This window comes from Callorhinus ursinus, unplaced genomic scaffold, assembly GCF_003265705.2.
Source record: "Callorhinus ursinus isolate GAN/ISIS: 27379988/994484 unplaced genomic scaffold, GSC_fseal_2.0 scaffold13, whole genome shotgun sequence".
Taxonomy (NCBI): Eukaryota; Metazoa; Chordata; class Mammalia; order Carnivora; family Otariidae; genus Callorhinus; species Callorhinus ursinus.
Genome location: NW_027397075.1, coordinates 49,900,913 through 49,971,513, shown reverse-complemented (window position 1 = coordinate 49,971,513; position 70,601 = coordinate 49,900,913). Strand labels below are relative to the sequence as shown.

Below are 70,601 nucleotides of genomic sequence, written 5' to 3'. Positions count from 1 at the left end.
GCAGCCTTCCAGTCTCCGTCCTGGAGGAGCCGAGAACTCGGGGCCCCACTCCTCAGTGCACCCCCAGAGAAAAGCAGTCAGTCACTTCCATGTCCCCGGTCTCCGGCTGCACTCCGTGCTCACCCGGCCTGTGACCGAGCGTTGCTATCTCTGGCACCCGACCCGGTGTGGAGTCACCAAACCCAGCAGATCCCTGCCGTGCGCTCCCGCACCGCTCCTCCCAGGGGAAGGAGGGGAGTCTCCCCGGCTCTGCCGCTTGTTGGGTCCCTGCTGCAGGAGCAGTGGCCTGACTGTGCCGCGGATCACGGTAATGGCAACCCCGAGCTCAGAGCCCACGCCTCGGCTCCATCTCTGCAGCCGGCTTCCCCGCTCCGATACCTGGGAGCTCTGCTGCACTCAGGCACCCCTGGTCTTTCTGTGACCCCGGGGGTCCTGAGACCACACTGTCCTGTGAGGGTTCCACCCCCCGCTTAGCCACTGGAGCGATGTCCCTCAGCGGAGCCGACTTCTAAAAGTTCCGATTTTGTGCTCCGCGGCTCTAGCACTTGCCAGTAGCGGCCGACGGAGGCCCCCTCCCGCCGTCTATCCTCCCGAATATTGCCTCGGATTCACTTCTCCGCACGTCCTACCTTCCAGAAAGTGGTCACTTTTCTGTTCAGAGAGTTGTTGCCATACTTTTCTTTGATCTACTGCTGAGCTCGTAGGTGTTCAGAATAGTTTGATCCCCATCCAGCTGAATTCCTGAGACCAGACGAAATCCAGGTCTCCTACTCCTCCACTATCTTGCTCCGCCTGGCACCTCTTTTCTCTCTGAGGAAGCTCAATGCTCACCTCCATGTCAGCGATAGTCACGTGTCATTTTCAGTGTGACACGCCATGTGTTTTAGGCAGCACTGGCAGTCCTCATGAGGATTATTCTCTTTGTCACTTACAACCACCTGGTGAGTGCCCCTCCCCAGGACCTCAGAAGCTCACCCTGCCAAACATCTTGAGCTGGCCAGGAAGCCTAGCTCTACAGACAGCTTGAAACTCACATTACGTAATCCTCAGAAGGCAGGACCAGAGCTCAGGAGGCATAACTAAAAAAAGAAAAGGAAGTGTTTCTCCTGAAGCAGGTTGGAGAGAAGCACATGAAGGACAAGGAGGACCTGAACTGAAAGGAAGCTGAGGGAGCCCCCACTCTGCAGAGGCCACTGCTCTGGGAGCACCACCACTGTGCATTTCACTCAGACCTCCTTTGAATGGGAACAAGGGTCCAGTTGGCCTGGTTCTTGAGGTCAGACAGTGTCCTCAGAAGTGGGCTGTTATCTGAGCCAGCCTGGGAAGAGGTTAGCAAAGTGACAGTAGCTACCATGTCCTGCTTAATAACCTGGGTATTCTCATGACAAACCTAGTCACGAAAACCCATCAAGAAAAGAGGCCATCCCTGGGTGTAGACACATATTCCTTGGCCAGGTATCCTGATGTAAAATATGTTGGAAGATAGGAGGTCTTTAGCTCCAAGAAATCAGGTCTTAGGAGGCCTACCAGTAGATTATTAATCCTCCTGGGGCCTTTCCAGGCTCTAGAGATAAGAGACTTTCAGGGTTAAAACACAGGTACCTCTTGACTGCCTAGAACCCAACATGCTTATTGTGAATAGTGCTAATCTGGGACCAGGAATGTTGGGCTAGCCCAGCCTACCTGCCCCATCCATGAGGCAAGTCTTGGTGCCCTCTAGATGAGAAGAATGGGCAACCCAACAATATTACTCATCCTTTTCCTGCCTCTTTGAAATATGCCTGGCATTGTCTTGCAGGTGGCTTGGGAATGAGTCAAATAGCTGCCAAGGGAGCCTTCATTCAACCTTAGGTATTCATCTGGGAGAACAGGAGGCAACCACCTGTATCCCTAGCCTCTGGGCACCAATTGAACTAAATACCTTGGCTCCTGCTTAAAGTAGTTAGCCAAGATAGCAGCTCAGTTTGGCCCTGGCTGTTAGTACTTGCAACATGATTTCCCAAGTAATCTTTATCCACCGGCCTCACATACTGTAACTAAAGATAAAAAAGAACTTCATATTATTGAACAGGCTTACCTCTCATATGGCCCAGCCTGACAGAGGAAGAGACATTTACTGAGCAATGACTATTCACTAGTTCTGGATTAGGAAATATGTATCAGCCAGGGTCCCTAGTTTTGGAGATCTTGCAGTTTAACTGGGAAATGAGACATGTGATGGACATAATCAAAGTTCACAATACAAGCAAGACTATTTACATGCTAAGTTGTGGGCAAAGACTGGAAGCTTTACAGATGTTGAATGAGAAAAGCCGCAAGGGCTAGAAAAGTCTAAGAAAATGTATTAGTTTGTTAGGGCTGTTCTAACAAAGTACCAGAAATTGGGTGGCTTAAACCACAGAAATGTATTGTCTTGGGGTGCCTGGGTGGCTCAGTTGGTTAAGGGTCTGCCTTCGGCTCAGGTCACGATCCCAGGGTCCTGGGATCAAGCCCCGCATCTGGCTCCCTGCTCAGCAGTGAGTCTGTTTCTTCCTCTCCCTCTGCCCCCTGCCTGGTTGTGCTCACACATGCTCTCTCTCTCTTACAAATAAATAAAATCTTAAGAAAGAAAGAAAAAGAAACGTATTATCTCACAGTTCTGGAGGCCAGAAGTCCCAGATCCAGGTATGGGCAGGGTTGGCTCCTTCTGAGGGCCAGGAAATCTGGACCATCTCCTGTAGCTTCTGGTGGTTTGCTGGAGTCTTTGACATTCCCTGGCTCCAAGAAGCATCGCCCTGATCCCTGCTTTCATGTTTACATGGCATTCTCCTTGTGTGCATGTCTGTCTCCCAATCTCCTCTTTTCATGAGAACACCAGTCTTACTGGATGAGGGTCTGCTTTAATGATCTCCTCTCGACTTGATCATCTGCAAAGATCCATTTCCAAATAAGACTACATTCACAATTATTAGGGGTTGAGACTTGAACATCTTTTGAAGGGACACAGTTCAACACATAACAAGAAGATGTACAGTGGATATGAAACTTGAGAGGGGGATAGAAATGATCTGAATGGGTGGAGATCAGGAGAAAGCCTGTTGCCCTCTAGAAAGGAAATGGCATTTTTAAAGAGGACCTAAAGGGGGTGCCTGAGTGGCTCAGTCAGTATAGTGTCTGCCTTCAGCTCAGGTCATGATCCTGGAGTCCGGGGATCGAGCCCTTCCTGCCCCCCCCCAAGTCACCAGTCTCCCTGCTCAGTGGGGAACCTGCTTCTCCCTCCCCCGCCACCCCTCCCCCTCAGCCCCTCCCCACCCCAGCTCATGCACGCTCTCTCACTCTCTCTCAAATAAATAAATAATCTTTTTAACAAAAATAAAAAGGACATGAAGTTTAAAGCAAACAAAAGCATGTATGTGAGACAACAAGGAAGCCAGCCCATTAAAAAGGACATCCTGGAAAATCAAGTTGACTAGGGAGTGTGGATCTATGATGAAGGGTCTTGACAGACAGGTAGAGGTTTTTAAGTTGATATAATATGATAAAGGGACCAAAGGACTGACATGGTGAAAGCAGTGTTCTAGGAAGATCTAGAGGTAGAAGGATGAAGTGGAGAGGAGATGGAGGAGGTGAGACCAGTTGAAGAAGCTCTTAGGATGATCAGGGTGGAAGTGATGAGGACCAGTTAGAATGGTGATGCTGGGAATGAGTAATTCTTGCTCTAAATCCCTCTCAGTGGATACTTAGACATTATCTCTGTGCTTGTGGAATTCTCTATAAAGCTCTCTGCGTGCCCCATATGGAGGTCGTGATGCATTGGTTGTCCTAGTCACGACCTCAACAGCACCATCACCATCACCATCAACGTGGTTACCATCCTCATCTGCTCATCCATCTTGACCCTGGACAGTTCACTTGTAGACTCAACCATCCTGCAGCTGGGACGTGGAATGAATCCATTTATTCACCCAGGTCCACACCTTGCCTCATTTTGTAGCCAGTGTAGCCACCAAGGGTCACGGAGCCCAACTGCTGTGGCTGCCACCACCACTGCAGCACACTCAGAAGCTCTTTATGCAGCAGCGACTGCCCGCACCTGCGACCCGCCACCAAAGCACCTTCGACCTAGACCCGCCACCAAAGCACCTGTGACCTAGACCCACCACCAAAGCACCTGCGACCTAGACCCGCCACCAAAGCACCTGCGACCTAGACCCGCCACCAAAGCACCTGCGACGTAGACCTGCCACCAAGACACCAGTGAGAAGGGCAGGGCAGTTCATGCCTTCTGGGTTGAATTCTGACCAATGGGAGGCAGACAAGTCCTCTCCTCTCCTCCCCCCAGAGACACAGTACGGAAGGCCTTTCAGAAAGCCTAGCAAAGACTATCAGCGGCACTCACTACAAAGCTGTAGCTGGTTCAGCAAGGCTTCCTGGTGCTTGCCCTTCCTCCTTTCACTGTTTCCGTTTTCTTTTATCCCAACTCTTGTTTCCACTGGAACGCACTCCCTAATAAAGAGCTATTAAGTTCCTCAGTCGTCCTTAATGTCTAGAGAACCCAAGCTAAAACAAACAATGAAAATTACATACATTGTTACTCACCAAACCATGTTCTGGTCTATTGTAGGTGCTGGAGAGGAATTGGTGTTCCGTGAAACAAATATAGTCTTCACTTCATGTTTATGGAATCTCGCCTTCTAAGAATATAATTACAAATTGAGTTAAGTGCTCTGGAGGAGGAGAACACAGCTCTCTAGATTGCATAACAAAGGAGCCTAAAGCAGACAAGGTGGGAAAGGCACACCAAGGAGGGGACAGAGGCACCAGGAGACCTGGTGAGTAGGCAGTGAGTATAGTGTCTGCCTTCGACCCAGGTCATGATCCTGGAGTCTGGGGATCGAGCTCTTCCTGCCCTCCCCCAAGTCACCAGGCTCCCTGCTCAGTGGGGAACCTGCTTCTCACTCCCCCGCTGCCCTTCCCCCTCAGCCCCTCCCCCCTGGCTCATGCACACTCTCTCTCTCTCTCTCTCTCTCTCTCTCAAATAAATAAATAATCTTTTTAACAAAAATAAAAAGGACACGAAGTTTAGAGCAAACAAAAGTTGTGCAGTTTCAGAGGGAGGAAAGGAAAACAGGGTGAGTAAGGGAAGAGCGTGCTAGCCGTACGATTGCACAGGCCCTGAGCCTGAGCATCAGTGGATATCGCCCAGAAAGATGTTTAAAAAGTATGAATGCCAGGCCCTGCCATAGTCTTACTAAATCAGAGTCTTGAGTAGTGCCTCGAAAGGTTCTTAAGTCTGCTTTTGGAAACTTGGCCAGGTTGGGAAAGCACTGAATTCGATGGGTAGGCCCTGCCCTAAATAAATGATAAAGAACGAAAAAGGAAAAGTTTGGTTCTCAGTGTTAGCTTTTCCTTTTGTCAGAGGCCACCACCTTTCTTCAGTTTACCCTCTATATTCCCTTTGTTTCCGCAAGTCATGCCCATTCTGCATACGCGATTGGACACACACACACACACACACACACACACACACACACACGCATGCGCACAAGTGCCTACTGTCCTGTCCGTTGTTTGCCCAGGGCACCCCCTGCAGGGCCTCTCCCCGGCTCACTCCCCAACCATGCCCTGAGCCGAGGGCCTTCCTTCATCTCTCTCTCCAGCCACACTGACCAGCCCACTTTGTAACCCCTCAGGACCCTGCCATCGGCCAATGAATGAAGTTTTCAGTACTAACATGCTGGTGAACACCCTTCTAGCTCATTGTAATAATAACCCCCATGTAAGGATATGGCCCTGTCTGGTACCATGGCTCAAAAAGCCATTTGCAATGTCATTTCTCATTTAGTATCTCCAGCAGAACCAAATCTTGTGTAGCATTACCCAGTCAAAAGAGATGACACATCATCACTGATGAAAGTTAGGCAACAAACTTGCCACTCTATCCCCAGGGAATACATTTCTATTTTACAAAGGGGCATCTGACCTCCTTCTTAAAGCAAGGGAGTTTTAATATTGGGTTCATCTTAAGGAAAGCCTTAATGGAATGGGGGCAGGAATATGGGGATAATACGGCAAGAGGAAACTTTTAGCACCCCATGCCTGGGAGGCACTCCACTGTAGCAGTTAAGAGCAGCGTGTCTGGGCTTTTGAGTGAAAAGGCTTGAATTCAAGGCCCAGGGCTGCAAGGTATTAACTATGTGGTCTTAGCTCCGTTTCCTGATCTCTCTATTGCAGCTGCCTTACCCAGAAGCTGAGCTCTGAGTTACACCTCAGAAGGTAGGTACAAGGCTTGAATGAGACAATACATCGAAAGCACCAAACCAAGTGCCTACCACATGGTAAGCCCACTCTTGGATTGCTGCCCTCCCTTTTGGGAGACCGGCCTTAGAGACAGAAAATGAAAGTGAGTGTGTTTGTGTTGGGGGGCGTGGTAAGGGGGGAAGAGGCGAGGGGGCAAAGCAAAGAAGGGCCCAGAGCCCTTGGCTCGCCCATGTGCGCCTCTTCTGATTCTCCCAGCCTAGCCAGGCCATTTTTCCAGCCCCGCCAGAAGGAGTGGAAATTGAACTGTGATCTGGAGAGCTATCCGTTCTGACCATTAGTCAAACACCGTGAGCCAGTTAGACCTAATTGTCTTTGAAATATCCAAAGACCAAACACTTTTTTGGAGGTCAGGCTGCACAGCTGAAAGGGAAGTAGAAATACCAGGGATGAAAATAAAGGCGTAATAGGTTCATATAGTTGGTCTGAAAATTAGCTTTAGGGGTCTCCTTATGTTGGTTTCTTAATGATGTGAAACGTAATAATGGCTTTGGCCATAATAAAGATAAATTACTTTTTTTCCCTGAAAAACAATGAAACTTTGGTAAACATCCCAGGTTTATCACTTAATTTATCCCCAGCTCATAGGGAGAGAGAGAGAGAGACCTCCCCCCAACCCAGCCCCCATTTTTAATATTCCAAGCTATTAGATTTCAATAACCCACTCTCCAGCAACGTGTGTCTCATTTCCCTGGACAGACCAAATAGGCAATAACAGCCTCTCGGTTAGAACACTAATGTTGTAATTTAGAACTTCTGTCAAGATGAAAGATCTTTGCTGGGATCCTCAGAGGGCCCATAGCAACACTTCAACCCGAGCCCGGATAATGAAGTTTTCATTATTAAATAAAGATATTTTAGGAATGTCATAAACCATAAATCCACTCTCCTCTATTGCCCTCCACCTTATTGTGTTTATTTCTAGCAAAAACCCATCCTCTTTCTACCACCCCTAATGCCTCCAAGCTGGCATTCCTTGCTTTTCAACCCCCTGATCCCAGGGTGATGCACTGAGGTTGCTATGGCGACAGGAAAACAGCTTCTCCCACTTTAGACCCTGGGGCTATGAAAGCTGAAGGTGTAAAAAAAAACAAAAACAAAAAACTGAAGGTGTGTATGGAGGAGCTGAGTCTCTGTTCTTTCCCTGTAGCGGCTCCTTCCCCTGCACCTCATCCCACCAACTGGCTGAGAGACGGAATCCAGGCAGCTTTAGCTCACCTCAAAGAAATGCTAACCTGAGCCGGCAGGTCTGGCTGTTCTTAAAAATTATAGGACAATCCATTTTTCATGTGAATTTAGTGCTGGTTGGAAGTATTTGACTTTGAGTCCCAGGGAAATGACTCCTCTGTTTGTCCATTCACCAAATGTTGGGATGCGTTTCTTCAAACCCCACCTGCCTTAAGCTGACTGATTCCAACCTCAAGAAGACAGCCTTCCCAGAAAGGCTTGTGGCAACCTCAGGAACCTGTTCCACTGCTGATCGTCTTCACAGACAGAAAGAAAGAAAGAGAATCGGGACGTCTAAAATTGGGAACTCATGTAGCCCTCCCCAGCCCGCTGTGGGACCAACCCAGCTGTCTTACAAATTTAGAGACAACTTTCTAGTTTATTGCAGTGAAGGGAAGGGACACTCATTTGCACATAACCAAACGTCTCTTTGCTGTGAGTTAGGCCCATATTCAAAGGAGATAAAGACCTATTCGTAATAATATACAACATTATGTTCTTAGAAGGGGGTATTAATACATAAGGGATTGGTTTGTGCTTGTATTTTTATGTATACCCACCATCCAAACTGAAGCAAAAAGAAATATTAGATTAATCAAAAAATTATTTGTAGATATATATGAGGACAAAGATCATGACCCTATGGCTCCCAGCCATCTCTCTACGTGTGTCTTATATCACAGTGCAATTTGAGGTTGAACAGATTTAGTTCTGAGATATATCAAAAACAAACAAGCAAAAAGAAATCACCTTTTTATCTTCATTGCTCAATGGGCTTCAGGAACAGTTGGTCTCAGCAAAAAAACACTCTTTTCTGAATACATCTGAGAACCCAAAATACAAATTTATATATATATATTAAAGTCCATCTAAAGAACACATCAGTTTAGGATATTTATTGGGGGAGAGGGCACAAGAAACCATAGAACCCTATCAGCACTTGAATTAATTGAAAGTAAATTTCCCCTCCCAGAACTAAACAAATGAGGAGCTTTTTGTATGATAACACTCACACCCTCCTGTAATAGGTTGCTAAGATTCCACTAATTAAAAAAAATCTCATTTGAAGATAGTTAATGGTTTCTGCATTTCTACAAAGCACTAGTCAGACTACATATCCCTGAACTTCAGGGTCTGTACTGATTACTACTCAATTAGTTTTGATTCAATTCACTGAAGAAAAATGTCCATTTCATTAGTGTGGAGAAATAACCATCGGACACAAAATATATTTCCTGGCATTGCCATGGCAACCGGGATGACACAGCTGAGCTCAGAATGTTAATGCTTTCCCTGGGACTGTGTTTTTAAGTCAGAGCATGGCCATTAAGCCTTGCTGGGTGGGGGCGGCTGATGCCACATCGCTGCTGGGATTGGCAGGCAGAAGAGTCCAGGAGACCCCCAAGAAGGCTCCCTTCCTGTCATTCACCTTTGCTGCCACTCCCTGGAGGGCTGGGCATATCAGCAGCCCCATCAACTGCTGCTTTGCAGGCCCCGAGAGCCCGGCTCTGTGTGACATGCAAAAGTCGAGCTGGAAAGTGGAAACTGTGATCCATCATCCAGATGTGTTTTTCTGTGTCGACTGTTTTGTAGATGCGTGTGACTGTGGGTGATAGTCTGACTTTTGAGCTCTTCATTAATACATTCCAGCCAGCCTGAGTTGGTCCACAGGGACAGAGTGAGGTGAGGAGCTGGAAAGTTCTCCCTGCAATTCAGTAAATATGGCAGTCAACTTGGAGAACTCTGCCCCCTTAAGGGTTAGTTCTTTCGCACACTCCCCAGGCCTATGTAAGCTAAGGATGAAAAAACAGATTCTAGATTACTTCATTAAAGCAAATGGATCTGCTTTTTGGGGATGGGGGCAAAAGGACCAATACCAGTCTTCACGAATGATAGATGTGGCTCTTCTTATTTAAGGGTTAATTAGGCAGATAACCAAATTAGACCACAACAAAAATTCCATTTGGGAGACTGAATTTTCCAGGTTAAATGGATAATTGCCCATGTTGTCCCTTAAGCTATGTCAGCATAATCTTAGACTATCAACTAACAATTAATTGCTGTGTACTATGTTCAGGGCTCCAAGCCTTAGGATACACCGATTAAAGATGAGAATCCATACCCTCAAAGACCAGGTTAGTACTGACTATGTGCCTGGTAGTGCACTAAGAGCTTTATAGGCATGACTTTATTTATTTATTTATTTTTAAAGATTTTATTTATTTATTTGACAGAGAGACACAGCGCAAGAGGGAACACAAGCAGGGGGAGTGGGAGAGGGGGAAGAAGGCTTCCCGCCGAGCAGGGAGCCTGATGTGGGGCTCAATCCCAGGACCCTGAGATTATGACCTGAGCCGAAGGCAGATGCTTAACCAACTGAGCCACCCAGGCACCCCTAGGCATGATTTTATTTAATCCTCATACTGGCACTATGAGGAAAACGTTAGCCCCATTTTACAGTCAAGAGCTCTAAGGTTCAAAAAGGTAACTGACTAGTCAATTACTAGTTTAATTATAGCATGCAATTAGTGGAACCGGATTCAAAAACAAGTCTGTCTGTGTTAGAACCACAACGCACACTGCCTTTCAGGTACACATGAATAGCCAAGTGGTAAATGTTTAGTGCCCAGTGAATGTTACAGCAGGAAATACCTGATTTATAAGGAAAGCAGCAAAGTCCTATTGAATTTAATTAATTTAACTTCCTTTTAAAATTTCACTTCAAAGGAATGAGCAAAACCAGAGCGTCACATCTTCTCCATTTAACCAGATGTTGTACACATCGCCCTCCCCGTCCTTTTGCAGACCGCTCGTGTGAGAGCTGCCAGAAGGCAAGGCCGAGGCGCTCATTCTCTCACAAGAGCAAGCTCACAGTCAATTATCTCATTGTCAGAGTCTCCGTGCCCCTGCCCCTCTCCACCCCCTTGGGATCCTGTGAATCTGAGCTTCTTTATTTTGAATCATCATCATGTCACCATCAAAAATATTTATTAAGCCTCTACATACATATTGTTCTGGTCATCCCATCTGTTTTTGCTCTCATGGCATATATGTAATTTCCACTCTATCTTTTTGAATTTGCTTGACGTGATTTTATGTCATCTTCATACATCATCGAGTAGAGATTCAAGACACCCAGAACTCAGAATGGGTCCGCAGCCTTCTCTTTGCTTAGCTGTAGCAATGACGCTGGGTCTTGGTGCAGGAGATCTTGGATCAGGGACCTACAGAATGGCTGCCTCTTCCAAATACAATCCAGAGCAGAATGAGTTGACATATATAGTAGCTTATAATCTAAAATCATACCACAGATAAAACAAGCAATGGGTTCACATACCACTCTACAGATTGGCTTTGTTGCTGGAGCAGCATTGGTCAAAATGCGTCCTCAGAAAACCTAGTCCCTTGGAATGTTAAAGTATATTAATAGAAAAAAAGGGGAGGCAATGTTCTGTGGTCAATTATGTTTAGGAGACACTGCGTTAAACAAAGTTAATCAGGTTTCTTCACTACAAGGGTTCTGCGCTGTTAATATGCTAATGCACTGCCTGACTCTCCAAGAGAGGAGAATGGGAGGAAGCATTACCCACAGAACCATTTTTATCCTGGAGCACTGAGGGACTAGTGTTTTGCAAGCTCTGGAAAAAACAGAGTAGGGGTCAATCTAGGAGCCTAATCTGTGTACCTACCTGAGGAAGTCCAGAAAATGGCATAGTCCAGTGGGACTTCTTACATGAAGACTCCTAAGCTTCATGGGAGAAATGTTAGGGACCCTGGGATTGATATTTGAGCCCAGGAAAAAGGAAATTAAGGATACCAAGAAAGCCATAGTGAAAAATATCTGGTCCCAAATTCCAGAAGGTATGGACCAAATGATCTATAACTGCTCAGCCTGAGAGGAGAAAGAGTTGAAGTACTCAGACTTACCTTAGGGCAATGATTTTTAATTTCTAGAGGAAGCCTCTGTATAGAATTAGATACTTTGAGATACAAATGACAGAAAATCCTACTTGAACAGTCTTAAACAATACGTACATTAACCATCTCCCCTAATAAGAAGACCTGGGCTCCAATCTTTAGATTCTCTGTGATTCTCTTAGCTCACATCACACCCACTGTTTCCTGGATTCCACATTCCCTCCTTCCTGATTTTTCTCTCAATTTGTTGGGCTAAATAACTTAGGGAGGGTTCAAAAGAGGTAGATTTTCTAAGTTCTTGAACGTCTAGATAGACCCTTGTTTTACCCTCACAAGTGATTGAGAGTTGGCTAGGTCCAGATTAAAACCTAGGTTGAAAAATGTTCTTCCTCAAAATATTGAAGTCATTGCTCTATTGCTTGTTGGCATACAATGATGCTGCTGAGAAACCTAAAGCCAGTCTAATTCTTTTCCCTTGTGTATAATCTGTTGTTTCCTGCATTGACTTTTAAGGTCTTCCTTTTAACCTTAATCTTCTGAAATTTTGCATGTATGTATCTTAAGTTTGGACTTAGCCAAACCTCATTGATCCCTTTCAGTCTGAAAATTCAGGCTTTAGCTCTGTGAACTTTTTTTCTAGTACATCTTTGATCATTCTCTCTCTACAGTTTTCTATATTATCTCTTCTTGAAACTCTTTTTAGTGCTTAGAGCTTTTGGATCAATTCCTCATGTCTCTTATACCTTCTCAAGTTTTCTTTTTCTCTCCCTAATTGTTCGAGATTATAGGAGATTTCTTCAACTATCATCCCACCCTCCTACTGATTTTTTAAAATTAAATCTTGTCAGTTGTATTAGTTGGGACATTACCTGCTGCTGTAATAAATAAACCCCCAAGTTTGAATGGCTTCCCACAATTTACTTCATGCCCATGAAACTCTTTAAACCCAGGTGTCCCTGTTCATCAGGTAGCCCCTTCCCACAGGAAGATTCAAGGATCCTGAATCCTTCCATACTGTGGTTCTTCCATCACCCAATCCCCTGATTACAGAAGAAAGAGGGAAAGGAAGTAAAGTTGATTCTCAACAGCTTTGAGACATGCAACATGCAAATGTCACACAACACTTCTGCTCACATTCCCTTAGTGAAAATGGTCATTTGGTCTCACCTAGATGCAACCTGGGGGTTAGTGGGGGTGGTACTATAAAACATAGTTCCTGGTTCAACAACTGCTTCTCTCAACAACTATATATTTTGGAAGGAGGAACACAAATTTTGTACTTAGTTGATGACCACTACCGGTCTTGGTTTTTTATTCCCATGAGATCAATCATATCCCCTAATTGCTCCTTTCACAGAGCATACTTTTCTCTTTTGTCCATGAGCAATCACTCTCTCCTTTGGGATCAGCTATTCTTTATTATCTTGGCCATTATCATTCATGCTCTTGTTTCCTTCATTTCTGGCGATCTTTGTGTATTTCTTACATCGAGAAATTGAGGGGTTGGCTGATTATTCTGAGTGGATGGAATGGATTTCATTTACTGCGAGCTTGTAGGCATGTTCTCCCAACAGGCCTCTTTCCGGAGGGGAAGGCAGATGTCTTTGTACTTGGGTGGGCTCCTTCCCCAGCAGTTTCCCTCCAGGCTATGCGGAATGAGAATGGGAAAGTCGGTAACCCATAGACCATGAGCTCTGCAGGTGCCAGTGTAAGAAAACTCTACTCTGGGCCACCACTCGCAACCAAGAAGGCTTGGTTGCCCCAGAACGTTCAGTTTTAGAGAAGGGCTTCTAGGTTATTCCCTAGAGAGTAATACCAGTATTCCTGCCATTTTGTGAACAGGAAAGGAGAGGGGAGGGTGAGTGCACCTGGCACAGCTTTCCACAGATACATCTTGGATGAATCTTCCTGTTTGCAATTACTCTGCCCCCTTCTACCCTCCTTACCTACAAAGAGCAAGCTGCGAGTGTGCCCAGGTTCTAACCGGCAAGCCAGTCTCACCTGCACTGCAGCCTCATCTAGCACATGATCAAGCTGAACAGCTTCTCCCACTGTTTCATCTGTCAACATTCGTCCATCCATCCTGTCTGATGGGCTGAAATCCCTCAGCGGGTGAACTTACCTCCCCTTACTTTTGCTATTGGGTGCTCATTGATTTGTAGACTTTCAAGCTATAATTTTGATGTGATCCTATGAGGGAAAAGGTCTCAGTTTGCTGTCTCAAGCAAGATTGGAAAAATACTCGTAAACGTCCTCTGGAGAACATGCACCAAGTTTCATGAGAAAAGAGAGCTATAAAAAAAATTGAAGCAGTGGCTGGTAGGGTTCTAAGAGAACCTTGATCAGCTGTCGGAGAAAATTACCTCTCCGTTTACATGGCCTGACTCAATGGTTTCTTTATTCATTCCTTTTTTTTTTTCAATTCACTGAGAGCTTTTTCTACACCACAGCCTGTGCCACGTAGCAGGGCAGTCCACGAACAACATGGTCTCCCAGTCCCTGTCTTCAGGGAACTTAGAATTTATGGGTGGAACTCGTTTTTGAAACTGGAAATTTGAGGTTTTTTTTACTATTACAAGAATTTCAGGACGCAATGGAAGCACATTAAAAAGACACCGAAACCAGACTTTATATGTCATGAAAGGACTACTGGATGGAGTCCCCTGAGAAATGAGATTGCAGGAGCCAAGTCAAGGGCTGGGCTGTAGAGAGACGAGTACTCCAAATACAGGAAACAGCATGTTGGAGTCTCAGCAGTGGCTCTCACTGCTTATATAAATAGCTTCATATTATGTCTACTGACTTATGCTTGCAATGTCCTTCCATCTACCCCTCCAAGTCCCCCAACAGTGGCAAAATTCTCAACTCAGACACTCATTCACTCTTTGCAGAGCTCATAGAAACTTCCCCACAGATCTAGGCATTTTCCTCCATTTGTCCTTTATAGCTTATATGTTCCATAATTATAGCGATGGGCACGTTCTATAAAATGTTTGCCTCCCTCCTTGCATCTACCACCAGTCTAAAATCCCTGAGGCCAGGGATGGGGTTTTATTTACATTTGTACTACCTGCACTGTAACTGGCAAGTGTTAGGTATACAGTTAATATATGCTGAATGTTGAATGATGAATGCATGAATGAAGTGGCAGAATTGTGACAATATATGGGTTGCCTCTGGTTGTGCCCAAGCTTGAGGTGACTTGGTAAACGAAAGTTGGAAGTTGAATGAAGAATGCACATAATCACTTTTATGGGACTTTGGTCCAGCACTTATAAAAGATAAGGGTGTAGAGAACTTCTCCTAAACTGCGGGTACCTACAATAATACAAGCATAGAAAAACTCTGAGATTATGAATTATCAGGAATCAGGCAAGTCTTTCCTGGGATAACTATCGTAGTGCCAGCTTTAAATCACCTGTTTACCTTACCCCTGCAGGTTAAGTGGACATCTGAGAAAGGATAGATTCCCACTGGATGCATATAAGTCCCATGCCAATTATGTAAATTTGCGCTAGATGGACAGGGAGGCAAGAGAATGAGAATTGGGATTGCTCCGATCAACTGAGACTAAATTATAGGTTCTTCTCACTGTATATCAGTGAGTTCATAAAAAATCATTTTGTTCATAAAGAGTGCCTTTGCTACAATGGATATGCATGATGTTAGGACAATGCATGTCAGATGGAGCCTTGGCATAAGTGCAGGAAGAGGTAAGATCACCTGCGGGAGAGCAATAGGTAAGAGCCCCTGCTCATATCACACTAGCACCAAAGGAAGACTGCATATTGACAGGGAAGTGTGAGAACATTGCCTTCTGGGTATTTAAGAAAGCACAAGCATAGCCAAAGCAATAAGCAACAGAGCTCGAAAAGTAGCACAGGGGGCACCTGGGTGGCTCAGTCGGTTAAGCACCCTACTCTTAATTTCAGCTCAGGTTATGATCTTATGTTCTGAGATCGAGCCCCACGTCTGGCTCTGCACTCAGTGCAGAGTCTGCTTGAGACTCTCTCTCTCTCTCCCTGTTCTTCTGCCCCTCCCCCTGCTCATGCTTTCTCTAAAATAAATTCTTTTTAAAAAATCTTTAAAAAGTAACACAGAGGGTGCCTGCGTGGCTCAGTCGGTTAAGCATCTGCCTTCGGCTCAGGTTTTGATCCCAGGGTTCTGGGATCGGGTCCCATGTCGGGCTTCCTGCTCAGCAGGGAGTCCGCTTCTCCCTCTACCCTTCCCTCCTGCTCCTGCTTTCTCTCTCTGTCTTGAATAAATAAATAAAATCTTTAAAAAAATAAATAAAAATAAAAAGTAACACAGAGCTGAAGGACAACCAAGTGAAGAGGGCTGGATCTGTAAACGACTTAATAGACTCCAGGCAACCCTGCCCTCCTGTCCCAATCCTTGCTTCATAATTATTGCTCACTTGTTCAGTATTCAAACCTGTATCCTGAACACACACAAAAAATCTGAGAACCACTGAATTCAACTCTAACTAGTCTAATATTTTCAGTTTTCTGTTAATTATTAATTTGGGTGGATATGATGACTCTTTAAATTTCTAACCCTTTATTTAATCTCCACCACTGCATGATTATTAAACTTCTACAGTTGAAAATACATCCTAGTGTGCTTGGAACACTCTGTTTACATCAGTTTACATCATCCCAGAGCCTGCACAGTTTAGCATATATCCTAGATTTTTCATTTTTTAACAAAGCATTAAGATAAACTCAGATGAGTTCCGTCATTTCTACTTTGTACCTCTAGCTTCTGCCAGGGTCTCTTCTAACAGTATGTAGTTAGTATGTAGCACGTAGAATTCTCAGTAACATATTGTGAAATCTGAAAGATGACCTGCTTTTCCTTTCCCTTTCCAGACATATGCTACTAACCCCTTCCGTTCGGGGACAGCATGCACTCACTGATGAAAAGAAGTGGGTTCAGGTGAGGGGTAGCTAGGGTCAGCTAAACTCCTCTGCTCCCGCCGTGATGGGCCAAGTGTTCAGCGTTGCTGCCCCTGGTGGCCACTCCGTGTAACAGCAGCCATTTGTGCTCGGGCCGATAGGATGGATGATCAACAGCACAGCCTGTGAATCGCTTGAAGCTATGTACTACCTGTCAGTGGGTCAGAAGGAATCGTCAGGAATTATAGGTTTGGAATATGTGAAATATGTGCAGGATATGTAGACTCGACAGTCCTACCATAAATCATAGAGAGGATAGTCTGAGTACTTTTATTCAGTGGTTTTTATTATTTATCATACGATATAAATCTACAATTACGTATTTATTTTAGTAAGGTTTTGTTTTATTTGGCCTTTTCAAGGCAATGACCTCAAAAAGTGTACATTTAGTGAAATATTAAATACTGAATTACAAAAATGTAATCCAACTTGGTGATGAAGATGTAAACTGCACAAAATTTGGGTTGACTTTTGCCATCTACCTGAAGACACAGATATCCTGAAGACACAGCAGCATCTACTTCAAAAAAGATGTCAGTGTAACACACATAGCTGCAGAAAGTTCATTTACAACACTGGAAAACATGACTTTTCATTTGGATCAAATGAGTATTTTTCTAAATTAATTTCACTCTTGATTCCAAGTTCTTCTTGTCAATGTGTGAAAGTGGAATGATAGCTATTAAAAGTATTGGCTCCATTAGCTAGAGAACTTCACTGAGAAATTATGTCAGTTTTACACTAGTGTCATAAGGTTCTTCAAATAGAAAGTCAGTTTATTTCAATAATGTCTTTCAAATCCAATTCATGAAATCAAAGTAAAACTTTCAGAAGTTCATTCTGTCTTGGTAAAATACTTAACAGCATTGTAAATGCTATTATAAATCTGGATAAAACGCTCAACCTTGAAGATAAAGTTACTTGCATTTACAATGACAGTATGATATAAATTTTAGTAGAGACCAATATCAATGTTAAAAAAAATTGTTCTAATTACATTGAGAAACCTGTGGAGCAGAAGTCTAGTTGGAATTGGTTGTAGTGCACATATTATTCATGAGTGTGTCCAAACAAACTTTACTATTCCTCTGTCAAAATAGAAGCTGTATTCAAAGCCAGCTAAATTATAAACTTCTGTGACAAAATTCATGCTGAATTTCTTTAAAAAATGTTTCAGTATGGCAGGGCATGCTTTTCTCTTTGCTGTCTGTCATTATCAGATTTTAGAAATGTTTTAATTTTTAAAGAACATTTTGTAGATCAATCCAAGGGTCCAACAATGGCATTGAAACTTATTGTAAAGCAGTCCTCTAAATTGAGTTGCATTTTGTTTTAAAGAAATGCAAATCTTTAATCAAAATTTTCAGCTGATGGAACACCAAACTTCAGCTTTTGAAATACATAAGAAATTCTAATAATTGAAAGAAAATCTTGAAACCAGAAAGATGATAAAATGTAATCCCATAAAAGCAAAGGAAAAAAAATAAATAAATGATAGGACATGAAAAGTATAAAGCATTTAATTTTGAAATTCTATAATTATACTTTGGAACATCTTTACCTCTGGGGAAAATCTTCTAGTTGAGATTCCTTGTGTTTTGTTTTTATTATTGTTTTTTTCTAATAACTTACATTCTGTGCTAGAATGGAACTATAGGGAGATAGCCCTCAAATGTTGTAGATCATTTATTGATAGGTTTTATAAAAATATTTTTAAGAAATGGAGGCAAAAAAACAGTACATATGAAAATATTTGACATAAAATATACATTTGCATATTAAAAATGGAATTAAGAATATCTTCCATTCTGAGGCACCTGGGTGGCTCAGTTGGTTAAGCATCTGCCTTTGGCTCCAGGGTCCTGGGATCAAGCCCCGCATCAGGTTCCCTGCTAGGAAGGGAGTCTGCTTCTCTCTCTCTCCCACTCCCACTGTATGTTCCATCTCTGTCTCGCAAATAAATAAATAAATCTTTAAAAAAAAAAGAATATCTCCCATTTTAAGAAAAAGCCTAGCAACCTGATTTTTTTTAAAAAAAAATTTTGTTTATTTGAAAGACAGAGAGATCATGAGCAGGGGGGAGGAGTAGAGGGAGAAGCAGACTCCCTGCTGAGCAGGGAGCCCGATGTAGGGCTGGATCACAAGACTCTGGGATCATGACCTGAGCCCAAACCACTGAGCCACACAGGCGCCTTCTAGCAACCTGATTTAAAAAGATGTAGAAGATATGAACAAAACGATCACAGAAATGGAGATATATGTTAATTTTAAATATATGAAATGATGCTTATGGTTATTCATAATAGAAGAAATGCAAAGTACAACTACATTAAGATAGCTTTTTTTTTAACCTAACAGATGAGCAAAGATCAAAAAGTTTACTCACATACTGTGTTGGCAATGCTCTCATGCCTTGCTGGTCAGAGTGTAACCCTATAGAACTGCTTGTAAGGGTGATTTGGCAGCATTTATCAAACTTAAACACACACACACACACACACACAAACTTCCATCTAACAGAATTTACTCAGAGCTTACCAAATACCTCAATATCTGAGGTGTTTTCTCAACTAAAAATAGTACTGTCTACAGAGAAGTCAATTGAAGCTATCAACAATTCTAAATTTATCACCATAAAATGTAGCTTTTAAGGAGACCACAATCAATCCTATGAAAAGAATTGGTTAGTAAGTCATATTTAAAATTTTATTCTTCAGAAAAATATCCATGTATTAGAGACTGACATAGCCAAAAACTAAAATATGTAAATATATACCAAGAATAACTATTTATTTATGTTATTTCTAATGATTATATAATCAATATGAAGAAATGTTATTTTACTTTAACATATGTGATGTATGTTACTCTTTTTTTAAAAAAAGTTTATTTATTCATTTGAAAGAGAGACAGAGACAGAGAGAGAACTGGCAGGGAGGGGGAGAGAGGGAGAAGCAGGTTCCCCACTGAGCAGGGAGCCCGAGGCAGGACTCGATCCCAGGACCCCAAAATCAGGACCTGAGTCGAAGGCAGAGGCTTAACCGAGCCACCCAGGTGCCCATGATATATGTTACTCTTACTTTTTAGAAATCCTTCTAGTTTTGAAGGTAATTTTTGAGTGGGGTTAATTCATATGTTTATCTGTATAATAAACACATTTACAATCTAATAAATACATATTTCCAAAAGTTATAGAATCCTAAGTGCTTTCATACTTTCACTCTTCTGATTATGCACTTACCTCAGGGACAAGTCTTGCTTTCCAGGGACTAAGTGGTAGCCGATTTCTTTCTCAATATAGCAGAGAAAGCCTTTATCCCAGGGCCCCTGCCCAGTGGTTGTATTGTTGGAAACAGTCTTGATTTAGGGACCTCCAGGAAAATAAGAGACGCTAGTTTCAGGATCGTCCTAAATTTCAGAACTTGAACGCACAAAAACATATACATTTCAAGCAGGAAATAAACTAAAAAGAAGATGCAACTCAGACCCATCCTGTCTGCCCCTCTTGTTCTTGTATCTACCTGATGCGCCAGAAGAATAATCCTCAACTCTTTTTCCAAATGAGACATCTTAGAAACTAGAGGGAGAGTACTTTCTTCATCAAGGGATTTCAGTAGCAAATGTAATTTTATGGAGAGACTCTAGATCTTCACTCTGAGAGTAAGTGCCCACTTCTTAAAATGTACATTCTGTAAGCACGCAGATTTTTGCAAAAATGAATATTTTTATGTTTATTGTTTTTGAATTTTAATTGCAGTGTAGTGAACCTACAGTGTTATATGAGTTTCAGGTGTACAATATAGCGATTCAACAGTTCCATATGCTACTCAGTGCTCATCAAGATAAGTGCACTCTTAATCCCCTTCACCTATAAATAGTCATCTGTAAACTATAGAAATGTTTCTCGGTATCTCTAAATATGGTTTTTAAATCAAATATGGTTAGAAAATTGGTATCCAACCGCATGATAAACTTTTACGAAAATCCTTCTTTTTCTGTAGATGGACAAGGAAACAGGCAAGATAGAACGTGTTGGATTGGCTCAAGTGAGGAGAGCATCTTGATTGGGACCTCTAAAATGATACCCAAAAGATAACGTTTAAAGTTTCTATTAAATTTGGAAATAATAGCTTTTTTAACATGTTTGTAAAATTTAGCAGTGCATGTAAAAATGATGGGCTTAACATTTTCAACTCTTTTTTATTTGGGATCTTTAACAGTGAGATTGCATTTTTAAACAGACTGTTTTTAGATTTTTCTCTCCATTGTGGCATATCCTGTCTGTCCATTTTTAACAGGCCTGCCCTCTCCGCAAACATGTGGGTTTCTGAATCTGGACTTGATTGCATGTTAATAAATCACCAGAAAGGACAAGCATTTTCAAGAGCTAGTAGAGGGTCTAAAAGTTGATTCTTCCACTTTCTGAATAAAGTTGAGTTCTTTGTCTTCTCTGACAAACGTGTAGACAGGGGGAGGAGCAACTGTGGATAGCAAAGCTTTAGGTCCCTGGGAAAACAATGGTCCCTCCACAGCGATCAGTGTTGTCTACAAGGCAATCTCTCAGTAAGGAGAAATTAATACGAAGAGCCAACTGCACCAAATGATTTACAGACCTAATTTTACTAATTCCTATTGAAAGTACTCATTTTAAAAATGAGAAAATTTCAGCTTAGCTAACCTAAACTCTCAAGTGGCAGAGTCAGGAGGCAAAAGCAAATGCACGTGATCCCAAGACCTCCTTATTCTGTGACACATCCATCATTCAGTTCTCAACTGGAATGATAATGGGGTGCAGTGGAAAAGGGGGAAAGAGGCTATACATTTGACAGCCTTCAGGAGATTCAGCTGCCCACCTTCACCAGCCGGTAATGTGAGCTCAGGGTGAGGCTATGTCTGGATTATTCACCACTAGATACCACACACTTCATTCTATACACGTGGCCTGTAGGGGCCAAGGATATTTACAGGGACTCAAGAATTTTGGTTAAACGTTGAATTCATGAGTAAAATTTTAGTTGGTGAGGGGAATGGAGAGAAAGATTGAACCTGGATATTTTGACCCTATTGGCTAGTAATCAAGTTAATGTTTCCAGGGTTTTCTTTTCTCTCTCTCTCTCTCTCTCTTTTTTTTTTTTTTAATCTTTCTTATCCAATTCATCCATTTATTAAATAGATATTTATTTTTTGAGCTCGAGGCGTTCAGGCTGTGTCAGGGAACATGCTCTTGTCCTCAGGAAGCTGACATTCGGGTAATCGAGGAATTTCACTCTCAAGTTTGAGTCCTCACTGCTGCCTATGAAGTGGGTGAGGTGGGTGTCACGTGTTATCTGCTAGCTCCCTAAAATATCGCAAAAATGTCTAATCTGTGCAGTTTCATCCGGCCAACTACATCAATGACAGAAATCATATACCCATCTGAACATTTATTTTTAAATTCCAGATTCCCTTCTGTTCTCGCCATAATGTGATAATTTAGTATTATTTTATCTATTTTTCTAACAGTAACACACACCCATAGAGACCCACACACCCCACCTCCCTACCCCATCTCCTCGCACACCACCACCACCACCCCTCCCCGGTAGTCTTATCACTAAGGTATGTGTTATGTGCTTATCATGTCCTGCACACCTTGGCCTCCCTTTATCTTATTTCAGATCTTGCTGTCTTCAATTTACAGATGAGAAAATCGTGATTCGAGAGATGATTTTACCCAAGATCACAGGGCTAGTTACTAGCCCCGTTCATTTGCTGGTGCAAACCTGGCTCGGTCCTGTCTTTTTTCTCTCCGTATCGTGGCTCTAGTAGAATTTCCCTGACTCCTTTCTCTTTGCTCTTAAGCCATCCTCCACAGCTCACCAAAGTCAGAGTTGCATTAACACAGGTTGGATCCTCTAGCTACTTTACAAAGTATTAATGGACTGCTTTGGCTTTTAGGATAAAATGTGCAACCCAGTGTGGAAAACAGGCTCCTTCTGGACTGTCCCCAGACTCTTTTGCCGCACTCCCCCAGACTGCATTGCCACCAAGCATTTATTCCCAGAACATAGCAGGATCTTTCATGGCTGGCGGTCCATATACTTCATCTCTGCCCTACTCTCTTTCTTTCTGTGGCAAAACCTCCGTCTTCCTTTCAGCCCCTCCCCAAAGGGTGCCTCCTTTAGGAAGCCTTCCCTGGCTTCAGAGAGACTTAGTCCCTCCTCCTGGGATCCATGACACCCTGTAGTAATCAGAGTCACTTCTCACCTGGGCTTGTTTACTTGTTATCACCTTTGTTTACTTGTCTTCTCTCCTCTTTGCCCCCCACGCCCAACTATACTATGGAGTCAGGTTCTCCATCCCCTGTCTCCCCGGAGCATTGCACTGGGCCTGTCACCTAGTGCGGTCCAAGAATTCTCAACGAACAAGAAATGACTGCCTTCTCCTTCCCGTGCCTTCCCTCACAAGCGCAAAGCCAACAAGGCAGGAAGAGAAACCGAGCTGAAGCCTGGCCACAAGGGCTCCGCGCAACTTGAAACTCCAAGGTGGCAGCCACAGCCAGCCCATTGTGATATTACCCAGTACAAATGTCATTTTTCGGATTGTCTTGTTGGGACCTGATAATGCAATAATTTGATGAACTGATTTTATAATGTAAAACAGTCTAACTATGAATAGGCCACTCTCAGAGATTAAACAAAAATGAGAGTGTGTGCATAATCAGTGTGTAAATGCAAGCAGGGTATTAAGCATTCCTTTTATTCTTAAAGAGCTGAAATGAGGAGAGCTCTCCTCCCCAAAGCAATCTGTCTCTCCCTCTCCCTCTCCCTCTCTCTCTCTTTCTTTCTCTAATAAGCTTTGAGCAATTTGGAGGAAAGGTGTGATATTGCTCTCGCAGATAAATAATAACCCAAAAAATCATAATGTTGGTGTGATTAGACCTCACTGACTAAAGGGAATTAAAGGTAGATTCTTTTTTATTAGTTTACTGATCCTGGGCACCCGACTCCTCATAACTGCTCACTATATCATGCTAGTTAATCATTCTTGTCGTTATTTTAATGTCTTATTAGAGGGCCTCATTCATCTGGTTTTTAATCTGTTTCATTGGAAGCAGTTTTAATCTCATTTCAGCAGCGCTGATAAGCCTGTTAGTTTGCACAAATTGGTTTTGGTGACAATGTGAAGATAGCAATAATGTGTGATTTCCAAATGGAAAAGAGAAATCTATACTGGCCCAAAAAGGCAGTGGGTGAGAGCAGAGGAGCTGGGGACAGGTGAAAACGGTGGTCTCAGTTTCCTAAAGGATAAATGGAGAAGATAAAAAATAGGGTGGGAGCAAGAGAGGAAATGAAACCATTAACTCAGGTGAGTTGTTGCAAGCCCCTGGCCAGCCCCACGAGGCAGGAACGCTAACGGCGATGCCCCCGTCCCACCACTAGATGGCCTAATTGAATCAACACTATCCCAAGGCAGCATGGGAAGGAGACAAGTGTGTTTAGGGGTAGAGGACTCACATCGTGTGCTCTGCTCCCGACACCGGGGTACCCGATTCTCAGAATCCACTGAGTCTGTTCCCAATACAACCAGAAATCTTCCTTCGCAGACCTTCTCGGAGTTTCCCTCCTGCTCTAGAGTACTTAATGTCAGGCTGTCTTGGTGCGATCTATCCAGCTAATGGAGCAGCATTGATCACTTCCAACGGCCTTAGATTGGCCTGACTCTGGGCTTCTTGGAATAAAGGAGACAATAAGCCCATCAGGCTCAGTGACTCAAAATTGCATTAAGTGTAGATGTTAAAGTAAATACAGTTTCCGTAGGTTCCCGGTTTTAGTCTCATGGGGGAAGGGGGAGAATCAATAACCTGCTGATCTGAGCAGCAAAGCTGGGGATGAATATACGACTTAAGAAAGCAGCCTCTTGAAATTCCTGACTCCTGCACTTCTCAGGGTCCTGGTATTAAAGCCGGGAAATGAGGCTTGTCTTTTATAGCTTCGGCCCCTTTCTTGGGAGCATTGTTCTAGGGGCGGCTGTCTGGAAATATTTAAAACTGAAATCACTCTTCTAATGGACTAAACTCCATCTGATTTATACTTCACACACAAAAATAATAGCAATAAGGAAAAGAAGCATTTCAAGAGAAATGTTGTCTCATAATAGGCTTCAAAATCATTTGTCTCAGAGGCCAACAAATACCCGCTGAATAGAGGCAGTCAATTATCTGGTGGTGTTTGGGGTGGGAGGGTGCTAATAATATTCCAAATTCCCCAACTGCCAAAACACTTTGCAGTTCCATTTTCAGCCCCTCTGCTTCTCTAGGAACATTCGTTTGGTGTTTGTCTGCTTCTTTCTCACAACTCCAAATGTTGATATAAAGTCTGCTGGTGAAATTCTGAGACTGTTTTTTTTTTTTTTAGACGCCTAAGAGGCCACACTTCCCCCAAACCTACCTGAAGTATGAACTCCCCTGTATTTTAGAATCGAAACTCTCCACCAGACAGACATTTCAGGCCATCTAAGCTAAAAAGTTCTTACAATCCTTCTTTATCCGGCATTCTGGTTTTCCTGGTTTAAAAACATATCCATCTTGTAACTACTCTGTGGAGCAGAGTTGAGGATGAAGTTTAATGCCTCACTTCTGATCTGAGCCTCCAGGGTAGAAATGGAATCCCAAGCCCACAGTACAAAGAAACCAATTTCCCGCAACTGCCTTTCGCAGGCATGGGAGAGAGCTGAGCTTCGCTCTCAAATGAAGTTGCCTGATAGCCATCATTGCCGGCAATGATGTAAAGAGCCCCCAAGACCAGCCAGCACTGGTTTACATGTCTAGTCAACCCTGAGTTGTTCTTCCATATGGAAAAGATGGCGTAGGGCAATTGGGTACTTGCCTAGGACTGTAGAAGTTTAGTCTCCATAATTACCCCATCCCAATGGGGTAATTCATTGTGCACATCCTGCCAGAGGATGGTCTTTTGAAATCAGATTTGGTGGGGACAATCCAGGACCTAATACCACCATGAGGTAACTAAAGAGAGCCGTGGAGCCTGATGTCAGGGTTAGGTGTTCGGGAAGCTCCTGTGGAGATCTAACGTATTCGTGTATGTCTTTGTCTCTCCTCTAAGCCATGCCGCTGTCTCTGGAACAAAATGCACTTCGCACCAGTGAGGTCCCCCTTATGGCCAGTATGCACCATCTGTATTTAATTTTGTTGCCTTGTGTTTTTGGAGATGAACTCAAGGCCTTTCGGTGACCATCCACTCCTCCCCGCCAACTCCCACTGTGACATCCTGCTCCTGCAGGTCAGGGTGTGGGTCTTTGATTTATGTCTGGCTTCCAAATTGCCAAGGATGCACGGCTAAGTGCTCACATAGCATTGAGAGCCTTTTGAAGATCCGTGCGCGCAGCTCTGATGCAGGGCCAAGCCTCTTTAGGTGGGCAGAAGGACACCATACCAGGTAGAGGAAGGACATCGTTCCTATACTTTTTCATGTCCTTACACCGATAACCAGAAAACGGCGTGCGTGAGGACGCATATGTGCGCAAAGTACCAGGTGCATGGGAGTCAGATCTGTTAATAGCCCGATCCAAGTTAGCAAGGGCTGTTGGGAAACAGGAGCCAGGAAAAGCAGACACGTGGCAAATGGTCCATCTGTCTCGGCCTAGAATCCAAATATTACAGACCTGATGTCAGGAACGCAGATGTAACTGCCGGCTGGGGTTCCTGCCAAACTTCTTCAAAACTTTCCCCGGTGCAGCTGACACCTATTTGAAAGTTTCTCCCTCCTTCCACCGACTGAGATAATGTCGGGTTTCTCTGGCCGGCGTGGAGAGGGAGAATAAAAATAAAAGTAAGCTGTGTTCCAAGGGCACTCACAGAAGAGTGTCTGTGTGCGCCTTTCCCCACGGAATCACAAACATCTCTCCCACTCCAGGTAGTACCTGCTGACTCTCTCAACCCTTCCAGTGATAGTTGCTGCTGAGACCACAGACACCAGAGACCAAGGTGTCTGGGAAGAGGCCTCAGACCTCCCATCACCTCTGCGGCTAAAGCTGGCTTCGTGCTCAAGAATTTCCTGGTGTCTCCTGGCGCTGGTGACATCCAGTGAAGCCAGTGTTTCTACTTTACCCCTTCTTTTATAGCAAACTTCAGTTTGGGTTTATCGTCAGGTGTGGGTCCTGAAGGATGGATGTCCAAACTTCCTCTTCCTTCCTCTTTGCTGCGTGTCTTTGGCCAAGCTCATCCCCCTCAATCTTCTCTTCCCTAGGACGTGTGCTTTCTCCGCACAGCCTAGGGATTGCAAACAAGTAGCCACCAGGGGGCAGTGACGAACGGGCTCCCCAGGTGCCCAGCTTTAGTGTAAAACAGCAGGGACTCAATTTGGGACCTCCCCCAGCCCCTGAACACATACACAGACAGACACCCACATCTCCACATCCCAGGGCTTAGGATACTTAGAGGCATTTTCTTTTTTCATTTCCATTTGATAACATCTGTGAAGTCAGATTAAATATTTGGGGAGAACTATTTAACCCAGTTACAACTGAGGCCAAGTCACAGCCCACTCTACAAAGACAGTCACATTCAAAGAAACCCAATCTCCCCAGGTTTTTAGAGAATTTTAATACTTACTAGTGTCTGTCAACAAAAATGTCAAAGGAACTCAATTCGTAGTTCCCACCAAAGACCTTCAGTTTATCTTTCCCCATTCCTCTGATTCTCAATATCCGCTCACAAACCCCGCGGACCTGCATCCTTCCCCCAAAGAGTCCCATGGCCATTCGTGAGTTTGGGCTTTCCTTCTCACCCTCCTATCCACCCATCTCTGTTCTTTCATCCTCACCATGAGTGAATCTCTGCTCATTTGGTATGCAACATGCCCATCCTTGCTTCTCTTTCCTGCCTCTCACGGCCCCTTGTTGGAATTCTGCACCACCAAGTCCAAGCACTGAATCTCAGGGAGATTCAGTAATTTGCCTCTCAAACTAGATAGAATTCTTCATAGAGACTGGGAGACAAGAGAGAAGCTGAACATGCCAGACTGTGTTCCCGAAGTGTTTGGGGCTGAAGGCAGGGGGGACTTGACTTATTAATGTGACTCTCACATTAATACTTTTTGTCTCCAGTACACAAAGATCAAGGTTGAGTTTTTTTTAAAGATGTTTTTATTTATTTATTTGAGATAGAGAGAGAGCATGAGTGGGGGGAGGGGCAGAGGGAGAGGGACAAGCAGACTCCTGGCTGAGCCAGAAGCCTGACGCTGGGCTCAAACCTGGGACTCCGATATCATGACCTGAGCCAAAGGCAGATGCTTAACCAACTGAGCCACCCAGGCGCCCCTAAAAGGACTTTTAATCACACACATCTTCCTGTGGATTCTAAACCATTTGAGAACTAGGCACTACAGGCTTAGGGAAATCCAAATACAAATTTATCTGTCGGCAAACCTGGATTGCAGGACCTCAGATATGTGGTTGTCGAGATCAGGCTTCATACTACTTTCTGTCACACTTAGCCCCCAGGGCTCAGACGAGAGATATGGGGTCTGAAGAGTGGACTTTGTTCTGTCAGCCTCCAGGAAGACCCTGGTCTGCCACACACCGTACTGAACCCAGAGGGTTTGAGCGCCCAAGGGACAGATGGACATCTAGACTTTCTCGCAGGAGATCAGGGTCAGAAGGAAAGGCAGGGAGTAGGCTTGGCAGGGGTGGAACCATGCCTGTTCTCTGCCCTTCACCTGGTCTCCCCAATCAGGTGGCATCCTATTCTCATCTGCCAAGGCAAGGAGAAGGGTGCAAAACCCCCTCCCAGTACTAAGAAGGCTCAAAAAATCCTGCTACTTGCTAAGCCAAGACATAAATACAGAAATAGGAAGAAAATAATCTGCCATAATTAATATGCCATAGTTTCTGCCCACCAAAGGCTCATTCCAGACATCCATTTTCTAAAAAGAGTTCATTGTCTCTCCTTATAAAAAAAGACTTTGTGTGTCTTTTTATACAAAGTAGTAGAAAGAAAAATAGAGTAGAAACGAGTCAGAAAACAGTGTTCTAATTTTGACTCTGCCACAGTCTTTCTGTGGCAGTGTTTCAGCTCTCATGTTGGGGTTTTTCTGCAAAATTCCGTCTCTCACATACCCAGCAGCCCACTGGCTGGGCAGCCCCTCCGTCCCTGCATCCAGCCTAACTGCCAAGAGCCCACCTGGGTTCAGCAGCCCAAGCTCTCGCTTGTAAGAAAAAGAGGACACTTCCTTTATAGCAGTTTTATATGAGGAAGAACAAGAACAAGCACAAGCACAAGGCAGCAGAAGAAGAGGAAGGGGCGGAGGAGGAGTGCTATAATCTGAGGGTTGACAGTAGTGAAGTGGCTGAACAGTATAGAGAGCAGTAAGAGAGAACCCTGACTGCCTCGTTCCCATCTTGGCCCCAACGCTCAACAGCTGAGTCCCCTGTGGCCTGCCACTTCACCTCTCAATTTCTTCATCTATAAAATAAGTGATCTTCGGTGTAAGCCCTTATAGTGTTGTTTTGGGAATTAAATGAGTTAGTGTAAAACACTTGGAACAGTATCTGGCACATCGCGAGTGACATGAAGCGTTTGCCAGTATTATTACGGTTTAGTAAATTCCAGTATAGAAACAAACAGAACATTACAACCTCATCACAATAATTTTATGAACCTTTCTAATAACACGGAAATGCTTATGCCTAATTGTTAGATTTAAGAGTTAGAACTAAAATGTTTATGTTATGTGCCATTTTGAACCATGTTTAAAGATTACAGAAAATACATAGAATGACAACAAAAATGCTAATTGGCTATCTTTGGTAGTCAGATTATGAAAGATTTTAATTTTTCCATGCATAAATTTTCTACAATAGCCTGTATTCATTTTAAAGAAAAATATTTATTTTAATTTTTTAAATAATTCTGGTGTCTCGTGTGGATGTAACCAGGCAAAGCATCTCTAACAAAATGTTGCTTTTCCAGTCTGGATACTCCACACATTATACTGACAATAAATTCTATTTTTGATGGAAGAAAAACATTCTTTTGTCAGCAATAAATTACTCTATCCTTACCCCACCCCACAAAAGTTATAAATGCTTCTCTCCTTGGTAGGTGTTTCTCCTGGGGCTGCATTCCACAACTCCATGGTAGGTATCTAGTTCTGCTATTCCTCTGAGGGTCCATCCATCCTGAAGACAGTTGTTGCTTGAAGCAAGAAGCTTTGTCAACCCCACCTGCTTCCATTGCCCAGTCCCGCGTACCATATTTACCAAAGTATTAAGTATTTGATGACAGAATGAGCTAAAGGCCAAAAAATGACAGCAAAGCCTCTCTTCTATTGCTGGTCCATTCCCCCCCTCAAGGTAGAAAACTGCTTGGAATAACAAAACCTGAACAATTCTGGCCCCATGTTTAAGCCTTGGCTTCATGATCTACAACTCTCTAGAACACTCCTGGGATGGAAGCTCCCACCTTGACTCTCATCTTTGAGGTTTATTGCCAGTTTCAAGGAGTTGGAATTTATTTCAGCATTTATGAGTTTCCATTTCTGTAAGTCAGAAGAGCTTCTCTGCTGAGTGTGTCACAGGACTCGATCTATTAACTTCTGCATCCAACCCAGGACAAATACCTGGACAAGTGTTGTCATCAGAAGTCTAGGTGATGACACCATCAGGATCTCACATACACTCAGAGCTCAGTACCACAGCTGCAGGCCACTTGCGCATGAGCTCTGCTTTGTCTTGCCTTTCTTATTCCCCCATTTCTTGTTTTTTTTTTACTCCCTCTGGACTCATCAAAGTCACAGAATATTAGAGCTGGAAAAGAGTTGAGCCCTGTTCAACATCACACAGCTGCCATAGCTGGGTAGAGATAGTAGTAGGAGTAGTAATTGTAACAGCTGTAAACACAGACAGCATGCACTATGGGCCAGGCACTGTTCTAAGGTTTTAAATATAGTAACTCAATTAATCTGCACAACAACCTTGTAAGATAAATATTATTATCATTTCTTGGCTAAGGAAACCGTAACCCAGAGAAGTTAAGTCACCGACAGGGTTCAGAACAAGTCTCCCCCAAATATGCCACTCGGCACGTTGATTATTTTGAGCTGAAGTCAATCAAGTCCCAAAAGACTCAGGAAGAGATTTTCCCTCCCGCTTAATGGTCTAAAAGATTTAGCTAGAGGACCTGCTCCCAAAAGAGAGTTATCACCAGAAGTAACCACAAAAAATATGGGCTAGGTAAGCTGGGGGACATCAAATTCCTTGGTGTGTCCCATCGTCCCTACTGGCGTGGCAAACACTTGTTTACCAAACATTTGTTCTTTCCAACCTCCTGTGAATTGTCTGCCTCTCTTTTGAAGTCTCGGACCCCTAACCCCTTCTCTATAGCTAAGAATGACATTTAAACCTCAATTGCCTGACTGCCTGTGGGCCTTATATTCTTATGGGGCCCCCATATGTACATAATTAAATTTGTTTTTCTCATATTAATTTGTCTTATGATAATTTGATTATTGGACTAGCTAAAGAACCAGGAAGAGTAAAGGAAAATTTTTCTTCTCCAACACAATGTTTCCAAGGTCACACAGAGTCAGAACTCAAGCCCACTCAGGCGAGGCCAGGACCCTTGGTCTCTTAATTCACCACTCAGTGTTCTTTCCAAAACACCAAGTTGTTGCTTGGAACTCAAAAGCTAGTATCAGCAGCCAACACCCTTGGAATCTTCCATTCGAGTCTGTTGGGCCAGACAAAAACTAAACAAATTCATCACAGAGGTACAAAAAAGAATCCATTTGACTTTATCTTAATAACATTTTCTGATCCTCTGTTCTGTGTGCTAGGTGCTGGGGGAAAGTCAGAAATGAATAAAAATAGGGGCACTGCTTTGATGCAACTTACCTTGTAATAGAGAAAGCTGGAAGAACGTAACCACAATGAAACAAAGGTTCCAGGCCCTCCCACCAAACTCTCCTTCAGCAACACCAACTCACAAGGATAGGGCCCTCAGGTGGGGCTGTAATTAGCAAACCCGAGGGGAAGCGAATTCACCTTGGTCAAAAAATCTCATCAGAGCTTACAAGAATGCCAGGAGGAAGCTAGTATTAATCCCATTTTAGAGATAAGGTCTCTGAGGCTCAGGATGATCACTGATTTGCCTCTAAGCTAGTATGTTGCAAATATAGAATTTGAAACCCTCTCTGACCCCAAAGCAGATGTACTGCCCATCATACAGCACTCCCTCCTTCCACTCCCTCCATTCCCTAGACTCATCTCCCAGCAAAGCCTTTACCGTGGGTCCCATTTGGTGAGTGATTGATGAGGATTTCTGAGCAATGTCAGCCCCTCCTCCAGGCCTGGCCTGCTGCTTCGCCCTTCCAGAACAAACACACATTTGATCTACGAGGCTACTTTCTTGCCACGAAAAGATGTGTCTCCCAAGTGACCTCTTCCTTGGTAGTTGGAGAGAAAGTGTGATAAAAAGCAAACGCCTTGTCCTTTGAAGATAATTCATACATTGGCCAAAAGATGCAATAAGGTAGCTGGAAATCCAGCAGAGGCTACAAACAACTCCACATTAAAGGCATCTATGTTTAATAAAACTAATAAATCAAATGCTGTTAGGTGGCGCCTCCTGGCTCTGTTTTAGGCCTATAATTGGTGCACATGGATAATACAAGAATAAAAGGCATTGAGTCAGCAGAGGGACTGCTAACCTCTGGTGTGCTCCTCAAGTATTTCTAGGATTATCTCCGTGATTTGTTAGGGGAGGTTTATGGAAAGTAGAGTCCCTTTCTTAGAAAGTGCCAGGCTAACAATCTATACCTCTAGGTGGGGGAGTATACCCTCTCTCCAGGGATCTCCAAGGACAATGAAAAAGCCAGAGAGGAAATTAAGGGAAAGGTAGGAAAGAGGAAACAAATAATTTAAGTATATTGATTTGTTGCGCATCTCATATGTGCACTTTCTGTGTATTTTCTGAGTTAATCTTCACAACAACCCTGTGAGCTCTGTGACATTATCCCCTTATTACAGGTGAGAAAAGATATGTCTTTTGAACAACTTGTGCAACGGCAGAACTGGTTGACTCCCAAGCCAGAGAAAGTAGACGTCCAAGAAGCTTGGCATATTCAACCTTGAGAAGATGGACCATGAAGATAGCTCTTATCAACTGTAGGTCAGTCTAAGATTATTCTTTAAAGGGTGGAAACCCATTTGCATTAGATCAGAAGAGAACAAAGGATGCAGGCTTAGGTACAGGAGGAATCGGCAGTAGTCATCCATGAGGGCTGGTGGACCTAGAAGGCAGTGGTAGAAATTTCCTTGCCTGGGGAAAACCAAAATCTGCCAGATAGCTTGACGCTGTAATGGTGTAGAAAGGACATTTGACAAGGCCCATGCCCAGGAGCTGGCACTTACCAGCAGCATGACTTTCAGCTAGTCCCAACCTCTCTGACCTTCAATTTGCTTTGTACAACAGAGACAGTAATAACTAATTTGAAGTATTTGGGAAAAGTGGTAAATGAAACGATGTATATAAAATGCTTGGTAAACACTAAAGTGCTGTCAAGCATAAGGATTGTTATGACTCCAACTTTCTGGAACTTTCCATACATAATCCAACCCTGAGACAGAGGGATGGACTAAATGACTTACTGTAGCTTCTTTTTACCATCAGAAGTAGATTATTCAAAGCTTCGGAGTGAAGTCAAGCTGCTTCCAGGGATCATTAGCTTTATAGCTTTCAGAAAACCTCAGCCTAAAATAGAGATTGCTTATTCCTCCCCCTGCCCAGTGAAAGGTTTCAATGACATATTCAGCTCCAGCTCTGTAGCAGAGTAGAGAGCTATGGAACGGGTCAAGGTCACCCTCCTTCCACAAGGAAGAGAGGCAATTTGAATGGAGAGTTGGAGGGTTGTAATGCTGGAGGGAATTCATGATTTGGGACTAGAAGATAATGGGCCTTTTGCCTCAGAAGCCATTTAATGCGAGGAGATGCTAGGCCCCCTTTCAGAGGCCAACTTAAAAAAAAAAAACAAAACTGTAAGACTGTGGCCTTAATTATTAGACCAGATTGATTAGTCAGGGACAGATGGCTTGAGGTCTATTCCCTCCTCTTCCTGAAACTTATCAGATACACACCACGTTCATCTCTTGATCAATATTGTAAATAGTCTCTCCTTTCATTAAATGAGAGTATCAGTCTTTAGCGATGAGTAATTACAATGTCAATTTCATTCCTTGTATGATGATGTCCATAGAAAGGACTATGCAAGCTGGTGGGGATGGATAAGCTGAAAAACTTTAAGAACCACACAGACGTAAAATATAAAAACAGAAATCGGGATAGATACACTTGGCATGATGAATTCTCATGACAAAGCAGTCCAAGATCTGATATGTCATTTGTTTTACCAGTGAGAAGCTGCAGACACTTCATAACTACATCCTTATTCTCTCAATACTCCCTTCAAAAAGCTTTCTGATTTTTAATAGGAGAATGGCATTTTTGGCTCTTTTGAAAGATTTTTGTTATAAATTTGATAAACTTTCCCATACGAGTCACCAAGAATCCTTTACATGACTAAATCACCAGAAGTGGATGCATTTATTAATAACTTTGTTAGCTATGTGCGAATGGACTGCACATAGAGCAGGATTATAGAGTCAATTTTCTCAGTGTGCTAAGGGATTTCCCAGCTGCCTCATGGACATCTGACCCAGGTTTTAGCAACAGGAAATTTCAATGCTTACAAAAAGCATCTTATTTGGTATAGCACTGGATTTTGAACTTGAACTTAAGTGTCTAAATATAATACTGCCATTCCTTGCATTGTGAGTTTATTCCTACTTTTGGAAACTGTGTTTCCACGGTGGGACTATTTTGTCTTCATAGGATTTCTAAGGTCAAACAGAAAGTATTAGCCTGAAGTAACTGAAGTCCAGAAAAGTTGTTCAAAACCATACAAAAGTTCTGAACAGAGGCAGGCCCAGGACCCAGGGCCTTCCAACTCCCTATCCAGCTGGGGAGACAAACGTGTCAGGTGCACAGTTATCTGGCATCAAGGCAGGCAAGAGATATCAATGGTTGTTTGCCAAGGGTCCATAGATCCTCGGAGAAAAGGGCACTATCAACATATAACATATGAAGCTAATTAGAACAGGAGCGGTTCCTTGAAGATGGCATTTCATCAGAAGGGCTCTTGAGAGGCTTCCCAAACAGTAGGTGGCTCTGTAAAGCCAGCATTTCCTGGGGTGCAGAAATCATAACCACAGTGTGGCCATGCATCTCTTTCTCAGGACGGAGAACTGAATGCAATGGGAAATTGCTTTCAGCTTACAGGGAGTTGGGCTGTGGACTGAACACTTGCCTTATACTTGCTCCATTGAAAATGAAACCAAGCTTTCACTAGAGCTAGCTATTCTGGGCAAGGAAGGTGAAGACTTCCAGGAATAGAGACAGACTTGATGCAGACTTCCAGCAGTGATGGGGACAGGAGGGAAGCCACATTTCTCAAATGTCTACAATGTGCCAGGCCACGCTGCACGTATTCTAGCCTTTACGACTCACCACACCCTACGGGGTGAGGACCATGGGACCCTCCCAACAGGTGAGAAGGACTTTCCAAGGGCAACAACAAATGTCCTCCAGGTCACATGGGTGGTAAGTGGCAGGTTCCCAACCAGCATGCAGGTGGGTCTGACCAAAAGCCCATGCTTTTGCATTCTCGGTTCTAAGTCCAGCCAGTCCCTGAAATGAGGCTGAGAAAATGGAGTTGAGCCTTCGAGAGAAATCTACCTCTGGCCTCCCTTCTCCACAGGGGAAGACTGGCTACTTAGTGTATGGGGCCCACTGCAGAGTGAAAATGCATTAGCCCTTGTTCAAAAATGATTAAGAATTTTAACACAGCAATAACAGAGGATTCACCAAAGACAGGAACCTGCTAAGCTCTGGGCCCCGTTCAGCTGAACTGCTTGGGTATCCACGAAGCTGGCCCTGCTCCACTGAGTCCAAGGCATAACAAAGGAAAGAGTCTTGGAACTGGGGGCAAAATAGACCATGTGGTCCTCAGGAGCCTTACATCCCATCATGGACCGGGTCATCTCACACACACACACACACACACACACACACACACACACACACACGGAAGCACATGCACTGCTGAGGGGGACCTCCCAGATCAAGACTGATAAAAATTACATGCAAGGCCCTGGGGGCAATTGTAATCCTTTTTCTAATCTCAGGAAGATTCAAAATAGCATCCTGGTGACACAGCAAATGAGAGCACGTCACCCCTATTGCAGCTGTCACTGGTATCTGCATCGGGTGAATTATAGAGATTAGCCACATCCAGGAATTACTGCACTTTTTGCATGGTTCTGTGCATGGCCCTTCTTAAGGTGGAATTGCTCAGGTTTGCATTCAGACTCTGGAAGGAGCTTAGGAAGTTCCCTGCTGCCACCCAGTGTTGGGAGAGCAGGCCCGGGAGAAACCACTGAAGGCCTGGCAAGCGTCCTGGCTCTCTGCGAGGGGCCAGAGCCTTCCCGAAGCTACAGAGAAGGGTGCTGCACATCTCCCCTAGGCCCCGGGCAAGCTTATTTTAGTGGTCACATTCCACATCACATCAAAGGTCTGAAAACACCCCCACATCCCACACTAAATAAATTGACATGTAACCAAGACTGGAGTTTGGTTTTGAGTTGGTTGTCATGTTATATTCTGCAGAAATTCATTTATTTTGGTTTCGCAATTTTGGTTTTGAATGATGGCTCCAACGTGGGGGCTGTAGGGGAAAGAGGAGCTCTTAAACATTATCCTAAGTCAGAAGCCTCTGAAAAGCTCTTAGGCCCCCGGGCTCAGTGCCTTCAGCACCTGCTACTGTGGGTAGGGCTGAAAACAGAGGACTAGCACAGAGGAAGAAAAAGGCCGAGGAATATGAGCTCTGATTACCTCTGCCAACCTGTGCACTACAAGTATTAGTCCTTCTGCTATTTCCATGGCAAGGAGCAGCTTCGGTCTACTGAATTTATCCAGAAAAGTCATAGGCAAACCACAGGCAGGATCTGCTACACTCTAGTGCCAAGATTTCACTGCTAAAATAACAAAAACAAAAACCCCTTGATCGGGTGTCCTGTCCAGTACAATTCCCAAATAAGGCCCCTGCCTTCCCACAGCAATGCGTGTACCTGCTAAAAGGCAAGCAGCCAACACAGAGCGTCATGCTCTTGAGTCCCCAAATCCTTCCCGAGGTGTGGCCAGTGACTTTTACTTACACGAGATAGTGAATGGTGAGCCGCTGACATGCAAGTATCAGTCCCCTGCACTTCCCACCTGGATCGTGTCTTTGGTGAATGGGGTCAGCCAACTCCTTGGTACGAGAGCACAGGAACGAGAGCAGAGGAAGCAGAAATAACCAGCTTTGTACAAATGAGGCCAAATTGGACCGGGAACAGAAGTGACAAATTCAGGCTGGAAGAGGCCATAGAGCTTATTTAATCTATTTGCCTGCTCTCTGGCAAAGCTGAAATGAAGCTATTTTGGACACCTTATGGACTGAACTTGGCGATTCTGCACATTTGTGGATTTAGGATTTCTATGGATTTAGCACACAGGGATTTTTATTCTGTGAAATAATCTTTTTTTTTTAACCCCCTTTCATTACCTGTTCTTTAAGCTCTTAAATTTTATCTTTAATCACCCTAGTCAAGATGCTATTTCCCCCATTAACTATATACGACTGCATTTTACCACAAGCCTGTATGAATGGGCCTATATGGCAGGATTACGGCATCACGTGATTCAGAGTTGGCAGAATCTTCATGAAGAGAATCTAGCTCCATTCAGAGTTTGTGTCTTCTGTAGAGAATTCCCAGGAAGTGTTTTTTCAGACTCTGTCTCAATACTTACGCACTCAGCAAGGGAGCTGTATCTTTCTAAAGCAGTCCTCTTCCTAAATGTACGGGAGAGGTACACTTGCGAAACCCTTCTTCCTTTCATTATCCTTTCAAGAGTTAAACCACGTGACTCAGTGATGCTGAGCCTGAGAGTCAGCAGTTGACATTTCTCTGCTATAGGACACTAGTGGGAGCCCTACATGGCCTCCAGGGACCCCACAGAAAATGGTGACATTCTATGGAGGTATAACACACACAACCAGCCCCACTCCTTCCCCTCCAAAGGCCTCCAAGGATCCCAGACTTTTGTGAAAGAAGTTGGTCTATTCACTCGAGGGGCAATCAAGCACAGAAGACCATACGCAAACCCCTTTCTTGTACTTTTGTCAAGGGTCAAGCCTGTTCTGAGAACCCGGAACTCTTCTTTGTAGAAGTCATCCAACAGCATTCTTTTTATTTTTTTTTTAGCTTTATTTATTTATTTATGAGAGAAAGAGAGTGAGCAGGGGGAGGAGCAGAAAGAGAGGGACAAGCAGACTCCGAGCTAAGCACTGAGCCCGATGCTGGCCTCCATCTCACAACCCTGAGATCGTGACCTGAGCCAAATCAAGAGTTGGACATTCAACTAACTGAGCCACCCAGGCGCCCCCAACAGCATTTTTAAATCCAGGATCCTACAGAGGTAGGATCCACAAGCCGGATATTGAACTACCATTCCAGTGCCACGGTTGTTAGTTATGATTCGAAATGTGGATGGGTGTTTGTTCAGATGCTGAAACCTCAGTCTGGGCTTCGGAAATCTAGAAGGAAAAACCATGCAGACCTGAAAGAAAGACCACAGTTGGCTTCAAATTGTCCACCACGTGCATAAAATAAGAGGGAAGAAAATCAGCTCTGAGGTCCTGCCTCAACCAGAAGATGTGCTTTAGAGGGTAGACAGTAGCTTTTGGAATTCCTCCATTTATTTGTCCTTCTGGGAGGTGGTGCTCGTGGCCGACGAGCCCCTGGGTCTGCGTGGTACTAATGTGAGGGAGGTGGGGATGGGCGAAGCAAGCACAGATCCCTGACTTGTCAGAGTTTAAAGGGAAGGAAAAGGGTTAAACAACTAAAAATATCCTTGAAGCCAAATTTAAGGAAGAAGGATTCTTCTTATGGAGGATAACTCAGTCTACCTGTAATTACATACTTCACTTCACTTACTAACTATGGCCCAAGCAGGATTGTCCCTAAACCAAAAGCTGTCCCACACCTCCTCCTGCTACCCCTTCCCCCAGCAGGGCTTGGTTGTAGGCAGTGCTTTTATGGATTATGTGAGTTTCTCATTGCCTCTATAACAAATTATCACAAACTTAGTGTCTCCATACAACAAAAATTTATTTTCCTACAATTCCGGAGGTCAGAAGTCCCATTGGTCTAAAGTCAAAGTACCAGCAGGACAACATCTCTTCTAGAAGCTCTAAGGGAGAATTTATTTCCTTGCTTTTTGCAGCTTCTAGAAGCCTCCTGTATTCCCTTGGCCCACGGCCTCTTCCTCCATATTCAAAATGAGCTACCTAGCATCTTCAAATCTTTATAATTCTGACCTTCCTGCCTCCCTCTCACAAGGACCATAGTAATTACATTGGGCCCACCCAGATAATCCAGAATAATCTTTCCATCTCATAATCCTTAACTCAACTGTAACTGCAGGGCCCCCTTTGCCATGTAACCTCACATATTCACAAGTTTTGGGAATCAGGACATGGACGTTCTGAGAAGGGGCTCTTTATTTTGCCTATCACATGTGTCTTGTCTGTCTTGGAGTACAAATAATCCATGTTCCTCAGAGAAAAATTAGAAAATACAGAACAGTTTAAAATTAGAAAGTACAGAATGCAACCGCTTTTAAAATATCTCCATTTTGTTCCTTAAAGAAAAACAAAACTCGACCGAGTATTCGCTAACGCACTCTCACTTCACAATATAATGTAATCGTCCTCTCACGTGGACAGATATAACTGTAGGTGTCGGCATTTTAATGACTGTACAGTGTTCTATTATGACATTGTGCTATAATTTTTGAACATGTCGCCTGTTTCCAGTTTCCTGTACATACCAGTAATGATGTCATAACATTCTTGTTCATGCATATTGGTATATTTGCCTGGTATTTTCTGAGGGCGAGTTCCCAGAAATGTAATAGCTGGGCCAATGGCTGTGGTTGCTTCTAAGGCTTGAGATACATATGGCCAAATTGCCTTCAGGAAGCTCATGCCAATTCACAGACTCCCCTGCAAAGCAGACTGTTAGTCCACATGCTCAGAACCCTGGCCAGGATCAGACTTCAAATCCCTTATCAAACTGATAGACCAGTTGAAATCCCACAATTGTTTTAATTCATATTCCTTCAATTACCAGTAAGATTAAATATTTTTCATGAATTTTCTACTTCACAGTTTTTTTGTTACTTGCCACCTTATGTCCTTTTTCTGTACTAACGTGCTTACATTTTTCTTAATATGTGTTGTTAAAGCTATACGTTAACCCTATGTCATTTTGCCACAGATAATTTTCTCAGTTTGGTGCTTTTTTTTTAAATTGAGTCTTTAATGCATAGAGCTTTTGACTTTTTTTTTGTGGTTAAATCTATCAGATTTTTTACTTATAGTGTCTGCCTTTGGTCTCACGCTTAGCACTGTGGTATTGTGTCGCGGGCCTCGCCCACCCTAATATATAAATATTCTCTAATGGCATTATTAATCTATCTTGATTGTTTGCCTAAAATATACGTTAGTGCCTTTTGCTAAAAGAATTCTGTTAAGGCAGCCACTTGAAACACAAAGATGTAGCTCCCTGCAGGTTTGACATCAGGCTTTAAATAGCGGGCATGTTCTGTGGCTGTATCCAAGGCTTGGCAGCAATATCTCTAATTGGGGTTATACTTGAGGTCCTAATTCATTGTGATTTTTAAACCAAGTGAAGAGCCTTCAGAGAGAGAGGGCCTACCTCCTCTTTTGATTCAGTTGAGAAAATATGACTCAGCTCTTGCTTTTCATGGTGGAGAAGTTTAATTTAATTTTCCTTGCTTACTTCCCCTGCTTGTTGGATCCCTGAGGTGTGGGCAGAGATTTTGCGATATGGGGTCCAAGCCCGTGGAGTTCTCAGCTCTGGTTGTCCTGCTTTAGGCTATGGCCAAGGGGAATCAGGGAGTGAAGGGCTTAAGAAGGCAGACCTTAGAGAAGTTACTGCAAAAGACCATGGACCACTGCCCACCGCTCAGGGGAAGACATTTCTTTGTTCTTACCTCACCTGGAGGGGTAGCTGTGGACTCATTCAGCAGGTGTTTCCTCCTGAGTTTGGGCCGGTGCCATATGGAAGTAGGAAACCCAAGCCGGCAGGGAGGGCACCCTACTTACCAGACAGGTTTCACCGTATTCTGCAAACTTAAAGATTTAGATGAAGGTCCTTCCATTTTCCTGAAAATTAAAATGAGTACCAGAACTTTCCACTGAACAGCTTCTCCCCTCCCTAGGTCCTCAGAAATATGTGGGAATGGAGAACTTACTGAGGACAAAGACCCATTGCTAAGGATGTCTCCTATTCAGATAGGAGAGTGGACCACACCTGCCTTCCAGTCCCTTTGCTCAACAGGCAGGTAGTGTGAGCCAACTTCCACCCCTTTGTTTATGCCGCTCCCCCTGCCTAACAGACCTTCCTCCGCACCCACCTACTGAAGTCATAATCATCAAGACTCAACTCAAAATCTGCCTCTAACTTATCTTTCCAACCCTCTATCCCTCCTGCCACTTCCTCCCCCAACCCCCACCAGCCCAACAGTATTGTGTGGTGGCTTTGGAACCAAATGAGCGTGGGTTTGCAATGATTCTCCCACCTAATCACATCGGGCATTTGGAACCTTTGGAATATTGACTTAACAGTTCTGAGCCTTGGCTTCTTCATTGGAGGATGAAAACCACTAACTTTCTCAAAGGTGTTGTTTAAATAAGATCATACATAAGATGATAACAGCAGGTCTCTGGCCTCTAGGTGCTTATATTAACTGGTGAAAACCATAACACAAGATAATATCACTATCATAAAAGGGACACAGAGTGCTTCAGCAGTACAGAGAAAAAAAGGGGTTTTGTCATCTGGGAATGATCTGGAAAAGTAAATGGCTGAGGGGGCATTAAGCCTCTTGAAGAAGGAGTAAAAGTCTACCGGGTAAAGCTGGGAGCCAAGGATAAAGGAGGGAAGTCAGGCTGTGTCCAGAGAAGAGAAAATAGCAGGCTCCAGCAGAGCTGTTTTTTTTTTTTTTAAATCGGTTTATTAACAATACCGGAGTTAAAATAAAACAAAATAGGGGCACCTGGGTGGCTCGGTCAGTTAAGCGTCTGGCTCTTGATCTCGGCTCAGGTCTTGATCTCAGGGTCTTGGGTTCGGACTCTGTGTTGGGTTCTACACTGGGTGTGGAGTCGATACATACATACATACATACATACATACATAAAATAGTTTGTTGTTATTTTAGTTTTAAACGTCAAAAATCAAGGTTTTCTGAGCACGGATTGATAGCATTAGAATTATCTCTAGAAAGGTCAACTTGGTGATTGTGTACACTACAGTTTAGAAGAAATTCATTGGCCGGTTAAGAAGACAATGCGATCACCCCTACTGAAAAGAGCAGCCTTAACTCTGGAACCAATAAAGTTGACCTAACCTGTGACCTGATTGGATGGGAGACAGGGAATAGACATGACAAAGAAGACTTATTCTTGGTGAGTTGGAGTATGGTGGGGCCGTTAAAGAAAAGAGAGACGCTGAGAGGACCACTTCTGGCAGGCTCAGACGGCGCTACCAGGGAGAAGGACATTCCCGTGGGAATGAGAAGCAAGAGAAGGGACGTTAAGAAAAAAACTGGTACCCAAGATAAAGCTTAAGGGTCCATCCATATAAATGAGATAATGAAAATTGTGTGAATGGATGAGATTCCCAAAGACAGAGTGTAGGAAGAAAAGAAGACCAAGGACAGAAGCTTAAGTGATGTGGACACGTAGGGAGTAGAAATGTGAACCAAGATCAGGATAAAACAATCTCATATCTAAATGTGATATTTCCTCTTTATCTGCAGTATTCTCGAAGGTTCCCTTCATTTAAATGACCATCATTTTTCAAGCTTTAGCCAAATTCTTATGCAAAACAATTATTAATTATTCATGGCTTGAATTTACCGAGCACGTGCTGGATGCCAATCACTGTACTAAAAACTTTGTATGTATTATCTCTTTCACATAACCATATGATGCAGGTACATCAATGATACCCATTTCACAGATGAGGAATTAGGATTCAGTAAGGCTTAATGACTTGCCAAGGCTTGACAGGTAATAAACGAACCTGGGTTGTCTGGCTCCAAAAAATCAAACTTTAACTCCTTTGCTGTACTGTCATTAACTCGTCTCCAGTATATTTGGAATGAAAGCCAAGGATCTTAATTTTTGAAGCTCCCAGGAGCACCCCATTTGAGAACCCTGCTGTATACTGAAATGATTAATAGCAAATCTGGCCTCCATGTTGACAGCATGTAGACTAATGGCTTTATCTCAGGTCTTTGTTACCTCTTCTTCAGAATGGAGATAACATTTCCCTAGCAGCATCAGTATAAAGATTATATACGTGAAGCATGGGTAACATGTCTACGTGCTATTACTATTACAGTTATTATTGCCATTGGGGGTGGTACGCACTCCCCTTGAGCTCTAGCCTCTCCCTGAACCTATTCCAAATTCCCTCTTTAAGTCCAAGTTCACTGGCATCACTCATCCGGGGTGTTCTTGACTTGAGGTAGCGCCCATCCAAGAAGGCAGCACTTCACAGGGGACTTAATGGTGTTGGAATATTCCAGGGGGTTGAAACTTGGGGAGACAACCCGAGGAGATGAGCCATACAGCTGATCCACAAGATGGGTCTGAGCCCCTATTCCTTTCCTCATAACAATGCCAGTGCCTGATTTCTGTTGGGGGGAGGGGAGCTGGGTGATGGGCAGCATGCTTACAATTCAGCTTCAAGAGACTGCTTGAAATGTCTGCTTACATTCAAGAAATGTAAGCAGACATTTCCCCCACACCAGCCAGCTCCCCGCCTTCCCCATCTAGAGCTGGTGCATCGGCTTTGGTCATATTTGGGGCCTATTCTCAAGCAAGAGGCTAAATTCCCTGAATCACTCCTCTACCAAGACCTTCCCTTGGATGTTACAATCACCTGCTCCTGCCAAACCTCACTACTGTGCTGCACTTCCAGGAGGGGAAAGCATATGGACCGCTATTTGTTGCCAAAACTGATCAAAGAACAAAACTCAGTTCTCACAAAAATTGCACAGTACCTGCTTCCCTCTCCATTTCAATAAAAATGAAGCTCAAGCTCAGGAAACTACCTTTCTCGAAGGAAATATTTTTCATTCAGATCCAACTCCTAACTCGGTCATTTCTCACCTGCTCAAACACCCTGATCACCGGGCGGGAAAAGGACTATAAATAACTGAAATGATAATTTTCTTGAGCATTGTGTTTTAGACACAATAATATCCAGATCTTTCCATTGGAATCCATTGATAATTTTAGAACTTTCCTTGCCGAGGTAGAAAAGAATCCACAGTATTTTTAAAATTTTAATTACTCACTGAATGAAATCTAAAAGTATTTAATTATTAGATTTATGCCTCAAGGTAAGTTCAATGGTAATTACAGGATGTCTTTTTTTAAATTCTAATTCCAAATAATTAAATCCCAAACACATTGAATCATTATGATTATAATGAGAATAAAGGTGTCTTATATTTGAAACCAAAGTTTGGCTTTTTGTTTAACCTTTTTGCACCTCATCAAAGGGGGATGCTTTGGAAAGAAATCTGTCTCCATCTCTCTAATGCTGCTTTAAAACAAAATAAAAAAACCTAATTGTCTGCAGGAATGCTTTTCCATTACAATACCGGCAGAGAGAAAGCAAGCCCCAAGCTCTCCGCTTGCTGGAGGTTCCAAGGCACGCTGAATTCTCTTTTCCTATTTGTCATCCTTGGACACAGGAAGCACCCAGAAACCAGGCAAAAAGATGAAGTAGATACAGTGAGATCATCAGGGCAATGGAGGAAAAGGATCTGGGAAGTACTCCCTCTCCCCGACCTCCAATATGTCCATCAGTCTTGGGGGCATTTTTTGAGCTCACCTTCAGTTAAAAGTGAATGAATGGAGCAGTGTGGGGTTGGGTAGACACCTCACAGGGAGGTGCCCACAGACTAGAGAATATAAAGCAAGATCCACAGAATAAGATCTAAGGAAGGCTCGGACGGTATTGGGGACCAGGCAACAGTAATTGAGAACAAAGGCGCCTCTCCTTTCCCTGTGTTGATGAGGCTGCTGAGGAGCCCTTCCGAGGGCAGCTCAAACAGCATATGAATTGAGCTTAGTTAGTGTCCTGCACACATCTCCGCGTCGTGCTCTGGAATTTGGGAAGTGGGAAGGTGGTGGTTTGTGGTTTCGAGGAGGAGTTGCCGGGTGGGGGTTCAGGAAGGAGAGGAGACGCACGTTTTTAAAAAGTAAATAAACCAAGCCCGGATGTCCTCCCCTGGCTGCTAAGGCAGAGAGGAGAGCACTTGCTCGTTGGAAAGCTTTTGGAGGCCAGGGGTAAGAGCCTGCGAGGAGGGAAGCAAAAAGCTATAAAGAGCAGGCCAGAGAGCAATCATAATACTTAGAAAAATGTCACATTAAAACCTCCAGCTGCTGGCGGCTGGAGGGAAAAAGAGTTCCAGACAATAGCTGAGGGAACAAGTTGGATCTTGTGTTCATTCCTGTGGTTAAAACAAGTCTGTGCGACCACGAGGAAAATTCCATTCTCCTCCGACCTTAACTCCCTGCTTACCCGAACAAGCTGCTTTGAAAAAGGCCCCTTGTTGAAAAAGGCCCCTTGAAGAGAGAACCCGCAATGCACGTCTCTCCTACCGGAAATTTCTCTCTTCTTGCACCCTCACATCTTGCAGTTTACCTCCTCTCCTCGGAGGGGCCTGGTTAGCACTTTGATGAGAGCATAAGGAATGAGGCAGTGTTCAGGAAAATGATGCATTCTCTTGCCACCCTCCCTGCCCCCAACCACAGCGGCATTCACTTTAAAGCTTGAGAACCATAGCTGTCCCGTGAACTTATTCACTAACTGAATAAATGTTTGTTGAATGCCTGCTAGGTTACAGGCTCCAGACTAGGCATTCAGGGAGGACAACCAAGGTCAAGCTATTGCTAAGAACTTCCAAGTCGGGAGGCACAGGAAATATGAGGGTCTGTGTGCTGCTAACCATTTGACCAACTCAGTGAACTTTGTACATTGCAAAAGTGGAACATCACCTTTACCTTTCCTTCTTTTGGGGTTTTCATTGGTCCAGCTGACAAGTGACCTGCCTGCTGGAGTCAGTCCAGCCAAGTATCCCTCTTCCTCACCAGTAATTCCAACATCTGGTCCTTTTCATCCCTCCCAGACAAGCCTAGGTCACCTTGCTCTGGGAACTCTCCCACTGGAAAAAGGAGATTATCAATAATTGTCCTGGGTCCAGGACAGATAGAAAACGATTTCGAATTCAGGAAGGTTTGTTTAGCATCCTCCCTGTTTGTTTAGCATCTCCCTCTCCCAGGAGAGGGAGAATCCGCTCAGAGGGGCATAGGAGGTGGAATCAAACATGTCTCCCCAGTGAGAAAATATAACAAGTAATCTAATACTCCAGGAAAAAGGCAAGGTTGGTAGACTGGGGTACTTAACAGAGATTCTAACTTATTTATAGTCAAACTGGGAAAGATCTTTGGCTTGACATATCTTCTGTTGCTCATCTTTACAAAGCCTTCCAAAAACTCCGATATGTGTTTAGTAATATAGAGAGAGCCATAGGTGCTACCCAGTGCCCTGAAGGAGCTTACGATAGTGGTATGCTTACAATTTTAATAACAATTTCTCCAAAGGAAAAAAAAAAGCCCTGTTTTCTAGCTTTTGCCAATTTCCATGGTGTAAATACTCCCACAGTGGTTGATTTTAAGGTACCAACATGAGGAGTTGGGAGGAAATGAACACAAGCAGCTCTTGCTGGTTGATATCAATTAACTCCAGACCACTAAAGCCTTATAATACACTGATACCGATAAACACGGGACATATTGGCAGAACCTCCTGATCAACTGACAGATTAGCATCAGATGGAAAATCTTTAACTGAGCCCCAGAGGGGAGTATAATTTAGGGATGGCAGGAAAAATTACCCCACAGCTACATGGAGACTGAGAACAGTACCTGTATTTCCCCTCCTGATCCCTTGGAAGCATAGAAAACCAGGGGATGTTAGACCCCACAAAGATGGTGCCAATAAGCAAGACCACTCCCCTCATCCAGGCCCTTCCAGAAGGGGAACTGGATCAAGCATGCCTGCTTCAGATACACTTCCGTTGATGGGTTAGTTGTCCCTGCCATTGCACTGGGGTATTGAACAGGAACCTAATAAACTAGATTATTAAAGATGAAAAACAATTAGAGTTCTCTGGGGCCCTCCGAGCACCCATAGAGGCCACGTGACTGCATCTACAGCTGATGGAAAGTGGATGAAGGTGCCACCAGCATGAAACCACAGACTCTGACCGAATTTGTTATTCAGGGACTTGCCCTGGATACAAGCTTTCTCGAAGCCCCACATGTGTGCCAGGCTCTGGTTGCCTTAGCTTTTGAATCACTAGTGAGGAATAAGCTCTGTCTAGGACGGCAAAAAAAAAAAAAAATACATTCCCATGTGAAGGACCCCAGCAAAAATTTTCTGGGTTGCATCTCTTGGGCAAATGTAATGGGATGGCAAAGTCTTTGGTGCTGAGGGAGCTCCAACTCCTTTCTGCCTGTAATTCATGATCCCTGAGACAATTATGAGCAATGAAAAGGCGTAAGTTAAAGGAACATCAAGTAAAGCTAGATTTAGGAAAATAACACATTACATTTAAATATCCATATATATTTAATCTGTGTTTAATAATGCAAAGAATACATTAGTCAAGGCTTAGGCAGATTCCACGTTGACGTGAGCTGCAGAACAGCCTGGCCCTCTGAAGTTTCCCAGCCTTGGTGCTGGGAATGAAATTCATTCCCAGGAATTAAAACTTCTGGAGGAATGGAGCATGTCATTGCAAACCTGGGGCACTGTAGAAATGCTAATGGAGGGATTGCAGAGGTCACCACAAAGTCGGGCTTGCTGCAAAGAAGAGAACTTAGGGGGAGCTGAAGAAATCCAAAGCTCCAGTCTCTAGACTGACTGACTTCATTTGCCACCCTCTGCAAGGCAGGGCAGGGAGCAGAAGGTAACATCGTGGGGGGCAGGGGGGAGGCACAGAGGGACCAGGATTGCTACTCCCATTGTTATTTTAGCTCAGCTCTCCTCTCCTGTCCTTGGGCTTTAATTCTAGACTACCAGATGGGGAATGACTGTCTGGACCCCAGCGGGAAGGCAGAACATGTCCCAGGGGGCAATGCCCTGGGCTCCAAGACTCTTGCTGCCATGTGGATGGGTGAACCAGGTGAGTGTACTCAAGGATGAAGGAGGAATCACAAGCATGCCTAGCCTAGGCTTTAGTGTAATCATGCTTCTCCAAAACCTAGAAAGGGAACCAGCGGGGACAGAGGGCAGTATATGCCAAGTAATATCTAGAACCTGGAGAGAAGAGGCCGGACTGCCAAGAAGTAGAAGAAATCCTCCTGCTTTGACTGACCATCACACATATAACAATCATCAAGCCCCAAGTACTTTGAGCTTATTCCACTTTAGGCAACTCATTCCCTAGACTCTAGAGTCTCACTCGAGGCTCACAATTCACTGACAGCCTCAATGAAGACAGTCTCAAGAACAAAGTTACAGCAAGAAAGTATCTCAAAGACTATCTAAGCCAATCTTCTAATCTTACAGATAAGAAGACTGAAGCCCAGAGAAGTGATACAGATCATCCAAGGTTGCCCAGTCAGTAACAATGATGTATCCACGTACAACACTGCCCCTCCTCTTAAGCACTGTTTTCAGTTCTGATGGTCTGTACTAAGGGAAGGCAAACATGCATTAAATGCCAGGCATTGTGCTAAGAGCTTGCATATGTATTATCTCCAAAACAGTAAACACCAGCCTACCTCAATAAAAGTTTACAGTCAGAACACTTGGCTGTAATTCTGGCTCTGCCATTTTTCAACTATATGATGTTGGATTGGTCATGGCACTTCTCTAGGTATCATTCTGCCTCTGGCACCTCATGTGACCATCCCCCTAGCTTGTAGAACCTCCATATGCCATCTACTGAATCACAGAATGAGTGCTAGTCTAGTCCAAAGCACAAAGGAAGAGATGAGGAATAAGAAACCAAGCCTGGGAAGCGAATGAGTGTGCCTTTCACAAATGCCCAAGGGAAGAAGAATTGTGATCAGGTTCAGATGTGACCCAACCTATATTCTTGAGTAAGCCCTGAAACACCCCAATTCCCCCCCGCCCCGCCCTTGTACTCGGGAGCTACTCGTCCTGACTCCATTCCCTGTGACAGTCATTCCACGAGTAGAAACACTCCAAGCTTTTTCTCAGCAAAGGACTGTGGAGGGACGCAAGGACCACCTCCCTAGGTTTTGTTTCAACCTTCCTTCCAAGAACTGAGCCCCTTGAGATTCCAATTATCTGAAATTTCCTCATCTCACACAGGACTCCTCCCCTGAAGGGAAAGCCAAATTACCTCTTAGTGTCTTTTCAGGTGAAGCACCACGCTGAGGAGCGTGCTCATTCTAGCAGTGGGCGCTTGGAAAAAACATGAGCTGTGACTCACCAGTCATTTTGAGCCAAGTATTTTGAATTTGCTCAGGGCAGGAAAATGGCCAATGGGCTGGGCTGGGGAGGAGAGGGGAGGACCCACGTAGATGATGGCTAACAACTATCCAACCCTGTTCCAAAAAGGCGAGTACAAGGGAGACTCTCAGAATATACGCTGCTATTCTTGTTGTCTCACTGCCAAGAGTCTCCTAAATCATCATGAAATGGCTGCTTTCTGCCTGCCTCGATCATGTATTATGGGATATTAATAAATAATGGGAGGTTGTAGGACCAAAAGGAGGGAAAACCCAAAGGGAAGGTGATGGAGAGGCATAATTTAACAAGTAAATGAAAGAAGCTATTAAACCATAGTTAAATTCTGCTGGCACTGGCCAAAAAAGGGTGGGGGAGGATTTCTTGCTGCAAAATGCTTTCAATAAAATATTGAAACTTCTCTCCTGGCTGACAGGGGCATCTCCCGATCATAAAGATAGAAGTCTGTGGCCTGTGGCTCCCATCAGAGACTGAGCTCCAGCACAGGCCCCGAGGAGGGAGAGTTTCTAGGTGTTTCTCAGTACATACTTTTCCTCGGATGGGTAAACAGGCACCATTTGACACCCCATCTATGATCCGTCTCTTGCTGGTGGCCTCAGTAGCCAGTTCACTAACTTTATGCCTATTTCTCCATTGACTCCTTTTGGCATACTTTGGAGTTCCCACCTTAGAGGAGGGGAAATACCAAAGTTGTGACTTAAAAATAACTCTTGTTATGTGCAGCTTTATACTTTCTCAGGTACCACCAAATCCATTAGCACTTTGACGTTTACTGTAATACTGTCAGGTAGGAGGTCAACTCTGTGAGTGGAGAAGCCAAATTTGTTCCCATTTGTGTGGCCAGAACACAGAAAAGTGCGCACTTCATAAATACCGAATGGGATGGATGCACGCGTGCAGGTGAGAGGTGAGTGAACGGATGAAATCCCATCTTGTAGCTGAGAGGCTCAGAGAGGTTAAGTGACATGCCCAAGACTGAACTATAGAGTGTGGTAGTTAGAACTAGCAGCAAGTCTTTCAGAGTCTCAACCTGTGCTCTTTCAACACATCATGTTGTCTCTCTTCAAGGTCACACAGTAAACTAGATCAAAGCCAGTGTACGGGACCCCTGTAAATTCACACAAGCAAAAAGCAGACACATTTTTCTCTATTGGGATTGTGTTTTTAACTGGGGCATAGACTGTTGTGGAGCATCTGAAGGACTTTGAGGGTCTCTGTATCTAAAGGAAGTTTCTGGAATCCTCTGGCAGAAGATCCACGCAGAAGCCAGAACACTACACAGTAAGTCTGTCCCTTTCCTTGTTTTCTGGGATGTGTGTGCTATGGTCTTGGCAGGAAAATTTGCTGCCATTCAATTTCTCCAACATGCTTGGGCCCCGAGCCCCAGTAGGAGAAGCATGTGTATCAACATGCCAGGGGAATAAAGTCACAGCAGAGTAGATTTGTTTGGACAGGCAGGCTTAGTGGTCTGACAGGGTATGCAAGAGATCCACGCTACCCTGCATTTTAAGAAGGAGCTCCTGGCAAACATATCTGAAAGCTAGGGGATAAATCTATCTAGGGTCCCTGAATGGTCAGGAGTACAGAGGTTTGTTCAAACATCTTTCAAAACAGTTAAGGGACCTCTGAACCTCTTTACAGACAGTAGCAGCTCAGCCAAACTATGAATGCTTAGAAGAATCGTCAGACCAGGAGGGAAAATCAGAAGCTCACTTTAGCAGTCTGCACTCACTAGCAGGAAGAGCCTGCGGGTGGCTTTGGAATCAGGGAGAACCAGCCTCCACCACTTACAACCTGCTACCTCTGCAATTTTAAGCAAGTTATCTAAACTCTTTGAGCCTCAATTTCTTCCTCTTCTAAATGGGAATATTTGAACCTGCTGTATCAATTATATTGGACTCTACAAGCTTTGCAAGCTACAAGTGACAGACAGTCTAACACCCCAGGTGACTTAAACAAGATGCGAAAGAGAAAAAAAATAATTTGGTTGCAAGCAGCTTGACTAGTATGGTGGTTCCACAAATCATCAGGAATCCAGGCTCCTTCCATCAGGTTTCTCTACCTTTCTGTAACAGGTACTTAGGCCACACGGTTCAGGATGGCTTTGCAAGCTCCTGGGACTTTGTGCAAAGTCCAGCCACCAGGCAGAAGGGGAATGCACTATCCTTCTTTTAAGGATATTTCTTAGGAGTTCTATGTAACCCTCCCTCTCATAGTCCCTTGGCCAGAACTGAGTCAGCCGGCCACATCTGTGTGCAAAGGGGGGCTGGGAAATTTTGTTTTTATTTTTAGTGTCCATGTGCTCAGATGAAACTCAGAGGTTCCATTTCTTACTAAAAGGAAGGGGATGAGTACTGGGGGACAATCAATATAGTCTCTCATATCTAATGTCCAAGATAAAATGAGATGAAGGTGTAAATCATCTACTTCAGGGCCTTGCATATAAGTAGTGTTTGGGAAATGCTAATGACTGCTATGGTTAGGGTTGATGTACCTCTCTATCCAGGAACAGATTTCTGTGGGAAATCTCAGCAATGCCTGACACTTGACTACATCCCAGAAACCTCATGAAATCCCATCAGATTTCTCACAGAGATCAAAGTGAAGTTCCCAATAAAGTCGAATAGTGAATTTGGAGAGGACTCGGGGGGAGAAATGAAGATGGGCAAAGCACAGTTACCTGGGCCCCATGAGGGCGAGAGTATGGAAACGGTGCAGATTTTGACGAGAAGGCAGGTGACTTCCAAGTCGCCCTACTTTCTCCATCATGGCAGCCAAACCGCTTTCCTCCACTGACTACAAGAGCAAAGAAAGAGATAGAGAACAAAGTGAAAGTGGGGTGATACCTGGGGTTTTCATGTCTGCAGGTTTTCGTGCAGGAGAATGAGATGGAGGAGGTGGAGAGGGTATTGTCAATTTAAAGAAGATCAGTTTTATTGGCACTTTGTGGATAACCTTTAAGTATTGCTTAAATAGAAGAAGTGGTAATCTTGCTGGAGGAATATGGATATGAAGACTACATCAGTCAGAGTAGTTGATATTGTAGTTTGAGTCCAAAGGCAGTCTGCCACTGCCTGGAGAATTCTCTCTTCCTCAAGAGAGGCCAGTCTTTTTCTTAAGGCATTCAACTAATGAGAGGAGGCCCACCCGCATTATGGAGTATGATCTGCTTTACTCAAAGTCTACTGACTTAAATGTCAATCTCATCTAGAACACACCTTCACAGCAACACCCGGATGCATTTAAGCAAATATCTGGGCCCCTTGATTTAGCCAAATTGACAAAGAAAATTGATCATCACAAAAACCTTCAGAGTCTTGTCCAAGAATAGAATCAAATTCGTGTGGGGACCTCTTCCTGCCATTAGGTTTTCTTTGCTTAAAAAGTCTCTAGTCAACAAAACAAACAGATTATTCAAACAAATACTTGGAAATATTGTGAACACTAAAAGAAGTACATCAGTGAAGGACTTAGGCTCAAAGAACAGGTAACGAATTTTCATTTCAGAGTCAAAAAAATTGTGTTAAAAGCAAAAAGAGGCAGAGTTAAGTCTTTATAGGGGATAGCATGGGACATCCTAGGAAAATGATTCAAACCCCAGGAGGTGGCTGATGGAGAACGCTGACAGACACAGTCTGTTATGTGACTAATGCAGTAGATGGATATTTCACAGAAATTAATTGAGTTTTTGTCCTCATTGCTCTCAATGGAACCAAGATAGTAGGGGAAAAAGGTATAGTGACTGAATGAGTATGTTGAGTATGTGTGTATGTGTTTATATTTGAGACATAGATAGAATGGAGAGAAATAGGGAGGAGAAGGGCAAGAATATACATATTTAAGAAAACTTTACTTCCTTGAAGTGAAGAATAACCTATGGAACTGAGGAAATTTCAATGTCCACCCTGATTTTCCATTATAAGCAAAAGAGAGGAGAAACTATGGGTGATTTCAGGGGTGCTGTGAAGACGCCTCTCATCCCCCTTCTCTTCTGGTCATAGTTCTGGGAAGACCCACTGGTGTCGCTCCTTTTGGACTGTGGCACTAGATGGGCTGGCACATGCAGCAGAGATCAGCCCTTGATATTTAGGAGCTCCAAGCTATTAGGGTCATGAAGGACTCCTTCAGCACACATCCAAGTCCTGAGCAGAGTCCAGGATGACTCCTTTAAAACCTGGGCGTGATCCTGCCTTGCTCAGCTCAGAAGACTCCAGAGGCTTCATGGCCAGATGATTTCAGTGCTGGCATCTTTGACCCTCACATCATGGCCCTAACTTTCCTTTCTGGCCTTATGTACCACCATGCCCCTGCCCATGTCCAGCACTCCAGCCAAACCTCCTCCCAGCCTGGCTCCCTGAATCTTTTCGATGCTTGCCTGTCTCTGTGTTTTCCTTTGTGATGTGTCCTCAGCCTGGAATTCTTCATCCCACCCCTCAGTCCACCCACAGAGCTTTCCCAACTCAGTCCCAGGCTGCCTTAACCAAGAAGTCCTTTCTTTTTTTCATTCTAATTGCAAGAAGAAGGAATTTTTTTATAAAAATATTTATTCATGCCAGGAAAGTATAAAGTAAAAGATTTCTCCATGCCATACCGCCCACCACCATAACCAAGAACAACAACCTGACACCTCCTCCATGCCAGGCATAAGGGTTGTGATTAGTTTGGTGAACATCTCAAGCTCTCTCACACCCCCCATTTAGATCAGTGGAGAAGATCTCTCCAACCTCTAAAGTGCCCTGGCATTTGCTAGCCCTCTTATGATACTTCATCTTGTTCTGCTTTGTGTTATATGTAAACTTATCTTACTTTATCTCCATATTTATCTTTCTTCACTGAAATGTAACTTATTTGAGGGTCATCTACAGATATGTTAATCTATATTTCCCCATCACAGAGATTAAGATAATTACCTCCATATTTGGTTTAGTTCACCAAATATGTCCTGGGCCTTATTCAGCTAGGGACCAAGGAGGAAACAAGCAAACAAACAAACAAAGCCAACACAACCCAGGCTTTAAGGAACTGCAGTTTAAGTGACCCTTCTCTCCCATCAAAAAACAAAAAATGTTTGCAGAATTGTTACTGTCGACACAGATACTAACTACACAGAAGCAATAGATCCCGGCTCTGTGGAGGTGACATTCATTTGAGCTAAAACTGCTTACGAAAAATATTTAAGACCACTTGAAAAGCAATCATGAAATATGAACAAATGGCAGTGAGCTCAAAATGGGGGAGGGGGGTGGCAAATGAGAAGGCATGTCGGTCAAGAGGGGGTTGACACCAAAGGCTTTTGCAAAGCTCTCTAGAGGAGTGTGCCTGTTGGAGCATCTGGGATGTTATTTATGCTGCACTGAAGGCTGTCAACAGCATTCTTCTGGAGAATTCCACCTGCAAGGGGGAAGTCATTAAAAGAGGAGGCGCTACCACACCGGGATGGATAGAGCCTTCCAGCTTCTAGTTTAGTCCCTCTGACCCTGGAGACGAATTTCTTTTTCTTTTGCTCTTTCCTGGTCTGAAGTCATCGACTATTATTTATATTTTCAGCCAGTGTAGCATATATAGTGAAGAGACTCTCTTATCAGAAAGACCAGGGCTCAAATGCCAATACTGATGCATCTTCACTGGGGACCCGAGCAACTGAGAACCCACATTTCTTCATCTGCAAAATGGGAATAACAGCACCTAACACATGGGGCTTAGGCGAGGATGAAGTTTAATTGCATTTGTGAAATGCTCTAGTGCAAATGATTTGGTGCAAAGCAAGTGCTCAATGAACAGGAGCTATTTTTTTTGTTCAGCGCATGACCTCTCACTAGCGCATAATCATTTTCAAGAGAAGAAGGGCCCTTCTTCTGCTCCTCTGTGTTCCCAGAGATTAGCCAGGTACCCATACACTAAGAGCATTCATTAACTTCTGCCCAGTTTCCTACCTGAGCTTGAAGAACTCGGCTCCCAGAGGAGATGCAAATACACAAGTTCCTACACCAGCTCATGACCAATGTAGCCAGCAAGTGGGAGGTGTGGGCAAAAAGTATGCCACGCAGATCTACAAATGGTTTAAAAGGCCGGGTAGGGATGAAAATAGAGTAGCAGCATAAATAAGAGTGTGAATGACCAAAAGACTTTTCCCATTAATCTGTGCAGGAGCTCAAAATGCCTTGTTCAAAACTTAGCTTTTTTTAGTTCTTTTTTTTTTTTTTCCAAGACAGGGCTAAATATGTAAAGAGAGAGTTTATATTTTGTTCCATGGAAAGAAGGTATTTTTGTGAAATATGGCACCTTGTGCAAGAGGCAAAAGCCATAGCTCATGAGAAAACATGGCTATGAGGCAATGATCTGAAATTTTGAGAGAACAGCTCTCAAACCTTTGCACTGATCCCAAGGAAAGGAAAATGCCCACCAAAGAACAGTTGAATACAGGTGATTTGTACCACTTTCCTTGGGCTTTACAAGCGCATTTTTTTTTTTTTTTACCAAATCATACTCTATGTACTGTACACAAGATCAAACCTAGGGGAGATGAGATCAATACTGAAGCTCTGCCCGAGATTTTGTCCCTTTAATACCTTTCTCATTTCCTTTAGTGGTAGAAATAGAGCTAATCTCTGTCTTTCGAATAGTTGGTTTGTATTTTTTGATTAGGGAGAATTAAATTGAATTAAATGGGTCTGGAATGGTTTTTAGAACCATTAAGTTTGGCATAATGGACATACCTAGAGAAAACATTTACATAAGGAAATCTAAGCTGGACTCATTTTTTTATCCAGTGCTCTGACCTCTATTGGACTTCTGACAAGCAGAACTTAGTTGAATATTTCTTAAGATGGTACGTATAACAGAAAATGCATCCATTCCCCTAAGATACCTATGTAAATCAACATTTCCTTTTACTAAAAGGAAAAAAAAAATGACCAGAGAGAGAGAGAGAGATCTTTTCAAATATTTATAGGCATATTTTCCATTTGGGTCCTTATTTGAATTGTACTCTCATTTAGAATACAAATCTGACAACTCCATCATTTATGCCAGCCCTGGCAATATTCCATGAAAAAACACCAATATAACACAAAATCTAGATGCAAAGAGGATTATGATGTCATATTAAAAGAAAGGAAAGGAGCATTAAAATAAGAGACCTATCTGAAATGATTAGACATGAAATTCTCTTTGGGATAAAATGGTTTTCCAGCAATGCAGCCATTTAAAATAAGATTAAAGTGATATTTTATAAGAACGAAAACAGAATACAAACTGTCTTTCCCTGAATGAACTTAAATTTGCATACAATGAAGGATAAATGAAAAAGAGAGCATTTTTTTAGGCTATTAGACTCAAGCTTCTCCACTTTGCTCAGCAATTTCTCTGCACATGCTTCTGCGTCAATGACATCAGGGGTCCATGGTAATGATGCAAATTCTAGGGCCCCATCACATCAGAATCAGAATGTGCACTGGGGAGAGGGGGTAATCTGCATTTTAAACAAGCCCCCAGGTAATTCTAAAACCCACTGATGTTTGAGAACCTCTGGTTTGGCAGGTCTCCAGGAAGTATGGGGAGACAGGGACAGAAATCTGAGCATGCTTTATATCCCAAGAACCACCAAGGCTATTCACCAGTCCTGAGTTTAAACCCTCCCTATCTCCAACCCACAGAGTGACCTTAAACAACCCTTAATCTCCTTAAGCCTCAGTTTCCTCGTTGGTAAAATGGGATAATTTGTTTCAAAGTTGCCTTGAGCACTGGGGAGGTGAGAGTCTTCCATAAAAACACTGCATGATAAAAGTTATTCCTTGTTACCATTATTAGTACTGTGTGGCCAAGAGTCTGATAATAAAAGATCATTTTGCCTAACTAGCAATATTGCCACTGTTAAGAGAAGGAATATGAAGACCACAAATTAAGGAGGCCAGAAAATAACTAGCTGGTAAAATTCTGTGTGATTATCGAATGCTTGTCTAGAGTATGAGTCAGTTGGTTGGCACATACTGAGAAGAAAAAATATTGATGGGAATGAGAAGGGAGGATTAGGTTGGGACACAGTCACAGCGATATCCGAATGCCCAGAGTATGGGAAATATGTGGTTTTGTTTCTCAGAGGCATCTGGACAAAGAGGATTACAGAGAGGGGACTGTCTTTGTGGAAGATACGGGCACTGAAATCAGAGAGGAAAAAGGAAGTTTCCAAAGACTTGTGTCCGAGATAAAGCATGTCTGGCTGGAGGAAGGTGAGGCAGGAAGGGCATTTAGAAATCTCAGCAAAGAAATAAGGAAGAATCCTGAGATTAAAGTTGATTTCCAACTCTGCAGCAAACCATCAGAATGCCAAAATGGATGGAATTTTAAAATATTTCCCTGATTATAAATGATGCCAGTTTAGCTACTTAAAACCACAGCGCTGCCCTCTTTGTCGGTTTGCTATGCCTGTGGTTGGGGAAGGGAGGAGGGGGGAGAAGGGGGAAGGAGCGTGCTATGCTTCTGGAATGGGAACTGGAACACCAGAACCAAAAGTAGCTGCATTCCAAAGAGACAGAGCTTTGGCTTCCTTTGCATCCAGCTCTTGGAGTTGAAATTTAAACTTCTGAGGGTCCCTCCCCTTGAAGCCCAGATAAATTGATGGTCTTCCTGGAAATTCTATGCTGTGCCCAGCTTTTACTCATTCTGTTCCCTTGGCTGGGAATGCCCTTCTTTGCCCCTGTCTCTGACCTTTGAAGGCGTAATTATTCCAAGTGTGGTAAGGACTGAGTCAAGGTATCAACTCCTCCACCATCACCACTACCCCTTCATTAGACCCATCACTCTCTTCTCTCTGATCTGTGTTAGCGGTAGGTATGTGCCTAAGGGTCTATGTTGAAGAGGTTCTTAAAGGTCAAAGACTACATCTAATTCACTGTGTGTCTCTCTAAATGCCTTTTCCTATATAGTAAGGATGCTCAAAACAACTACGTGACTAATACCACTTCATCCTCCACCTTTACTGGGATTTGGGATGTTGTTCACCCTGAACTGATAGAACACTGTGCAGCAGGCGCAACGGAGGAAAAATAGCCATGGGATTCTCTGTTCATTACAGCAGGATTTAAAGAAGGTTGCTTCCAGGCCAGCAAGCCAGAGGATCACAGTAAAGGGCTGCCGTTAACCAAAGACCTGTGTTAGGAGGGATCATCTGTTATTGAAGGCTAAGGCCCTGGGACCCCTGTCTGGCCTTTCTCTGCCATTGGATCTGCCCTTTCTCATACAGCTGCATCTGGGCAGGGCGCCTCATCTCAGTGTACATTGGGAGATCTGACATCTCCATAGAACTCTCTCTATTGGTCGCCTGTTGTAGGGGCTCCCTTCTGACTAAAGCCATAGCGCAGATAAAATAAGGAGATTAAGAGTTGTCAAGTGTCGGAACATGGCCCCTTTGGACTCCAGGAGGAGTCAGTCAGGGGTAACTCCAGTTCATATGCTCATTTTTACCTAGGGCTTGGCTTTGACCATCCTAGTGAGGGAAATTCTCAAGCAGGGAAATGCAACTCCAGCTTCTGCTCTCAAAGGACTCAGAGACTGTCTGCACTGGAAGGTGAATTTAAGAACACTCAATCCAACATCCTTATTTCAGGAGGAAACGGAAGTCAGATTGGGGAAGGGACATCCCCCAAAGGTACATAATCTGTTACTGGCAAAAGTGGGGCTACAGAGCGATAGTTTTTCAACTTCTCCTGCAAGTCCTCCTACTCAAAGGAAAGCAACAGTTCAGTTTCCCTTAATAAAGTGTCCCAGATCTTCATATCCATCCCTACCAGAGTACAGCTTCCCACCTGGCTCACAGATGGATCAAGAAAATCCCCTCAGTGAGAATGCAGGGAGGGGACAGCTCACTTGGATGAGCTAAATGTGTGCAGCTGAGGGGCTGTACCTTAGTGTCCCCCACTGTGTGTCACGCCCCTCCCACCACCCGCCTGCCTCCGCACAGCACCTTCTCCCACTGCGCTTTTCCCATACCCCCATCCAAACAGCACCCACATATACACATTCATCTGCCATCATATCTCTGGTTTTAAATCTCCCTGGTGATTATCGTGACCTGAGATGCTGGTATTTATTTATTTTGCTTATTGATTGTCTTCTCACATCAGAATGCAAGCCTCAAAAGGTTAGAGACCTTCTCTGTCCTGCTCTCTTTGGTATCTTCAGCACTTAGAAGACCACCTGGTGTGTACAGAGGTGCTACTTGGTTGCTGCCTATTGTGTAAGTGAGTGAAAGAAGGAACGGAAGGAAGATCAGTTGAACTCTGGCTGTCCCTCACCAAAAGACAGAAGTAGTCTGCACACAGAGGGAGGGAGGAGATGATCTTTGATACCCGCTGGTGAAGTCTAGAATGTTAACGCTTAATGGCCACATTCTCTTAGTTAACTACATACAAGTCAAGGGGAGAAAGAAGATCATGTTGGGCCAACTATTTTGAGCAAATTGTCTGATTTATTCAGAGCTGGTATGGAATTTTGGTGCAGTAATGATACACCATCATGGGCACGACAGACATGCACATAGGGAGGGTGCACACCCACATATGCTCACTCACACCCTCCTGTTTCCTCCTATTAGATACCCCAACAAAAGCCTTCAAACTAAAAATGGCATGATGTTGACAAATTGCTCAAGGGAATCTACCATCCATGAAATCAAAGACAGAAGAGAGGTTGGTCTACGGGGAAAAATAAAATAGAGTCCAGAAATAATTATATTTGTCAGTTTTCACCGGAAATACTTAGTCCAAGAACTAGCAAAAAAGTCTTGATAAAAAGTCTTTTCATACAGATATATCCCCTCTGCATTAGAGGTACATCCAATATTGAGATGTGAACATCTTCCAACTTGGAAAAAAAAAGGAAAAATTTGTTTTTTAATAAAGAAATGCCCAGAGTGCAATTTGTTTCTCATTAAACACTGTGCTTGTCCAGCTATGGCAGAGAATTTAGAAGGAAACAAATTCAAACTCCAGTTCAATTTACTTTTTCCTGTTTAGCTCCAAGCTCAGTAGGTGATCTTATAAGTTGACAGGGGTAACATTGCACCTATTAGCACTTGTCAACCAAAAGTAGATTGTTCGGGTTTCAATAAATGTTTTTTTGAATTGGTTTAGGTTGGTGAGAAAATAAATTAAGTCAGAAACTCTTTGAGGCAAATCACATATTGAAATGAGCAGTTTGATGCACAACTCCCCAACACCCTCCTCAAAAAAAAAAAGAAAATGGCAAGAAAGGAAGAAAGCATAAGTCTTGCTTTTCTAAGCTGTGAGAATTTCTACTCCTGTTACATCCGTGAACACTTCATAAGGCAATGTCTACAGTTTGATTTTTATAGCCCATGTTTGATTGGAGTTTGCATGACATCTGGGGCCGTATTTTTAGAGAAATTTTGAAGCTATTGATTGCCAGTGTTTAATCACCAGAGTATTTATTTTCTACTATAGCGTAATTGCCCATGGCTCCGCATTTATTTTTTTATGGGAGCAGAGCAAAATGAAAATCAGGGTGAATTAGTAACTTGCTCTTGTATCTGTCAAGGCTCAAAGGCTCGTACCTGCTCTAGAGGCTAAAAGCCAAAGTGCTGACCTCACCGTGTTGGAAAAATTTAACATATGGCTGTGGTCAAGGACAAGACGCTATCAGTTATAAGAACAAAGGGAGCAGAAAAGGTTCATGAGGGAAGAGACTACGCACTGCGGACAGGTACACAGTCCCCTGGCCCCTCTGCTCAAAACCCAGGGTCAGGTTGGGGGCCACAGGTGCCCCCTGCAGAAGGGAAGGCTGTGCGGAAATTGTTTTCACCCCTTTCTACTGAGCAGGAAAGCACCACAATCGAGCAGCCTGCTCCTCAGTGAGGGAATGAATAAGCACTTGCTTTTCCCTGTGGTTTAGTCAGCCTGGTATGTGGATGAGTAGGAAGAAGGAAGGCTGCTCATCTGCGCACTCACCAGGGCTTCTCCTGCCCAGCATTATGGTATTTGGGGGGATTTTTGTGTGTGTGTTTGGTTGGGTGGGTGTTATTGTTGAACTCGTTTCTTCTGCTTTCCATTAAGCTATTGCCAGTCAAGAGATAGCAGTCACTAGACCAAAATCTAAGAAGTGATTTGCCCAGGCTCCAGCAGTTAGTTAGTGGAAAAGCCAATCTTCGCAAGATTCCTTCACATAAACTGAAGCGGGTAGGGTGGGGTGAATGGGAGAGAGGGCAAAAGGAGGCACTGAAATTTATAAGGGCTGCATGAAAAGGGGAGGCTTTGAGAGAGAATTGATAGATGATTTTCAGTGGCCCAGCCATCCCCTCCCACTTCTGACTTCACTCCCCACCCCCCAACCCCAACCCCCCTGTGTTCGGAGTTCCGTCTGGACAAGTCCTGAGCTTCTGGAATGCGTCTTCGCCTTCCTTATCTGGGAGCTAATCACTAAATAGCAGGTGGCGGAGATTCTGTTTTTCATCTCTCTTGTTCTCTCCTCTCTTTTACTCATTTCCTCGGGGCTGTGAATTTCTGAATCCCAAGCAGGAAACTTCCCTGCTGTATTCACACCTGGAACATCACTCTCTCTTTGTTTGGAGAAGACAGAAAGGTGCAGGGAGAATCGAGAGAAGAGGTTGTTTTCCAAAGAGGGAAGAGAGATGTCAGCATTTAAGTAGTAATCCACACACTCTATGAAGATGTATGCACACACGTTTTTTAAACCAAACATTCCTTCTTTCAACTCCTATATTTCCCTACTCATCTCCACTCCAGCCAACGTCTTACAAGACAAAGAGTGTTTACTGGGTGTCACCTCACTTATCAACACTCCACGCAAATAGGTTGACGGAGGAAATAGGCAAAGTACCTTTGCAAGCCTGTTTGGGGTTGAAATAACAACTAGACAACCTAGAGCCTCACAGAGATTAGCTTACCTTTTGCTCCTACAAATGTTTGAAACTGGCTCTTGAAAGAAGCTGTCATCAATGTCCCTGCCTCCATGGGTGTTGGGAAATTCCAGCCTTTCTAAACTGTGCACTCTGTCCTCTTCATGGACTTACGATTTTGGAAGGGACTTTGGGAGGTCAACTGAAGCGGGCTCCTGCTTTTAGTTATCATTTGTCTCTAAACCCAGAGACCAGGGTTTGTGGTCTACTGAATGTTAAACTCTCTCTGGAAAAAATGGAACAAAATATTGGATGAAAGAATGTAAATCTAAATCCACAGATTCCAGTCTGTGGACTCCCATAGATGGGAGCACCATATTTGCATGAATCAGTACCTCTAGACTGACTAAGTAGGATGACTCATGTACATATACTCTGACACTTTAATGTATTTATTCATTCATTCTACAAATATAGAGAAGATGCTTACTTTGTGCCAAGACCTGGGCTGGGTGTGGAGTATATAATAGATAGTAACCAAGGCAAACCAACTTTGCCTTGTGGAGCCTCCAGTCCAGTAGGGAAGACAGGCACAGAGAGTTACAGAAACACAGAGTGAAAGCAGTAAATCAGCTTTGGGATAACATATAGAACAGGTTGTGATTACCAGCATTCAAATTCCTTCAAAGGTGACAGCCTCTACTATTAAGCGTTTGTTCTTACCAATGCATTTCTCAAATGTAAGTACCTTTATCTGCAGGTCTATAAATTTTTTGCGATTAAAAAATGTGCTCTCCCTACTAAAAATGGTTGGACACCACTGATCTAAATCATCCCCAAGAGATGCCTTTTCTATCCCTGATGAATGAATTAAATAGCAAGAAGTGATATTCCACCAATATTCCAGCAACTCCCAGCTGGACAATTCTTTCTTGGATTTGAGCTTATGTTCCTTCATGGAAAGTGAATTTCAGAGTTCCCCATCATCCAGGAATGCTACCTCTCAGGGGAACTCCAGAAAATCAAGAAAGAACATACCCGTTTGGTCCTAGATTCCATCTCACCAGAGGGTAGAGAGCAGCCCCACCTCCACCCTTGACTTGGGTGAGGTTGGAAGCAAGGTCTTTGTGGTTGATTCTGGTATGCTGAAGAACAGCAGACCTGGAGCCACGGGACGTGACTTGTTGCTCTATTAGACACGCTAAATAATCTCCTGAAACAAAGAAATAAAGCAATGATTCGATGGGAGGATTTTCCTGTCAAGAATTATGAATGCAAAAATAACCCAGAAAATATAGCCGTATTTGATCAGGGCTAGGCAAGATAATGGACCGGAAGACCTGTTAAATACGAGGTCCTATTTAAATCAAAACAATCCACCCAATCTCCACTCCCAGTGGGGTCTCTGTGTGTGCATTCAAGAGTAGAAATACTATAGGGACACTTCCAGTGTCAGTTCTGCCTTAGACAGTATGATGGGCACTGAACCTACAAAGAGCACGAAAATGTGGTCTTTCAAGTGGCTTCTTTAATAAAGAAAATGGAAATAAACAGCAATGCTCATTTAAAAGATAATGAAACAGTATTTGAGGCTTTGTGACAGTGGGCAGAGCAGCAAGATGGGGGGCAGGCCAACGGGTACAAGGAGCCTAGGCTTCAAGTCAAGAATTTGGATTTGGATTTTATCCTGGTTCTACGTCTAATCTGAGACTTGAACTTTTGGCAAAAGTCACTTCCCTCTTAGCTTCAACTCCATTTCCTGACCCTTCAAATGGCAAAGGTTACTTCCAGGTCCTGGTGCTATGATTCCAGGTCCCCCAAAGGAAGGGGTTTCTTATAAAGGTCACCCTCATTTAATCAGCCACCAGTGTCCTTCCTATGAACGTCTCACAGCAGGACAGAAGCTCCACCTATTTGCACGAGGCCTGGGTTGCAGGAGGAGAATCTTTTCTGACTGAACCCAAGAGTCTGTATCCTCAGGTGCTCAGTCCATGAGAAAGGATTATCAAAAAGCTATATGGAGAGGACAATTTGGGGTCAGCCTGTAGGAACAGAACCTGTTTATTTAGGGGCTGGAAATGTAAATACATGTATCATATGTCCCCCCCACAACCACCACCCCACTCCTACCGTGGCTACCCCCCCCAAATAAGAAAGAACAGAGCAGATCTTTGGCACACTTAGACCGTGCCCATTTTCAGCCCTTGTCTTTCGCTCACTGAGGTAATATCTTTATCGGCTGCCAACTGGACCTGTCGGTGTATGCCACTGTTACTTCATTCTGACTCATCAGAGCTTGCTTTGTGGCGGTGAACCCAGAAGCCATTGTTTCCTGGTGATCTTTGGCTTACTTCTATGATGCTGCGGGGCAGTCATGGAGCACCGGGTGGTGGATTGACTTTCCCTCAGTTCATCAAAAGCCTTTGGCACGGCTACCGCCTGGGCCCCTTTAAGCCCTGCTGAGAAGTCACAATGGAGAAGTGCCAATAAACGCCTCCCACACCCTGTTAATTCCATAAGGGACTTCTAAAAGTAAAAACTGGGCATCCAAAACCCCCAGAAAGTACCATGCATGCCTTGATCTCCAAAGTCAACTAGTTAAGGAAGCCAAGCACAGTGGAAGAGTGCTTGCATTTTGAATCATATAAATGTCCACCAGTTGGACCAACCTTAGTGCAACCCAGAACTGGTTAGTTTCACATGCCTTCGCTGTTTTTTAATTCCATGACTTGATTGGGCTGTCTCTTCTTTCTAGAATGCTCTACCCTAACCCATGGTCTCTCTTCACTGAACTCCTGCTTATCATACTCAGTTCAAACATCACCTCCTCCAGGAAGTCCTCCCTGACCCTCCGTAGCTACATTACATGCCCCTCTTGGTGCTTAGCCTAATGCTCAATGGATAGCTCTGTCACTGACTTACCATATTGTTGTATAATTGCTGTCTCCCTCTCCTGCACTGAATTTCTTGTTGTCCAGAACCAACACACTGTATTCAACCTTTTTTTCTCTCTAAAGCTTAAGGCATCACCCAGTATGTTCATTAAATGAATAAATAATCTGTCTCACCCATGTATTAGCAGTGTGTTCTGCAATTTAGTTCACTTCTCTGAGCCTCTGTTTTTTCATCTGTAGATTGGAAGTAACAATCCATCTCTCTCAGTGAGATGTTCAGATTAGAAGTAGCATATGGAAAAGTCTACTGCAGTGGAGATGCACAGGCAGGGAGAATTCATGTGTACAGGGCTGTGGATCTGCACAGGGAATGAAAAATAAAGAAAAAGAAGCAAGCTCATTTCTGTGCAGTGAAGACTCCTGCTGTCAGTGTGCAGTCCTTTCTCCCTGGAGGTACTGTCCCAACTAATATCTCCCTCACTACAGGCAGCCTGGAAGTCTCTGTTTATTGTTTTTTGTTTTTTAGGTGTTTTTTTTTTTCTGTAAATGAGGAACACGTAGCAGATCGTTCCTAAAAGCTTTCCTGAGACTGCAGCATCTCTAGCTGGGTTGACCAATCAGCGGAGTTACTCTTGTCATTTCTCCCGTTGACACAGGGCCCTACAAGTCTAGACAACCCCTGACCCCACTCACACACCTATCCTAAATAGGTCCTTTCAAGTGAGGTCCAGCTTACCCGGAGAGCTTCTGGTGATTTATCCACACACTTTGGGAAGGAAACGAAGCAGCAGCAGGGGTCTGATTCCCTGGAAAGTTGACAAGTAGCCTGGCATTTGGAGGGTTTGCTCAACGTGACCAGAAAAGTTTCCAAGTAATGGAGATTATAAAGGGCAGATTTGCAGAAGCCCAGTAATCCTACAGTGTCCAGTGCTGGCCCCGGCCTGCAGTGTGGTGCCACAGGACCATCACCACCTATTCCCAGTCCCTCCAAAATATGCATGCACAGCGGCAACCCCTCCCCACCCCCACCCCCGCCCGCCACACACACACACACACACACACACACACACACACACACACACACACACTATACTACCTCCCTTCTGGGAATATGCAAGGCCCTCCAGTGCTTGAATCCCCACCCATCCTCTGGTGAATCAAGCTGAATCAGACCCTGTGAGTCATCTAGAGCACATGGAAGCCAGGGTTAATTTATTCCCCAATCATTTATTGAGCAACTTCCCGGTGCCAGGCTCTGTGTTAGGCACTGCAGGCCGATGCCTTCTGGAACATGCTTGAGAGCCTTTCTCCCCACGCCGCCCCATAGGGGAGAAAAAATTTCCATCAAAAAGTATGGTAAAGCAAGGGCTTGGCATGGAGGTATTGCCAAGGGAGAGATCTGCGCTGAGCCAGGCACAGACAATTAGTATTCAATACCTCTGTAAGGACATGCAAGAGGGTACCAGACCCCTCCCAGGGACCCAAAAAAACAGCTAAAAAAGCATAGGCTGGGGGGTCACAGATTGGAGGAAGAGGAAAGGGAAAGAGGGCTTCCCACAGAGTTTTTACCACTTTTAAACTCAACCAAGGCCAAGGAACCAAGAAGCACCTAAGCAACTTCAGCATGGTCACCTCCAAGGTATCCTAGGCTCCAAGAAGTGAAGGAGAAGGAGCTCCTTACAGGGAGAGTGACAGAGAGGGATGTGAGGCCTAGTTTGGATCTGGCAACATAGGCTACTCTGGAGGGTTTTAATCATCCCTAGGATAGCCCCTTCCCTTAAATCTGGGCAGGTTTCTGATTTGCTTGCAATCAGTTGAATGTGGTAGAAGTGAGGACCCATGACTTCCAAAGCTACACAGCAAATGGCCTGGCAGTTCCTTTCTCCCTGGAGCATTGCACTCAGAGCCCAGGACTCCGAGCCATGCATCAGACTGAGCCCACCACACCATGAGGAAGCTCAAACGTGTCGAGTGGCCACATGGGGTGTTCTGGCTGACAACCCGCTGAGGTCCCAGCCCACAACCAGTGCTGCCTGCCAGACTTGTGAAGGGATGAGCCTCCTGATGACCCCAGCCCCGTGCCTTGAATTGCTCCCAGCCTTTAAGCAATCCCAGCTGCAGCTCCAGACGTTGTGAAGTGGAGAGAAACAGCCCCTGCCATCTCCTGTTTGAACCCCTGGCCCACAGAGTCTAGGAGCAGAATGAAACAGTGGTCTTAGGCCACGGAGTTTGGGTGATTTGTAGTGAGTGGCGAGTGATCCAGTGATCCAGTGATCCAGTGATCCAGTGATCCTGGAGGCGAGAGCGAATGGTGTTTGAAGAAGGAGAGGGGGATGAACAAACTAGAGGATGACTCTGTGGGACAATGGGAGAAAGACAATGACCTGTAAGATGCTGTTTGTACTGTTTCCTTTTTTGGAGTGAGAAAGGAACCAAACGGAATCCCATTTCACATGGGATGCCTAGCTCTTGCCTCTGTTGGCCCACCCTTGCAGTGGGCGTTGGGCACTCAGCCACAGTGGCATGGTCTGCCCTTACTGCCTGTCTGCTCTGGGAAGTCAGGAGCCCCCTGCCCCTCGGAGGGCCCCCCCTGCTGAGAAGCCAATGGATGGAACATCAGTGCTACAGTGGGTATGATTCGAAAATTTGCAGTCAGGAATTCATTCTTCAGCAAGAGAGGGAGTTCACTTCCTGGTGACTCAGATCTAGGCAGGAGCAACTGCTCTTTGTCCCTGACCATCTCCCAGGGATGCAGGAGGTGATAAAGATTCTGTCTCCCCAAAGGTGTCCCAGAAATCATCGAGTTATCCCTGAGATGGTTTACCGTGGTCATACTAAAAGAGACCCTAACCAGCACTGAGACTGTTGATTTCGTTCCAGGTTCAGGGAGGTACTCGTGCAAAGAGCTCTCTTTATTCTTTGGGTTTTTTTTTTAAATTTCCACAGTTTGAAAAAAGGTCACTTTCTCACCCCCATCTGACTGCCAGGAATATTGAACCTTGTTTAAACAGCCCTTTATTAGAGCTCACGTGCATTTAAAGAAACCCCTTCGACAACCTTTCTTTAGGAGGAAAGGGAGGAGACCCTCAACGGGCCAGGTCAAGGGTGTGGGAGCTGACCCAACAGGAGGGTCACAGGCTGGGGAGCATCCAGGACCTCTGGACTCCTGGAGGACCATCCAAGCCTGACACATCAATGAGGAAGTCTGGGTGGGTTCCCAGACATGCAGGGTTCACTTACCTACCACTGTTTGGGTTTTCTGAGCAGCTACATCTTGCAAGGATCCACAGGTGTTGTCAGATGGGCTTTTCAGTTTGCTTTGATTTCAATTTCCTCCTTCAATTTAGTGGGTGAATTACGCCTGAAGTTGGAGACCCTGAACTAGAAGGGACCTCAGACATCCCCTTTGGCAACCCCCAAGAAGGGAACATGACCTGCCCACGGTCACACGGCAAGGATTCATTAGTGTCAGAACTGGAACTAAAACGAGGGCCTCTGGCTCCCAGACTAAGGCTCCTCACACGGTGCCATCAGACCACCCAGATGGCTTTCTCCCTAGAGAGTATGAATCAGAGAATCTGCCAGAGCTCAACCAAACTCCTGCATATCAAAGGTCTTGTCTGCAAAACACCACTCCTTCCCTCTCTCCTCCCTACTCTAATCCCAGCCTCCCAAACCTCTGGAATAGTTTGGAGGTGAGCAGAAAAATAATCTGCCCAGGCAGCTCTCCTCCTTAGGCATCCTTAGAATGAAAGCTCCTGGTCATTCTAGAAATTAAGACTTTCCCACCCACCCTTTCTTCCCTGCCTAGCCTGGCTCTGACTTAGTTTGTTTGGCTACCTGAGGCATGTCCTATGGCCAGGCTTCTTCATAGACCATTTCCTATAAATGCAAACACTATACCTGAACATAAAATAAAACTTAATTTTGGTTCTGTGCTTGTTTTGGGTTGGTTTTGTTTTGTTTGGTTTGGTTTCAGTAAACCATATCCCTTGAACATATTTTCAAACAAAGTAAAATACTAAGAAAAGACCATGGTTATTTGCAGACCATGGAGAAATCACTTGGACATGAATGTTGTCATAGAGGGACAGTCTGTCTTATAATTGTTTGTTTAAGTGTCTATTTTTCCCACTGGAACTGACTCCTGAAGGGTTCACATCAGATCTTTTTCAAGTCTGCATCCCTTAGAACCTCAAAGTGCCTTTCACCTATGAAGGCCTCTATCAATGTCTGTTAGACTGAATTTTGCTTAATTTAGTGAGAGCTTGCTATGTGATAAGCAGAGTGCCAGATGTTTTCACAACTTTTAAAAAATTGACTCTCATGATTATCTGGTATCAGTTATTTATTGCCACAGTAATGATGTTTTACAAACCACCCTGAAGTTTAGTAGTCTAAACCAGGAACCTCTTATTTTGCATGGGTCTCTACACTGGTCAGCCAATTCTGCTGATTTAGGCTGGGCTCTGCCCATCTCAGCAGAGCTTGTTCACGCACCTATGGTCAGCTCGAGGGCAGCTGGGGGAAAGCTGATCTAAGATGACCTAAGCTGGGGTGACAAGAATGATTGGGGCCTCTCCCCACATGAATTTTCACTTTCCAGTTGGCTAGCCCAACCTTACATTCATGGTGAGGATAGCAGGGCTCCAAGGGAGTCAGAAGAATATTGCAAGCACTTTAGAGGTCTAGGCTCAGCCCTGATACACACTCATTAGACCCCATTTTGTTGGTTTAAGTGAGTCACAGGGCAGCCCTAGATGCAAGGGCTGAGGAAATCAAATCAATTCCCGCTCTTAATGGAAGAACCAACAAAGCCACGTTGCAATGCATTGAAGGATTGCGCTCATTTTTGCAGTCAATTCACCATGTAAGTCCAATTTTAAGATGAAGAAAGAAAATGGATGGAGTTTAAAGATTTATTTAAAATGTCATACAATTGCATTGTGTTGATGGTTGCACAACTCTATAAATTTACTAAAAAGCATTGAACTGTACACTTCCAATAGCTGGCTTTTATAGTATGTAAATGATTCCTCAGTAAAGCTGTTTCAAAAAAAAAAGCTGAAAAAATTTAAATTTGTTGAAGATCATTCAACTCATAATCCAAATTTGCATTTAAACTCAGGTATTCTAGCACGAAATTCAGCCATCTTTCCAGTGTACTGTATTTATCATACCTAAAGTATCTGATTCTCAGAATCGGGGAGTTTAAGAGTGAGAAAGATCTCCCACAGATTACTTTGTCCATCCTTCTTTCTTCAAGCAGATGAATGTGTAAGCCTCTGGTGCAGGTGCAGACTTCTCTTCTTAGGCTGAAAAATAGCAACCGCACTACAAGAAACTGGAGCCAGGTGAAAAATAAGTCTCAGCTGTCAAATGCTTTTGGGATCCAGGGTGATCAGTACTGAAAAGAACTTGACCCTCCGTGTTTGGAACCAAAAGCTACAGACAGTTCTTTCCATCTTAGCCCCTCTCATTTTCGCTGACCATATCCCTTAGCCAGAGTACCTAAGGTGCTTAGATTCTGGTGTTAAAAGCAATAGCATTTTTCTTCTTGTTTTATTATCCAGTGTCCAAATCAAAGTGTCCTCCTTAGGGCTGAAAGTGGTTGTAGTCAAATTAAAGTTCACCCAAGGGACTTCTTCTGTGGGTAAAAACCTCTAACATGAG

The 70,601-nt window shown here is 43.9% G+C and overlaps 2 long non-coding RNA genes across 2 annotated transcripts in view; both read right to left on the bottom strand.

Annotated features, from left to right (window-relative positions):
- The window catches only part of LOC141373962 (uncharacterized), a 30,424-nt gene extending 25,765 nt beyond the window's left edge, over positions 1 to 4,659 (bottom strand). Inside the window, exon 1 of the long non-coding RNA XR_012380417.1 lies at positions 4,579 to 4,659. This is a non-coding gene — a long non-coding RNA (uncharacterized lncRNA). The remainder of the gene's footprint in view (positions 1 to 4,578) is intronic.
- Positions 4,660 to 12,722: 8,063 nt separating this feature from the next.
- On the bottom strand, positions 12,723 to 40,901 carry LOC112828849 (uncharacterized). Its single transcript, XR_003209601.2, has 3 exons — positions 40,570 to 40,901; positions 19,642 to 19,771; positions 12,723 to 13,088 (listed from the first exon to the last, which is right to left on the bottom strand). It is a non-coding gene; the product is annotated as an uncharacterized lncRNA (long non-coding RNA).
- Between the last annotated feature and the right edge of the window lie 29,700 nt (positions 40,902 to 70,601).